The sequence below is a fragment of the Callospermophilus lateralis genome, chromosome 13, assembly GCF_048772815.1.
Source record: "Callospermophilus lateralis isolate mCalLat2 chromosome 13, mCalLat2.hap1, whole genome shotgun sequence".
In the NCBI taxonomy this organism is placed as follows: Eukaryota; Metazoa; Chordata; class Mammalia; order Rodentia; family Sciuridae; genus Callospermophilus; species Callospermophilus lateralis.
The window spans coordinates 11,098,057-11,157,879 of NC_135317.1; the positions used below are offsets into that span (position 1 = coordinate 11,098,057).

The 59,823-nt window shown below is 48.7% G+C and overlaps 2 protein-coding genes across 2 annotated transcripts; both read right to left on the reverse strand.

Annotated features, from left to right (window-relative positions):
* Positions 1-3,627: 3,627 nt before the first annotated feature.
* Acta1 (actin alpha 1, skeletal muscle) lies at positions 3,628-6,502 on the reverse strand. The gene is made up of 7 exons (XM_076831607.1): positions 6,394-6,502; positions 5,403-5,543; positions 4,977-5,301; positions 4,692-4,853; positions 4,406-4,597; positions 4,085-4,266; positions 3,628-4,009 (listed from the first exon to the last, which is right to left on the reverse strand). Exons 2-7 carry the CDS (start codon positions 5,529-5,531, stop codon positions 3,866-3,868), a joined length of 1,134 nt encoding a protein of 377 aa, XP_076687722.1. The 5' UTR covers positions 5,532-5,543; positions 6,394-6,502; the 3' UTR covers positions 3,628-3,865.
* Positions 6,503-11,549: 5,047 nt separating this feature from the next.
* Nup133 (nucleoporin 133) lies at positions 11,550-57,423 on the reverse strand. Its single transcript, XM_076831390.1, has 26 exons — positions 57,170-57,423; positions 52,615-52,733; positions 50,394-50,497; positions 48,596-48,703; positions 47,008-47,142; positions 45,993-46,163; positions 44,475-44,630; positions 44,147-44,217; positions 41,385-41,532; positions 39,517-39,664; positions 38,433-38,590; positions 36,975-37,066; positions 32,737-32,900; positions 31,870-31,964; positions 29,456-29,680; positions 26,488-26,610; positions 25,505-25,604; positions 24,639-24,890; positions 23,746-23,879; positions 22,317-22,475; positions 20,748-20,883; positions 17,880-17,998; positions 17,284-17,364; positions 16,427-16,491; positions 15,691-15,779; positions 11,550-12,426 (listed from the first exon to the last, which is right to left on the reverse strand). The coding sequence occupies exons 1-26, from the start codon at positions 57,349-57,351 to the stop codon at positions 12,290-12,292; spliced, it is 3,471 nt and encodes a 1,156-aa protein (XP_076687505.1). The 5' UTR covers positions 57,352-57,423; the 3' UTR covers positions 11,550-12,289.
* Positions 57,424-59,823: the final 2,400 nt, after the last annotated feature.

Genomic DNA, 59,823 nt, shown 5'->3' on the forward strand with positions numbered 1-59,823 from the left:
CAGGTCAACAGCTCTCCATTGCTCTTCCCATAAAGGAGTATGCATTCAGCAAGGGGGCTTGCAAGCTGCCCCTGTCCTGGGCACCATCCCACACCCCAGCTACAACCTCCCTCCAAGGCTTGGAAGGCCCACCTGAGCCTGCAGGAGGTACCTGTGCTCCACCTGCCACCTGACTGGCACTCCTGAGGGGGCTCAGTGGGACTCTCCTTTGCATCAGAGGTCCAGTTTGCAGAGAGGATGATTTGAGTTGCTGTTTGATAAGTGTCTGTCTCCCAGATGGGATGGTAGCTCCCCATTCTTCTGGCTAATCTTTGTACCTCCTAGGTGACTGTTCGTTAAATAAATGCATGAATATCTGAGGCCTGGAGGGTGTCAATAAGCAGGTCAATAATGGGGTGACATGGTTCTAGATCTGGCTGGAAATGAGCTGAATTCTGGATGTCTTGATGCCCCACCTCAGGCTGGTGAGAACCCCTTCCTGAGCACTCAGAGAACCAGAAAGCTGGATGCAGGACACAGATACTCCCTGGCTGAGAAAAAAATCCACCTTGGAAACAGGACCCCCAACCCCCATTCAGGACTGGGACTGGTGCAGCCGGCAGCCCATCCCAGCAAGCTGGTACAAGGGCCTCCCTCCTCAGCCCATGTGAGCAAGAACTTGGAGGTACTGCGGGGCCCCAGCTCTTTCCTGGCCTGCACAGACAGGTGCAGTCAGGGAAGAAACACAATCTCCCTCACCCACTGGGAAGGCAGATCTGATAGGCTGTACCTGGCACCCCTGGAGTCTCAACAGAAGTGTCCTAGGCCTCACTGGGCCTGGTGTCCTGCTTTCCACTGGCTGCCTGCATGGAGCACTAGAGGTTGAAATAGGGGTAACTCAGAGGCAGAGGTGACATGCCCCAGTCACCTTTAAGGCATCACTGGAGAAGTTCAGGTACAGCCACCCTATGCTATGGAGTGATAGTGTGCCTCACACCACAGTCCAGAGACAGCAGTGTGTGTTCAGGGAGGAGTGCTGGACACAGGACCCTGGAAGGGGCAGCTGTAACTTGAAGCACTTCAGAGCTTCACAAGGAAGACCTCAAGTTCCCCTCTCCCACAGAGAGGGCTCGGTGAAATCCTGTAGAGCAGCCTCCTGGCCCTCTCCTGTCATGAACTCTGCCCTCCAGACATGGAACTCAGCCTCCTAGGCAGCTTGGACTGGAGGCCTGAACTCAGCCTCTGATCTGGGTTCTCAGTGCACTATTGTCAGTCAAGTGTGCAGGGCTCTGTGGAGCCCAGGGAAAAAATGAGAGCCACAGGTGCCACCCTGCACCCTGCCCAGTTCAAGCCCCCGCCACAGGTGACCAGCAGGTGTGATGAATCTGCCCACATTCCAAAAACCCTCCACTAGAAATGGAATTTAGGGCTGCCGGGCTAACCTAACCTTTTCTCTTCTGTTTATTAATTTTTGTTTTCCACTTTAATGCTTTTAATATTAATGGCATGTGTTTGTTGGAAATGAAGTTAAAGAGACACAGAAATATAAAAATGGCATAGTAATCACCTGTCACCCCCACAGCAACTGATTACTTTGGCCTATTTCCTTTGTCTCTTTTTGCCCTTCATTCCTGTTTTCCACAGTTTAGTGGATCCCTGTGGGCACTCAGCATGTTACCCTCAGACTCCAGGCCCTTGGACATTCAGCTGGTGTCCTGGACACTTGTCAAATTCAGTGCATGTCTGGGTCCAGAGAAATGATAAAAAGGGAGCTCCTTTAAAGAGGGAGCAGGACTCCTGAGCCCTGTGTGGAGATGAGCAAAGACAGCCAAGAAGCAGGGAATGTGGAGGGCTGGGGTGGGATTTCATCCTGAGCTACAGCTGCAGCCTTGTTTATTGTGTTAAATTTTGGGGTCTTGCTAAATTGCCCAAGCTGGCAATACTTATAATTGCTGAATTATAGGCATGGCCTCCACACCTGGTTAATTTTCTTTTTTTTTTTTTTTTTTTTTTTTTTTTTTTTTTGTGGTGCTGGGGATTGAACCCAGGGCCTTGTGCATGTAAGGCAAGCACTCTGCCAACTGAGCTATATCCCCAGCCCTGATTAATTTTCTTTTTTAAACATCTATTCCTTTCTGCCCAACACTACCCCATAAATCCTTTCAGGCCTAGTTTGGGTAGCACACTTGGCCCAGTGCCTGGGAGCATGACCTACTACCAAAAAAACACAAGATAAATGGCACTGATAAGATGCATCCTGGATTAGATTTTTTTTTCTTTTTCTCTTAAAAATGTCAGAAAAGGAGAGGTAATTCTTACATTTTCAGAGAGCCACACAATCCCCACTTTTGCTATCCTTTTCAGTAGATGAGTGATGTCCAACACCAACCTCAAGTCTGCTGCCAGCCCTGAAACATCAGAGCCACCCTAGCAACACGAAGGGTGGCAGAAGTGAGTCGTTACCTCCACTTCACACAGGCTTGCAGCTTATTTAAGTGACTCCGGTCCTGGTTTGTGTCAGATGTGCCAATGTGTACTTCATACTATCAATGAAAACTGGGTTCCTCTGAAACTCTAGAATTTAGCCCATCTTAAACTTTTATCCAAACTGGGTAGGGAAAAAATATGTTTTTTAGTAAACATGCTGTCATGCACGTGTTTTATTAAAATCTTTTTTTTTTTTTTTTTTGGTGGTTTCCAACTGAGCTATTCTCCAGCCCTTGTTTTACTAACATCTTAAACTTTACCAAGTGACTGCTTCTCCTGACATCTGGATTTGGCAGCATCAGTCTTGGAGGCCTCCAAGATTTCTGATACCAGGCAGCAGGCCTGAAAGGACACTGTTCAGCACAAAGTACCACTACCACCTCGCTCTGCCACAATTGCACCTACAGACCTATTTCCTTATGGGTTTATTATCTTCATCGTGTCAGAATCTGTTAAATTTAGGGACCACTGATCTTGGGATTATTGACTAGTTACTTAAAAAAAATAGGTATTGCATTCTCCTATAGAAATTAAAACCTTTGTTGTGCCTTTAAAGCATGGGTAAGGGGTCCTCCTCCCCTTACCTACCTCCCTTCTCCAGATGGGGCTCAGCCCAAGCCTCAGCCCCAGGCTTCCTCACCCTCCTCCCACCTCGGGGGTGGGAGATGCTCCTCTTGGGTGCAAAGTAATTCCCAGTTTGGAAGAGTTGGTGACTGTCTTAAAACTGGTTCATTAGGCTGACTTTGAACTTCAGCCTCGTGAGACTTTGAACTGCCTCAGCCTCGTGAGATCCTGTCTCCGAATTTAAAGACAAATTAAAAAAAAAAAGACTGGGGATGCGGATCAGTGATTGAGCGCCCCTGGGTTCAATCCCCGGTGCCAGGTGTGTGCGGGGGTGCTCACTAGACGCAGAGTACAGTTCCTTCAATTAGACCTACAGATTCAACGGGGAGCCCCGTGAGAACAGTAGAGATGCGCTCTGGGGAACACGGCCCTGGGCAGCACCATGGCCAGCGCCCGCCGCCTGTCCCGGCTCTGAGAGGAGGGAGGGAGGCAGCTCGCCACCCCTGAGCTCTTGAGGCCACCGGCGCAGTGCGGGAAGGGGCGGGAGATGATTTCGTCTCCTCTGCTGCCCACCCTGGTAGACAGACGACAGACACGTTGTGCAGCAAAACAGGTTTTAATGCTTCGAGCTCCCATTTCCTTCCACAGGGCTTTGTTTTAAATATAACAAAATGAGGTAAATCACGTTGGGTATGTACACGTTATGGACAGGCGCCGGGGTGCGGCGGCGGCGAGGGAGCTGTCTCAGGGGTCGCCGCCGCGGGCGGCTGAGGCCAGCCCCGCAACGCGAGCGCGTCCATCGTCCTGAGGAGAGTGTGTGCGCGGGCGCGGGCGCTTAGAAGCATTTGCGGTGCACGATGGAGGGGCCCGCCTCGTCATACTCCTGCTTGGTGATCCACATCTGCTGGAAGGTGGACAGCGAGGCCAGGATGGAGCCGCCGATCCACACCGAGTACTTGCGCTCGGGAGGTGCGATGATCTGCAAGAGAGCGAGTCAGGAAGGCCGCCCGTCCGTCCGCGCACCCACCCACCAACCCGGCCGGCCGCCGCCCACCTTGATCTTCATGGTGCTGGGCGCCAGGGCGGTGATCTCCTTCTGCATGCGGTCAGCGATCCCGGGGTACATGGTGGTGCCCCCCGACATGACGTTGTTGGCGTACAGGTCCTTCCTGATGTCGATGTCGCACTTCATGATGCTGTTGTAGGTGGTCTCATGGATTCCGGCCGACTCCATGCCTGGGGTCGCAGGAGGCAGCGTGAGCCGCCGGGCAGGCGGCGGCGGGACCTGGGGGCGGCGGGGCTGGGGGAGGGGTAGCGGCGGGAAGGGGGAGGGTGAGAGGAGGGGGGGACCCCGGGAGGCGGGGCCAGGGCTCACCGATGAAGGAGGGCTGGAAGAGCGTCTCCGGGCAACGGAAACGCTCGTTGCCGATGGTGATGACCTGCCCGTCGGGCAGCTCGTAGCTCTTCTCCAGGGAGGAGGAGGAGGCGGCGGTGGCCATCTCGTTCTCGAAGTCCAGGGCCACGTAGCACAGCTTCTCCTTGATGTCACGCACAATCTCGCGCTCAGCTGCGGGGGACAGGGGTAGCGGCGGCGGCCTTAGCACCGAGCACCGGGGCGCGCGCCCGCCCACCTTCCCGCCCGGGCCGCCCCGGCTGCGCACCTGTGGTCACGAAGGAGTAGCCACGCTCGGTAAGGATCTTCATTAGGTAGTCGGTGAGGTCGCGGCCGGCCAGGTCCAGACGCATGATCGCGTGCGGCAGGGCGTAGCCCTCATAGATGGGCACGTTGTGGGTGACACCGTCGCCGGAGTCCAGCACGATGCCTGCGCCGGGATGGGACAGCGCCTGACCCACAGGTCCCCGAAAGCGGGCCCCGGGCGCCGCAGGAGCGCGGGGCGGGGGCGGGGGCGGGGGGGGCGCTGGGCTGGGCGCCCGCAGGGACTCACCCGTGGTCCTGCCGGAGGCGTAGAGAGACAGCACCGCCTGGATGGCCACGTACATGGCGGGCACGTTGAAGGTCTCAAACATGATCTGGGTCATCTTCTCGCGGTTGGCCTTGGGGTTCAGGGGGGCCTCCGTGAGCAGCGTGGGATGCTCCTCGGGGGCCACGCGCAGCTCGTTGTAGAAGGTGTGGTGCCAGATCTTCTCCATGTCGTCCCAGTTGGTGATGATCCCATGCTCGATGGGGTACTTCAGAGTCAGGATACCTCTCTTGCTCTGAGCCTCGTCGCCCACGTAGGAGTCCTTCTGACCCATGCCCACCATGACGCCCTGACAGAGGAAGAGACACCAAGCACCGGTTACCGCGGCTGGCATCCGTAGGACCCATAGTACGTGGACCATCCCAGCTCCCTCCGGAAGAGAAGCCTGACCTGGTGGCGGGGACGGCCCACAATGGATGGGAACACAGCTCTGGGGGCATCATCACCGGCGAAGCCAGCTTTCACCAGGCCAGAGCCATTGTCACACACGAGGGCGGTGGTCTCATCTTCGTCGCACATGGTGTCTGGTTTCTGCAAGGTGGTGACCAACAGCAGTTACTGAGAAGCCTCTGGGGAGAAAAGGCCCCCATGCCCCAGGACCTTCCACCCCAAGGACCAGGGACACCCCAGCGCTGAGCCTCAGTGCAGCCAGGGGAGCCTGGGGCACAATGGCAGGGGCTCAGGAATGCTGTCCCAGAGGAAGGGCACACTGAAAAGTTCTCCAAGGTGGGTCCAGAGGACACTGCCCGCCAGGCCCCACTGCACTCCACCTGCTCCAGGAGCTGGGCTCTAGCTCAGAGAGGTTAAAGCTGGACTGTCTGCTCCTGGCCAGCTAGAGGTGTAAGGATTGGCCCACAGACCAGCTTTGGTGCCCCATCTAGGGAGAGGTGGTCTGTTCTGGACACCCTGAACATTTCTGACCCAGGAGGGACACTTGCATTTGTCTGCCATCCTGAGAAAAGTGGTTTTTGCTGCCGCTGGTGCTAGGGTGGGGGAGCTGTCTTCTGAAAATAAAGCAGTGGTATGAATCTCCCTAAGCACATCCTAAAATTGATCTCCTCAGGCATGTCCTGAACACTAGGGAGAGCAGTCCAACTGGAGAAGTTTCCAGCTGATTGTCTTTTCCTTAAGGCCCTTGAAATGTGGAGTGCCATGGCACACGCCTTTAATCTCAACTCCCCTGGAGGCTGAGACAGGATGACGAGTTTGGGGCCAACTTGGGCAACATAGTAAGGCCCCATCTCAAAACATAGAGCACCTGGGACTTGAAGGAGGCACAGGGGTGGCCCAGGCCTGGGGCTGGACAGCTGGCTCTGCCCTTGTCCTTGGAGTTCCCCTCAAGTTCCCACCTTGTCCTGTCCCCTTTCCCACTCTACCCTACCTGGGCGGGTGGCTACACCTGCTGTTCTTCGGCTGGGACCCTGGTCGCTCCAGGAGGGAAGCGGGCTTCACTGGGAGCTGTCCGCTGCAGTGACCGCTTGTCCCCTTGCTCAGGTTTTATATAGCCCGTGGGCGCTCCCTCCACGCCGCCCCGCAGGAATGTTGCTGCCCTTCTCAAGCCATATTTGGGTGTTGGACACTAAAGTCCCTTCCTTCAGCTGGTTCTCCACATGGGCCCCGCCCGGGTCCCCTGCACTGACCAAAGAAGGAGCAGGCTGGCCCTGGCCCAGGTAACCAGGACCAGGCCGTATATGGAGTGTCTCCCCAGCGGGCTGCCCCTCCCGACCCGCCCAGTTGCCTGCCAGAGTCGGGTGGGGCAAGGGCTCCTGCGCACCCACTGGGCTGGTTAGCGCCCCTGCTCTGGACCTGCACCTGTTTCAAGGCCTCCTTGCAGTCTACCTCACACCCAGTGGGCACTCCAAAGGTGCTGACAGCTGACCTCCTGCTCCCCTCCCCTCCCAGCTCTTTCCCAGGCCCCATTGCTGCTGCAGGCAGCTTCCTGGGGGAGCCGGCAGCCAGGTGGGCTCAGAGAGGAGCCCTCCAGGCAGGAAAGGAAGGGAACCCTCCAGGCAGGGAAGGAAGGGAGCCCTGCGGGATAACCCCCCTCCCTCCCTAATCCAGAGGCCTGACCCCGACAGCCCCTCCCCACCCTGGAGGCCGCTGAGGGGAGGGCGTGGGAGGGCGTGCAGCTGTTGCCGGCAATTGGCGTGCAGGGCGGAGCAGTGGGAGGAGGCGGGGCTTGGCAACAGGCCTTGAGGGAGCCAATGGAGTGCCACAGCCTCCAGGAGCTCCTAAGGGGTGAAGGGTGGCGTGTGAGCCCCCTCCTCCAGGACCCCCAACCCTGCATGGCTGGGCTGAGCTGGCATCCTCCTCCCACCTCCTCAGTGGCCGCTGAATGTGTCCCTCTCCTGGGGCTGAAAGAAGGGTCCTAACCTGCAACTAACTAGGCCTGGAGGTGGAGGAACCGTCTGTGTGGGGGGAGTGTTCTCACTGAGAGGACCCATGCTGGGTTCTGCATGGCAGCGGCCCTCTCCCGCAAGGGCTGAACAAACCCTTTATATTTAGAGGATGATGTCCACTGGCCAGGCTGCTCCCAGTCCACCTTGGAGTCACCACCTGCCAGAGCTGTGCTGGGGCTATTTATACCACTGATATATGGGGATCTGCCTTTGCGTTTCTAGGACTTAGATCTGCTGTGACAAGGTGGAGCGGGGTCAGCAGAGGTCAGCAGTGGGAGCCTGGCTTCATTTGGTGGGGTACAAGGACAGCCCAAAAGGAAGTGTTCTGTGAGGAGCTCAGTGATGGGTGCAAGCCAGAAGAGAGGCCCTGGCTTCTTTGCAATGCAGTTCAGGCTTGGTGTGGAAGGAACAGTGAGGATAGGAGAGTGCCCTGGTGGGAGTAGCAGCCTTCCCGGGGTTGGCACGGCCACCCAGCAGTGGAAAGGGGCCGCCGAAAGCTTTTCCAATTACTCTGGAGAATGGGTGACCACATTTCACTTTTAATGCTAAATCGACCTGCAAGAGTGGATTGTAGCCAGAGTGCACTGTATGTACCTCTTAAAAGGAAGTGCTGTTTGGGTCCCTGCCAGGTAGACCCGCCTCTCCTAGGGCAAGGAATCTGAAGGAGGAGTCCCTGAGAGGCAGACACTGACAGCCTCTTGAGAGGCCCACCTGGCACTTCATCCATGTGACTGCTTGCTTGACAGGCCCCTGACAGTCACCCAGGGCCCCAGACCACTCTGGCCTCTCAGTGGCCAACAGACCAGAGACTGGTGGAGGAGCACTCAGGTTCAGCCACACAGCGCAGCTCCCCTCTGCTGAGCAAGTCACTCCTGCACAGACCCCAGCTCAGGGAGAACCCACGCCTTGCGTGTGAGGGAAGGGCTCCAACACCAACCTATACTCTTGGCATTTTGAACACGTATATTTTGACAGGGGCTCACCAAGTTGCCCTAGTGGGGCTCTGGATCTTCTCCAAGGAAGAGGCAAAGGCTTCTTGAAATACAAAGCAAGGACTTCAGGAGCAGCTGTCCCCTAGAGAAGACACTTTCCCTCACAGGCTACCCATCCACAAGTGCGGGGGATGGAGGCTCCAGCAGAGAAGGCCTGGTCCTTCTGGCCTCTTCTTCCCCTAGGATGGCTACCTCCAGACTGAAGATTCAAATGCAGCGGGGCCCTCTGAGCCCCTTCCCCACACCCAATGCACTCTGGGGTCAAGCAGATCCTGATCTGCCTCCCCTGACTGCTAAGTGACCTTGGGTAGGTCATTTCTGGAAGGTTCCAGCATCCGCAGCTGGATCAGTGTTCCATGGGACTGGGCCGAGTTGCACTAGTGAGTACCTGGGCCCTGGGTATCCTTCCTCCAGTGACTGGGAGGGCCTGCGGGGGGGGGGGTGGGGGGGTGGGGGTGGGCTGGAGAGGCCAGGGACAGCGGTGGAAGGGCCAGTGCAACATTCACCATGCAACATTCACCGTATTTGGAGCTTGCACAGATAATTCTAACATTATTAAAAGTGACAAAACCCACAACCAATAAACGACCCATGTTTCAACTTTGGGAGCGCAAACTACGGCACACGCCTATAATCCCAGTGGCTCAGAAGGCTGAGGCAGGAGGATCACAAGTTCAAAGCCAGTCTCAGCAATGGCGAGGTGCTAAGCAACTCAGTTGAGACCCTGTCTCTATTAAATAAATAAAATACAAAAATAAGGCTGGGGATGTGGCTCAGTGCTCCTGAGTTCAATACCCAGTACCACTCTCCCCCCCAAAAAAACACCCTCTTGAGGACTAAGGCATGCATTCCCAAGGGCCAAGGGCTGTTGTCAGGGAATGCAAAGACCTTGTGGCCCACAGAGTCTATGTACACAGAGGACATAGTGGACCTGCAGGGCTGAGCTCTCCCTGGGGTGGAGATAGTTGGAAGAACATCGAAACTGGCTCTGCAAGAGGGGTGGTATCAGTGGGCTGGGGCTGGGGCTGAGCAGCAGAGTGCTTGCCTAGCTGGTGTGAGGCACTGGGTTCGATCCTCAGCACCATATAAAAATAGACAAACAAAGTAAAGGCATTCTGTCCATCTACAACTATAATTTTTTTTTTTTTTTAAAAGAGGGGTGGTATCAGGAGGGGCGGTAATGGGGGCCAGGGCTGCAAAGCAATGGCCTAGAGCAGAGGAGAGCTCACACCTGCTCCCACAAGAGGCCACAGAACAGAGGGTACAGACAGTCCCCGGCCCTCCTTCCCCATGGAACCACATCCCCTTGAGGAGGGTCTCCCAAGTGGCCCAGGTCAACCTCAAGCCTATGATCCTCACAACCTCCTCAGTCTATGGGTTTCCTAGTGTACCTGGCTCCATACACTGTAAGTATTTCAGTTTCTTCTGGCTGAGGGATTGCAGGGGGTTATGGGTTGGATGTAAGGTGTCCCCCAAAAGCTCCTATTAATGCCAAATTGTTCAGAGGTGAAGTGATTAGATCCTGAGCTGTCACCTAACTGCCCATGCCAGTCTGAATGGATGGACTGGGTGGTGACAGCAGGCAGGTGGGCATGGCTGGAGATGGGCACTGGGGCTGCCCTGGATGGGTCCATCTTCCCTGGGCCCACCCCCGCCCACCTCTTCCCTCAACCACACCACTCCTCTTGACCAAGGAATAAATCTCCAAAACCTTGAGCCAAAATATTCTTCGCCCCTTTGTTGTTTTTGGGCATTTTGGTCACAGTGATGGAAAGGTGACGGACACAGAATCTTGTTTCCTTCCTACTTTTAACTTTTTATTTGTGTGTGTTTGTGTGTGGGGGGGTACTGGGAATCAAATTCAGGAGTGTTCTACCTCTGAGCCACATCTCCAGTCCCTTTTTTCCCCAAATGTGTGTCTTCTTTCTTTCTTCACATGCCTTTCCTAAATACAGGCTTTCCCTTCCTCCAGTGCTTACGGGGCACCTGGCGTCTGGTGAGCGCACTGCTCACACGTAGCAGGCACTCAGGGTCTCAATAGCATGGGAAGAGAGCTCCTCAGCAGGCCCCAGTGTGCTTGGAAGGTGCCGGAGGCCTGGGATCCAGACCCCGCTCCAGGCTTCAGGCTGTCAGACAGCTCCTCCACTTAGGGCCCAGCTGGTCTGCCTGTCCTGGACCCCCTCACATACCCCCAAGGCCAGCTACTGGAGTCACCGCTGCCACCTGAGGCCCCCAGTGGGCCTTGACAGCGTGTACAAGGCAGGCAAACACCCTCCACAGGATATGGGTTGCCCCCAGAGTCACTGTCAGTTACTTGATTTACCCAAAATCATTTATGATAAAGAGTGATATGGAAGGCAGAAAAATGTATTTAAAACCATGTCTCAATTCCATTTTTACTGTTCTGGAGCTGCGAAGCCCAAACAGCCAGGGAGCAGCCTCCCTCCCTGCCAGGAGGGCCACACCTCACCTCAAAACCCTGGGGCCTGGGCATAGGCCTGGCTTCCTGTGGAACCCTTCCCTCCTCACACAGGGGATGATTGTGGTGGCAGGTGGAGGTGGGAGGAGCCCATGTTCCCAAAGCACTGTGTCATCACAGTTAATGTCGTGTGAACTGAAGCTTGGTCTCCTAGCCACTAACTTGTGACAATACCTCCAACAAGCTCCTAACCTGGCTCTGACATGGGGCCGCCAAGTTCCTTACCAACAAGCAATGGGCAGGAGGGACCGCAACTGGGCTCTGCACCACATTTGACTTCTGACCTTCTCAGCTGTCGGGCAAGCAGCTAGTGAGACTCGCCTGGCCAAGAGTGGCTGGCCAGCAATGCCTGCTATTTTGCTTTTATCTAAAGCCAGACAGTGCGCAGTGACAACTGGTTAGGACAGAGAGCTTGGAGAAAACGAACCCCAGGGGTCTCCAGCTTGGTGAATGGTGGTGACAAGGACAGCCACCGTGAGGACTGAAGGAACTCCACCCCACCAGACGACCACCCACAGCGACAGCGGGGTGGGGGGGGTGGGGGGTCAGAAGGCAACACCGACTGTTATCCACTGAAGTACTTTCACTGAAACTCATTCATTTATGTGCAAGTTAAAAATGCTCGCAGTGACTTAATTAGTTATCAAACTCACATGACTTAGGCCCACTGTTTTTTTGCTTTTAATTCTGTGTTAAGTCAGTAAAATTTGACATTTATCTTGCTAGACAGGTATTTCCCACTAGTCCCAACCAAAACAGAAGTCAAACACCCCAGATCCTCTCCAGTGTCATAAACATCAGAGATACTCCAGGGCCCTCCTCACTTAAGGGTCATGGACCCCGAGGCCTAGAAGTGATATGTGTACGTGCAGCCAGAACCAGGATGAGAGCCGCAAAACACACTGGACAGAGAACAGAGAGAGGGTCAGCCGGGCATGGCGGCCTATGATCCCAGCACCTCAGGGACTGAAGCAGGACGACAACCAACCCAGGCAACTTAGGGAAACCCCGTATCAAAATTTTAAATAATTAAGAAAATAAAGAAGGCTGGAGATATAGCTTGGTGGCAGAGCGTCCCTGCATTCAACTCCATTACCACAAAATAATGAAGAGAAAGGGCAGTAAATGCACAGACAACTGATATAGATTTCAGTGGAAAAAGAGAAAATGCCACGTAAAAAGCCAAAATCACAGTACAGCAAATTATATCAGCTTTCAAATACAGCACAGAGAAAGTTCTGCTGCACGTGCTACCACAGTGCACTAGCTCCCGTGTTTAAGGCCTAAAATTTTATAATTGTACTCAATTAATTTTATAATTGGACACTTTTTTTTTAAGACACACTTAAAATTTTATAATTGGACACACTTGTACAGATCTTAGAAAGTGACCAGTTGTAGAAAACTTTACATTTGTCCCTGGACATAATATTCATAATTTGCTTTCAAAACAAACTCAAAGTACGGGTTGGACTTGAGGCTTCCCAGCTGGTCTGCCTGCAGCAGGCCCTGCACCTCTGGCAGGTACTCACTGAGCCGGACGCCTGTGGACAAGCACAAAAGCACTTTTACTGCACAGAACTCTCTAGCACACTGCGGCCTGTGGACCAGGACCCATGCCCCCCAGCCGCTCCCTGCCCCCCAGCACATAGGCTGGCAGAGCCGCCCCCCTAAGGTCTCCTCTGCAGGTGGACAGCCCCTCCCTGCAGGCTTCAGCAGATGTGGAGTCTCTTTCCCAAAGTGTAGGTCACACTTAACAATCACTTGAAAACAACATTGAGTAGTTGCTTCCCCAGCTGGGAAACCCTTTGGCAGAGAGGCTGTCAACAGCACTGGCACAGTGTCTCAGGGGTAACAGCTGGGGCCTAACAGCAGGCAGCACAGCCTCTGTTGGCCTGCAGAGGCCACACCAAGGAGAACCAGCCAGATAGGCCAGGCAAGGTGAGTTCTCCATGGGTACAAGAAAGCATGAGAAATTTCTTCATTTGACAAGTGAAGAAAAATGAACAAAAATTTTAAATTAATAAGACAAAGATATAATTAGTTACAGCACCATAAGTTCTGAAAACCAAGTATTGGTTTAAAAACAAAGTCCTCCCAGTGTCTAGCACCATTTTTTTTGTATTTCTCACAGAAAGAAAATCTGGATTAATAAATGTTAGAGGCTAAATCTGAAATGTGTATGTTACTTACTGCCATTAACACACTTTTAGCAAAGACCTTCTCTGTAAAGCACTATTACTCGAGAAGACACTGCCTGGGTGTCAGAAGGTCAGCCTCCAGAAAAGCCCACCTTGCATCTGGCTTTAGGGCACGAGGCCCGTCCTCCTCCAGGGCAGGGGTTCAGGAGGCTGCACATCTCCTTCCCCGTGACTGTGACCAAGCCAACCCTTGGCCTGCTGTATACAGCCTTCAATCTTCAAGAGAAGTCAGGAAACAATACTGATAAGCATCCCCAATGAGCAAGTGTTGGCAGCTGCCTAAACAGAAACCTCAGTGCTCCCCAGGGTACATGGCATCTCACTCCACAAGGCAAGGTGCTTTGTCACCAGGGTCAGTTTCTCATCTGTAGGATGAACTCAGCCATAGGTTGTAGCCACCCTGGGCCCCCAGAGCCCACACTGCAGTGTCAGCTCACATTGGAACCTGTTCTTACACGAGAGCCCTGTGTGGAAAGGGCCCCAAAGGCAGGATAGCTACATGCCCCTCTAAGTTATAGGAGCTTCTCCTGGTGTCCATCTGTGTACAAAACTCAACAATTCCGTGTACAACCAGGACTTTCTGTTCTTGCTCTCTCTCTCTGATCCATCATTTACTGGGTGTGGGTGCTGAGCACCAAGAACTCAGCTCTACACATGTCCATGAGCACCTGCTCACAAGGCTGGGCCCAAAGGCCTCCCTTATCAGCTCAGCTAAAGCCTCTGCAAGTGCAGAAAGCTGCCATGTCCAGTGTCTTCTCAACTCCAAACACGGAGAGAGAAAAGGCTCACAGACATAGGTTAGCTCTCATGAACTTCCAGCAAAAGGCTCTGCAGCTCAGAACACTGGCTGTAGGGCCTGGTGCTTCTCTGGGGTCCCTTCTTTATGTGGCTAAGCCAGAGACCCTGGCCTATGGGAATGCCACACAGGACAGAGGCATGGCAGGAGGACCTGGTCTAGAAGAGCTGGGCACACTGATGTGCACATGATTCCACATTTAACAACCAACATTCTCTGAGTGACTCCCACATGCCAGACAGCAGGCCAGGCATGTTGTGTGAGAATGCACCATGTATTTTGCAGGTTTGTGCACTGAAGGCGTTCAATGCATGGACGTGCTGACCTGATGAACAGTTCTTTCATGCAGGAGGGCCCTGGGCTTGCCATTGTGCACCCCTCCCAATGATGATGCAGTGTCTCTGCCTGGAGCTCAGCCTGTTCTGCACACTGCCTGGATTCTGGCACCCCACACCCTGACCTCATGATTCTACAATAAACATGAGTCATATTTGTTTTCATGTATAAAATGTGCAGTCTCTCATCTCTTGTCCAATATTCTGAATATTTTAAGCTCCGGGAATATGAAAGGCAGTTTATAAAAAGCTTGTTTTCTCAAATTCACCTTTCCCTCAAGAATGAGCACTGGGGGCTGGGGATGCGGCTCAAGCGGTAGCACGCTCGCCTGGCATGCGTGCGGCCCGGGTACAATCCTCAGCACCACATACAAACAAAGATGTTGTATCTGCCGAAAAACTAAAAAATAAATTTTGAAAAATTCTCTCTCTTAAAAAAAAAAAAAAAAAAAAAAGAATGAACACTGTATCTGAAACAGCTTATTCACCTATTTATCACCAAAAGAAATTTTGCTTATTGCCTTCGGCACAAAATACACACATAAAACACATCCCTGTCTTGTTTGAAAATGAATCCTAGTCTTAAATGGATTTGTACAAATATCTTCTAGTTTGTTCTTAAGCACAGTATGGCCAGTGACCCCTCACAGCTCTTTTCACCCTGTAGCTCATAATACACCCCAGAGCTCATAGCTAATTCCAAACCTTCAGCCTTCAAAATATTTAAATGAAAAATCAAGAGAACTCTTACTGCCATCAGTTGCAGGTTTGGGGAGTCACACCAGTGGTGGCCATGGTGTCCCTCATGCATCACTACTTTGCTTTTCTTCTTCTTCTTCTTCTTTTTGGCATTGGGAATTGAACCCAGGGGTGCTTTTACCACTAAGCTACACTCTCAGCACTTTTCACTTTTATTTTGAGATAGAATCTCACTAAGTTGCTCAGGTTGGCCTCTGTCTGAGCCTACTGAGTTACTGGGATTATAGGTGCATGCCACTGCACCTGGCTGAAACTGCTTTATCTTAAATCCACTGTCATTTGACATCTTGGCAAATACCCATTATCCTAAGACTTGTAAACTGAGAAGTGATACTGTGATTTTTTAAAAATTTTTTATACCAGGGATTGAACCTAGGGGTGCTTCACCACTGAGCCACATTCCCAGGCTTTTTTATTTTGAGACGGGGTCTAACAAAGTTACCTAGGGCCTTGCTAAGTTGCTGAGGCTGGCTTTTAACTTGTGGTTCTCCTGCCTCAGCCTCATGAGCCACTGGGATAACAGGCATGCGCTACCATGCCTGGCTGATACTGTAATTTCTTTTCTTTTTAACACAATACCTTTGTTTTATGTATTTATTTTTACGTGGTGCTGAGGATTGAACCCAGTGTCTTACATGTGCCAGGCAAGTGCTCCACCACTGAGCCAAAAAACCCAGTCCCTGATACTGTGATTTCTAATGGTAACAAAACGCTTACCATCTTTTAAAAGTTTCTGCAGGATTTTCACAAAGACACTGTCTTTAGACACTTCAATTGGATCATCTTTACCATCTGAACTGGACCAGCTAGAAAACAAAACACATGAATAGCAACATCACTCTTGTGTCCCCATATGGATGTAATGGGGATGGACAGCACTCTCTGTGATGGTGGTCAAAGATGAATGACAGGCCTGCAGTGTGGACATGCTCACACGGACCTCTGACTTCCAGACAGAGGAGGAACCTCACACAGCATATTCTAGTGCATGGGTGACGGTTACAAATTCAAGCCTGTCTTCCACTGCCTGGGAGGCAGAAGGGAGTTCCTCCTCTAGGGGCTCACATGGCCCTGCTCTGAAGTGCTCAACATGCAAGCCACCAAACACCAGCACCAACAAGAAGCAGGACAAGGCTCCTCTTGGGTGCCTGGGATAGGACAATAAACTGAGGACCATACAGCGGGTGCTTGAGCGCCCCAACAAAGCTCCTCTGGGGCCTGGCTGCCACCTCCCAGGACCACACCTGGGCCCAACTCCCCTGGGGCTCATGTCTGACCAGGATTGCCAGGGGTGGAAATCCCCCTCTGCACAGGCAAGAGGGCTGTGGCCTCCCAGCCTGACTCAAGCAGCAGGTCACATTCTGTGGCAGCATTGCAAGCAACAAACTGTGTGAGCACTTCCTGCTGTTGAGCACCGGCACCCCACGAGGAACAGCTGCACCGGGGCACGTACTCGTCCCTCTGCAGGGCTCTGCAGAGGATTTCCAGCTTCAGGTCATCAATGTTCACGTCTTCATCCTTCATAGCAAAACAAAGCATCCTGGTTATATTCTGGCTGTCACAAAAAAAACAGTCTTCAATTTTATTTATGTCAACTCCTAATCCTGCATAAATAGTGTCTTTGCTTTTAATATTGATACTATAGTTTATCATTTTTAAAAACTCCCTTTGAGACATTAGTTCTGTTTAGAAAGGGAAGCCAACTGCATTATGCAAGTTAGCTTTGGATCACTACACTCCAGTTCATCAAGAACTGTAAGAGATAGATTTTTTTCTTTCTTTCTTTCTGTTTTTTTTTTTTTTTTTTTTTTATGGTGCTAGGGAGTGAACCCAGAGCCTTGTGCGTGTGAGGCAAAGCCTCAGGTTAAGGTTATTAAATGAGCTTGTACAAAAGCTAACCTTGTAGGACTGGGGCTGTAGCTCAGTTGGTAGAGTGCTTGCTTAGCATGTGTGAGGCACTGGGTTTGATCCTCAGCACCACATATGAATGAGCAAAATAAAGGTGCACTGATAACTAAAAAAGTGTTTAAAAAAAAAAAAAAAAAAAAAGGTTAACCTTGTGTTTTTAAGATCCACCAAACAACTCCCATTCACCCTGCCCTGACAGAAGGCCTTCCTACAGAGTAGCACCACAGTCTTTTGAAAGTGAGAACACTCTCCTTAAGGTGAGCGCTGTGAGGAAAATACCTCAGAATACTGAAAAGCTGCAGTTATCTATCTGTGCACTAGAACATGAGAGTTACCAGCAACTGGAGCCCCATGGCAGCTCTGCTCCAGGCTGGGGCCTGAGAGCCGGGGCAACTGTCTCACCTCTTCGATATACTCTAGCAAGTCCAAAGCCTTCTTGAAATCATACTCGTTGGCTCTTCTGTTTTCTTCACAGATGTACAGCTGCAGCAAGTTACACGAGGCAGGTCATTCTCAGCTATCAGGATAATGCCAGAGAACTTGGGAGAAGCCACCCTGTCCTAGAGTGAGCTAGAGGCTTTTAAGGCCAAGAACCACGACCCAGGTGGAGGCCAGTGAGATGCACCACAGTAGGCTGGCTTGGTGGGGTGTGTTTGGGGTGCTGGTCTTCTCAGGAGGAAAGAGCACTGGCCAACTTGCCAATGCAACCCCCTCCCAGCCATACCCTCGGGAACACTTGATTCCCAGAAAAGGGGCATGGGCGGCACTGGTGAACCATACAAATCCTTTTCTGAACTACTTTGCTACGGAAAACTGAAGAGTGACATTGTAGAGGAAATATCAGTTGCACAGTGCACTCTTCCAGGAAAGTGAACTACAGGTGACTCCTGGTCACGAGAGGTGGCTCTGGAGGGCCAGGGGAGCAGCCTGGGGAGGTAGAGGCTGGCCAGCACACACTGGGGTGTTATGAGCATGGGAACAGGAGGTGCAACACCTACACTGATGAGCTGTGGAGCTGTCAGCACGGGCATGGCACCGAGGCGCAGCTGTTTCTCTGCCAGCAGCTGCTCAGGCAGGGTCTCCTGGTGCAGCAGGAAGCGCTCCTGCTCAGCCATTGCTGGTGTTCAAGGACAGAGAGGGAGAAGGATGAGACTTTCACTTCTGCAGTCACAAAGCAAAACCCAGTTACGACGACAAAGAGCTCTAGCGCTATGTCACAGCACTGCTGCACAATGACCTCAGGATGCCACTAGCACTGCTTCCTCCTGGCTGCTTCAAGAGGGGCGGGGCCTGGCTCTAGCCCCATTGTGGCCCAGCCTCATCCACACAGGGGAATGGGGCAAAGCCACCAGGGCACAACAGGAGAAGAGCAGTGCCTGCACTGATATGAGACCAGCCTACTGGCCAGCACACAAAGCCTCTGCATGCACAAACTCTCTGGGCTGCTAGGTAGGCACTGCTGTGCAGTCAAAGTACCTGCAGCACCACACACACTCAGTTTTTAAAAAAGCATGTTTGTGCACTTCCATACCTAGAAAAGCAGATCTAGAGGGCAGCTCAGGGAGTGAGAACCTATTACAACACAACTTATTTGGTGTGTTTTTTCTAAAATTTACAGATTTCCCATATGGTTATTTATTTTCCCATATAGTTATTCATATAACTTTAAAGTCATTACAACAGTCTGCAGGGAATCCATCTGAGAGACCTGAAAATAACCACTGTGCAGACCTCAGCCTGTCCACACAGCAGAGGCCCCTCCTCCAGGCCTATTTACTTCACTACTTGCACATGTGTGACAGTGGTGCTGGGGGCTTAGCTTGGAGCCTTGCACATGCCAGGCAGGCCCTCTATTACTGAGCTACACATACTCCGAGCCCTCTTCAATTTTTATTTTGAGAAAATTACAAATCTGTAGCTTCTGCGGGACCTGGCATGTCTCTGGGCATTCTGCCTGGCCTGCTGCTGGACGGTCTGACTACACACATCCCCCTCTCTTGGAGGGTGCAGTTGTCATGGCATGCCACGTCCACAGACTTCAGCAGGTACCACCCGATCACCATGGTTCAGAGTCAGGCCCACAGAGTGGACACAGCATGCTACAGTCACCTAGTATTAAACACATCCAGGCTCTCTCAGTGGTTCCCAAATCAGAGGTGTGACCTAAGAGCCAACTGCAATCTCTGGGTGATGGCTCTTGGGTTCCTATAATCTAGGGCTGCCTGTCTTTTGCATTGCTGAAATGTTAAGTGTCCAGCTGAGTACGCTGTAAAATGTTCTGCCCTTGAGGCACACTGGCTGCCCCCTTGTGACCAGATTCAGGATGAACACTTCAAGCAGAAACAGGCAGGCGACAGCAGGTACCACTTGTCACACCACCCCAGGAAGCGTGGGATGTGGGCTGTGTCTGATCTGTGTACCAACACTCTGAAACCCGGAAACACCTTTCACCAGACCCTGAACTGAACGGGTCTGTCATCTTTTTGAGATGGGGGCCTTGCTAAGTTGCCCAGGATGGCCTTGAATTTGCTCCTGCCTTCGTCTCCAGAGCTGGTGGGACTGTAGGCATGTGCAACAGTACCCGACTGATTCTAGTGTCTTTTGGTGACCAACTATTCACTGTAATTGCAAAGTGGTGACATCAACCACCCTGTCCATAGTAGCTGTCAATCATTTGTAAAGAAGCATTTTACTGACCCCCCCCCCTTTGGGAACACTGTGGATTCATGGATTTTTACCTTTTTTTTTTTTTTTTTACACACACACACACACACACTCACTCTTTTAATTAATTAATTAATTAATTTGAGACAGTGCCCTAAGTTGCTAAAGCTGGCTTCAAACTTGTGGTCCTCCTGCCTCATCCTCCTAAATTTCTGGGATTATGGGCATGTGCCACCATGTAAAGTCCTGGCTTTTCTTTCATAAACTGTGACATACAATCCTTTGCCACCACTCTTGACACTGAGAAGGAGCTGTTCAAGGCTCTTATACTTTCTGACCCAGCAGAACCCTCCTAGGTCACCTGGTCAACAGCCCTGTTTCTTCTCACTGGAAACTGGAAGAGACACCAGACTGCACAGGGCTTGTGGCATGGGAGAGTGTGGGGCCTTTCAGACGAGACCCCACCGAGATCTGCAATTTGAATATGTAACAATTCTCTTTCATTTCACACTTGTGACTCCCTTCTTGGTTCTCAAAAACAAAACAGTATTTCCTCACTTCATCTACAAAACAGCTTCAGAACTGCACCAACAGCACGGCCTATGAGAAGCCCCATGTGAAGCCCGGGCTCTCTCTGCAGTCCCAACTTAGAGTACTGTTGCCAAGCGTGCATAACCAGCCCTCCAGTCATGCTCACTTGAACATACATATATATATATATATATATACACACATATATATATATATATATATATATACATATACATATATATATATATATATATATATATATATATATATGTATATTTTGTATCAGGAATTGAATACAAAATGAAGGGCACTTAACAACTAAGCCTCATCCCCATCCCTTTTTAAATATTTTTATTTAGAGACAGGGTTTCACTGAGTTATCTAGGGCCTTGCTAAGTTACTGAGGCTGGCTTTGAACTTGAGATCATCCTGCCTCAGCCTCCCAAGCTGCTGGGATTACAGGTGTGTGCCACTGTGCCCGACTTTTTATTCTTTAGGAATTCTGGCTTAAAATACAAATTCTTTCCAAAAAATAAGGATTTCAAGCACATAACCAAGTAACTGCAGGAGTGTAAAGTACACAGCGCCTTCTATGAGAGAGGGCTACGCACACTCTAGGCGCTAAGCAACAGTGTGACCATTACCAGGCTCTCCTCCGGTTTCTTTCTTACCTTCAATTTTTTCTTGCAATACATCCTCTGAAAGGTCCGATGCTAATGCAGCCAATTTACTCAAGCCAAGAAGTGTTTTTTTCTTGGCAAAATAACGAGTCTCCATATTTGCCAAACCCAGAAGCGTTGCATGAGCCTACAATAAACCACAAGAGGCAGGGTAAGGTCCTGGTGTCAACCCGACTGGGAAGCAGGGCTCGGCACACCCTGAATGCTGCCTCCCCTGAGCTGAGCCCACAGTGGCACACCAGCAACCAGCACAGCCAGCCTGCTTGGAGCCGCAGTCTCAACTAGGCAGGCTGCCGGGTACCTGCCAGGGGAGTGCTTTACTCAACCAACTGGAATGAGCTAGCTCTGAGAATATGCTCATTACAATAATGGTTATGCACACTTGGCAACGACTGCTCCAGAGATTACTGTGTTGTATCAGTAGCCAAAGCACAATGGCTCACTTTTTTTTGAGGTATTAGAAGTAATGACAATGTCATCATAAATCAATAATGCCAGATTTATCGAATTATTCCAGAGTGGGAGGATTTAATAACCTGTAAGTACTACCTTCTAAATTTGTAAACATTGTTTATTATAAGTTGACAAAAACAAGCACATACATTTATGGAGTGCAAAATGAGGTTATAACACACACATACAATGTGGAACTCTTAAATCAGACCAATGAATAGCTCCTTTACCCAAGGACTTATTTTCCATGGTAAGAATACTTGAAGTCTACTCCCTGAGTGCACCGCTGTCAACTGGCAGCACGTAAGCAGCACCTTTCCTCCCTGGGCTGTAGCTTGCACGGTGGCTGCAGCCCTCTGCCCCTCACCTCAGCCTCTGCTAGGGTCTGCTCTCTGCTTGAGTGACTCCGTGCCGGACCCTGTGGATGGGAGACTACAGTATTCGTCACTCTAGTCCCAGCTTATTCCACTAAGCAACAGGTCCACCAGGGTCACCCATGCTGTAGCCAATGGCAGATTTCTTTCTAAAGCTGAGTGCCATGCCACCATGCACGTGCCTCTCATTCACCCATGTGGATGCAGCTAATCCCTCAACTTGGTCGCTATATAGTCAGTGCACAAGTGTGGGTGGCACACTGATGTTATATTGTCTGGGGACACCCAGAAGTCAGCAGCAGGGTGTGTGGCCACTGCTGATCTCTGAACGGCCCCAGCACGGCCCCTACTGGCTACATGGGGGAACACTCCCACTGAGACCAGGCGGAGGTTCCTTCTGCTGCCTCCTCCCCAGCACCGCTCTCCTGTCGTGCTAAGGAGGCTGCTCTGTAAGGCGTGCAATGGCCTGCAGGACTGCCCTGTACTCGCTGTGGTGATACCAAGCATGCCCCTCTGTGGCATCCATACCACTTCTCTTCAGAAATGTCTACTCAGGTCTTCTGCCCATTTTTAAGTTGAGTTCCTTGTTCTCTTGCCTTTGAGTTCCTTCTATATGTCTTCGACACAAACCCCTACTCAGGAGCACAGCCATAAATAGTGGTTGAATTACTAAAACCAAATGAACACACCAACAGCTGCACACACCCATTTCACATAACCGGGTCCTTCTTACCTTTTCCAGCTCTTGGCTATTAACCTCGTGTAGCCAGCTGAGATGTTCATGAGCTTGCAAAAAACTTGCCAACTGTCCATGTTGAGAAACAGGCTGAGACAACAACTTGCCCCGCTTTCCTTTCTCCAGATACCAACGGAAGAGAAAGTCTGAAAAATTCTACAAGTCACAGAGGTGAGAACCCATTACTCCTTGTCAGTGCAGCTCTAAGACGCTCTGTCATGACAACAAAATGCTAAGCAGCTTCCAAAGCCCAAAGTAGGTTCTCCTTTTAAGCAATAATTTCCTATGCTGTTACCACATCGATACGTATTTCTACTATGATAGTGATTTTCCTGTTTGCCTAATTCAATCATCTCACTGGACAAGCCAGGTTCAGAAGGAATTTCATTTCATGATCACTGGCTTTGCTACTGGCAGAATCGGAATGTGCACAGGTTGGTGAGGGAGCTGTCAGCCATGAGTAGTAGTTAAATTTAACTAATGTTAAAACTTCAGTTTCTCAGGTGCCGGCCAAGAGCCTCAGTGGTCAACAGCCACGTGTGTCCAGCTGCTCTCTCTTGGACAACGGATATAAACATGATCTCCACCATCACAGAGCGTTCTACTGGAGAGCATGGGACTGTGCCATCCCCCAGCAAGGCCTCGCAAGCAGTGCCACGCGGACAGCCATGGGGGCTGGCATGGTGAGTGGGAATCCAGGCAGGCCCCCAGGAACCTTGTGCTGGGCACTGGAATGCGGTGCACATGGACTTGAAGACCAGGGGAGAGTTAGGAGATATTCGCACCAGAGGTCTCTTCTCAAAAGACATGAGACCAGAAATGAAGCACAATAGTAGAGGTGGTGACAGAGCCCTGGCCACCTCCCTGCCGGTTCTGCTGCGCTCAGCCTCACACTGCAACTGCAGAAGGAAAGGGCTGTCCCAGGAGAAGGCACTCATCCCACCTCACTGCTCTTTCACCCCAAAGTCCACGCCACAACTAAAAACCACAAGACCAAAGAGGAGGTTAGCTGAGGCTGACCCAAGAGTGAGCAGGTTGTAAAGTCAGCAGGGCTTGAAGATAATCACAGAATACGTTAAAGGAAATGTACACATGGAAGGAAAATGCCCACAGATGATCAGAATCCATAACAAGAATTTAAAAGTCACAATGGGTGGAAATCACACAGTTCACCACTACTGTGAAATTCTGTACATGTCGCGCCCCATAGATGGGCCCTGACCACACAAGGAGCCAGTGAGGTCCCACAACATCCCAACAGATGCCACTATGGGTCACAGGACGCACAGCACCTGCTTAGGCTGCACTAAGTACAGGTGCTGCTGTAGATACAAAATGATGGCACCTACCCCAAGGCCCCAGGGACAGATGAAAGAGAGGAGCCTGACCACAGGGTGGCCCACCACCCACATGCCCAGGGCCTTACCTGATCGGCAAACTGAGTCATGTAGCGCTGGAGCCTGCTCTGGTTGTCAGTCTGCTCACACAACTGTACTAAGATGTCAAAGTCACAGTACTTCTCTGCTAGAGAAGCAGCCCACGAGTACTGGCCCAGTGTGACTGAAAATGAGAACAGAAGGAAGAAATTCTGTTAGCAAACATTAAACACATAGTGAAAACAGTACTTGAAACTTCCCTGTGTTCATACTGCACACTAAGAATAACCAAGGGGACGGGGACCTTTCTGGCTGCTGGCACTAGTTTCCTAATCCATATGCACTGCCAAAGTGCAGACACAGTCCACTGCCTCCCTGCAGCTTCCAGACACGATGTTGTCTCCCACTTCCTGGCCAGCACGCCTGACCCTCAGCTCCACAGCATACCTGCTTGGCCTTCCCCAGCCATGCCACACTCTGCTGTGAGGCTGCTCCTGCAATGCCCAAGAACTGGGCTCTTGAGGTCACTGTTTAATCAACTGCCCTCTTTGGTCTATCCCTTGGGCCTTGGGGTGGGTGCCATCTTTCTGTGTCCACAGCAGCATTTGTATGTACTTGGTGTAGCCCAAGCAGGTGCCGTGCCTGAAGAAGGCTGACTAAACACACAGGGACAGCAGTAGTGTCTGCAGCACTCAGATTTCTTGGATAGGGCGGGGAAGACACCACCACACTGGCCAGGCTGCATATCCACTGCTGGACACCTATAAAAGCTTAAATTGGGCAACAAAGAAAAGGAAAGACCCTCGGTACTTTTGGTTTTAGTTGCTTAATTTAGGTTTTCCCAGGTGTCCCAAATGGAGGCACAGGGACATATGGGTGTCTGACCCCTCCTTTGTTCCTGCACACTCAGACCCAGAGCCTCCACAAAGCACCCTGCACTCACGTAGAGGAGACAAGAGGTCTGAGCGTCTCTGCAGGTACTCCATTTCCAGGCTGTTATATCTCTCCTGGTCACTGGACCTGTCCAGAGACTTCAGCTGTGAAACATAGCCATCCAGAAAGCAATCAATCAGTGCAACCAGTTGCTCCATTAGGATGTTGCGGAGATTGCTGTCTGCCTGCGGGTAGACAATCTTCAGGATGATCCCGTGCTGCCGCACAATAGTGGTTCGGATGCCAGCGGGCCCACCTGTTGCTGTGGAGTCACAAAGAGTTGTTGGCTGTCAGGATTTCCCAGTGGCTGAGGGAAAATCAGTTGCCTAAAGCCCATGTGATATCACTGCTACAGGGAAGCATGTTTGCGTGCAGATGACACTGGCCTGTGCCCTGCATGAGCAGCATTCCCTGTGGAGCTCCCCTCAGCAGTCAGGCAAACTGTACCTTCTTCCTTCTGAACTCTGCCAAACCTTCGGCACCTCCTTTGTGGTGCTAGGTCAATGTAACATACAGCCCATTGCCCGGGGCCAGGCCTGTTTTTGGGAGCAGCTACTTGTACTGAGATACCAGTGGTATCTACTACTTATATCAGTAGATGTACAGTGAGTATCAGTTAAAACAAATGCTGGGGGAGTCTACAAATGCATGCGAAGGTATGAGTAGCAGACCAGCACTGTCATGCTGGAGGCAGCACTGGGGTTTATTCATGCCACTCACAAACCTGCGCTCAAATATAGCTGCCAGCAGGTCAGGCTGCAGGAGTACACTGAGCAGGCCCACCATGGCCATGGGGCACATGTGGCTTCTGCTCCTACAGACTTGCTCTGGGGACAACGGGCTGTAAGGAACACCCTGTGAGCAGCAGTATTCTACCTGTCCATGGAACATATTCCGGTTCTTTTCCTCCTGTGTCTTCTCTCCTGTACAAGGAGCTTCTATTTTGGCGATAATGACTAGCAGCCTGCAGCATGTCCTGAGAAAATGAGACATATTATCACAGACAGATGTGACATATCTGTTTTCCTTTTCCTTTTTTTGTGGTGCTGGGGCTTGAACCAGGGCCTCACATATGGCAAACAAGTGCTCTACCACTAAGACACAGTGCAGTCCAGATTGATGAGCTTCAGAAGGATGATCTGAAACACCAAAGTCTATTCTCAGGCCAGATGTGTTGGCCACGACTTCGATCTCAGTGACTCAGAAGGTAGAGGCAGGAGGATCACAAGTTCAAGGTTAGCCTTGGTAACTCAGCAAGACTCTCAGTCTCAAATATATAAATTTAGGGCTGGGGATGTGGCTCAGCGGTACAGCGCAGGCCTCACATGTGCGAGGTCCTGGGTTCAATCCTCAGCACCACATAAAAATAAATAAATAAAATAAAGGCATTGTGTTCAACTACCACTAAAAAATAAATAAAAAAAATACATAAATTAATTTTAAAAAAGACCCTGTCTAAAATAAAAAGGGCTGGTGATGTTCAGTGGTAACTCACAGAATTCAATCCCTAGTACTGCAAAAACAATAGATATTCAGCACTTTTGGGTTCTTTCTGCGTTTTTTTTTTTTTTTTTTTGTACCAGGGAACCTGAACTTGTGATCCTCCTGCCTCAGCCTCCTGAGCCACTGGTGTATGCCACCATGCCTGGCCTCTGCCTTTTTATTGTGGTACAAGAGACGGAACTCAGGGTATCATACATGTTTGGCAAGTGCTCTACCACTAAGCCACATCCCCAGCCTAGTTTTCTCTTTGAGACGGTCTTGCTAAGTCAATTACAACAGAGCAGGGACAAGGAAACCACCTTCTCATCTCTCCCTCTCAGGCTCTGGGCCACTGATGCTGATGCAGCTGGGCTTACCTTGAGAACAGTGTTGACGTCAATGGCCACCTCCGCCCACTCGAGGGAGTCCAGCGCCGTGTCCCTCAGGACCTGCTCCTCATGCTCCAGCAGACATTCGCAGATGGTATCCACCTGGGAAACCTGAGGGCAGAGTCACTGCTTAGCACAAAGTAATGGAGGCATGGGGAGAGCTGTGCCATAGCCTTAGTTTCCAAGAATGTCCTCAGATCATCAGGAGAAAACCTACTACCTGATAATATTGGACACAAAGTTGAGAAACAAGGAAATTAGACTCTCCCAAATTTTAAGATTGCCCAAGCTTGTGCTGTGGCACGTGCCTGTAATCCCAGCGGCTGGGGAGGCTGAGGCCCCAAGCAACTTGGTGAGACCCTGTCTCAAAGGGCTGGGGATGCAGATCAATGGTAAATGCCCCAGGTTAAATCCTCATTATAAATAGGTGAAACCTGGATTGCTACCAAACAGATTTTTAAATTCACACTCCAAGTGGCTAAAGTACTTGCTACCTGGTGCTGTGCCTCAGGGTGGGATGTGACCTTCACACAGTCCTAGCTACGAATGCTGTTCCTCTGCAATGGCAGTAATGTGCTCCTTCAGGCCCAACTGTGTTGGGTGAAGAGCTGGGAAACCAGCTCCTGGTTCCTTGCCTTCTGGTCCACACAGGTGCTGCAGCAGAGCACTGGACAGGTTCAGTCCTGCTGCCCCAGGGAGCCCCCCCCACCCCCCACTTGGGCCAAGCAGAGCCACTCTTGCAAACCCGAGCCTCCACCTGACCCAGCCACAGGTGCTGGAGTAGCACAGTTACTTTTTGAGTAGAAAGGTAAGAATGTTTATGCTATTGAGATGGAAACAATGGAGCCATTCACTGTTGGCTGCCCACAGCACAGATTTCACCTTTGTGCACTCAAACCTCAGACTAAAAATGGTGGGAGAAAAAAAGTTACAATGTTGCTCAAGATAGTATGCAACAGGCCTACAGGGTTGGGACTGTACCCAATATGTAGACTTTAAAAAAATTATTCCTTAGGGGCTGGGGTTATCCTCAGCACCATGTAAAAATAAATTTAAAAAAATTATTTCCAAAACAATACACTATTTAATAGTAAGTAACTGCACTGGGTTTTATAAGTAACCAGAGAAAATTTAAGGTGAGTGGGGAGGATATGTATAGGTTCTATGCAAACATTACCCTGTATTATACCAGGGACTTGTGGATTTTGGCATTCACAGGGTCCTGGAACTGCTCCCCTGTGAACACTGAGAGATGACCAAGGTAAGAAAGCAAGCACACTCACTGTACACACATAGCAAGTGTCCACCTTGGTGCTCTCGAACACACGCTGGCCTCAAGCTGCTCCCAGCCCCAGGCGGTGCCACTTCCCCAGCTGTAGAGGGGCCATGCGAGAAGAGAGCCAATAGTGCAGGCTGTCAGTGCACTTTCCATCAGGCTGCCAAATAGGACACGCTCCATGTGTGGCCCTCCACCAGAGGCCATCAGGTCTACATGCCTACTCAGAATGAAAACTCACCACACCACATGGACAGACTGCACATGTGAGATGTTCACACACCCCTCTTCCAGCAATCCCTGGCAGTGTGGCCATGCACAGGGAAGGCGAAGGAGGCTGGAAAGCAGCACACCAGGGTGATGGGGACATGCTAAAGACACCTTTATGTGGTACAGTATTGTTTTCAGTTTGCCTGCATGGTGCTCCTAAAGAGCTACTCGTGAATTATGTACCCAGTTAATTACCTCCACTCAGTTGGCGGGAAGCTATATATGCCTTAAATTCCCTACTGTGCTCTGCCCTGCAAGCCAAATGCAGGAAAGGAACTAGACTCTTGCTCAGGTCTTTATGATAGTTTTAAAATCTACCATTAATGATATTTTAAAAATCTTTGCTTACCCCATAAAACCATGTCTGAATAAAGACCAAAGAAAACACCAAGGTTACAATTTGACTTGTTAATTAGGAAAACTGAGGTGGATTATCTTTCAATTTTCTGCCAAATTTCTTACATTAAAAATTAAAACAGAGCCAAAAAATGCTACTGGGGCACAGCTTAGAGGTGGAACGCTTGCCTGGCACACACGAGGCCCTGGGCTCCATGCCCAGAACTGCTAAACAAAGTGCTACTCCTCACACTCCCTAGGAACTAATCAACTCAGCGTCTAAAAACAGGAAATTCAAGCTCAACACATTCCCAAGACTGAACAGAAAGTCTGAGTTTAGGTGAAAGTGCAGCAAGCACTAGAGAAGAAGAACCCAGCCCAGCCTGATGGACCCTGGGACATGGCCTGGCTGCAGGAGTGGAGAGCCAGAATCAAGGTGCCAGCAGAGCCTGATATTCCAGATATCACAGGGGTAAAGGAGGAGCTGCCCCCGCATCTAAACAGCGCTACAAAAAGAGATGGCATGAAGTGGGCATCAGCAGGAACCCAGGAGGGAGCTGAGGGGGTTTAGTACAGTGACCACTACATAGTGGCAGATAAGATCCAGGGTGTAGCCTAGGATGCGGCAATGCTCCTGGTGAGCATGATCCACCCAAGTGGAGGGGGACAGCCATTGGGAGGCAGAAGATATGCAGATGTGGCATGTGAGAAAGCTGAGAGAACAGCCACTCCACCTCTGGTCTCTGCAGTGACCCACATTCACAAGGGGCCAAGGCTGGAGTTCCTGGGGAAGGCTAGCTTTTCCAGGCAGCCAGGAGGGGCCGTGGAGGCAGGAACCCTCAGGCACCCAAAGCAAGCAGGGAGCCCATTTAGGTCAGCTGTGCAAGCTCTGTTACAGAGCAGGTAACAATGAGTTGACACCTGAGGGGCAGTGACCATAAAACTGGGAGTTTAATTTAAAATGTACATAGGGTCTTCTAAGATTCAGTTTATCCTCACTCTGCCCTGTCTGAGAACAATCAGCAAATGGTGCCCTCTGCAGATCCAAGAAAGCCAGACAAGGATGCCTCTGACCTCACGGAAGAAGACGTCTGCAGGTGTCAGGCTGGGTGGGATCTCCCGATCCCTCTTGCTCAGCGCCGCCTGGATGGCAGTGTTCACGAGGTCTGGCCGCCGTGAGTGGTGGTTCTTGAGAGCAATCGCTGCAGATAGCTTTTCCGCGTGTTCACAGAGCAGCCGGCGGGTTGCCATTGGTGTCCCTCTGACTGGAGATGTGTGCAGACGCCCAAATAGGCCAACCTTGCAAGAAGACAAGCACGTGTCCCTGAGACGACGCTCACTGCAATCTGAAGCCAGGGCAGCTTGTTCCCTGCACCTGCAGCCACCTGGTCAAGCTTTACCCAGGCAAGGCTGCCAGGAAGCCTGGACATGCCTGTTAAGGCCACCCGAGTCCACCCTAGATATCCTTAGTTCCTGGTCGTAGTTTTCAAGATGGTCAAACTATTCTTTCCCACCAATGCCAATCACCTCTCCTGTACCTTCAGGGCTGCCTCCAGCCCATGGCCTGGCATGCTGCTGCCCTGCACACCTGCTGACTCCCTCCTGCCGAGGTGGCTTCTGGTGGGTTCCTGGAATCCAGATTTCCTGAGCACTAGAGGAACCACCAAAGAGGAACCAGGAAGCAACCAGGACACCAGTGTGGCCACTTTTCCATCTCATCAATTAGCACCTGCTCCTCTCACTCTCACTTCCTCATCTGCTAGCAGATTTCCTTTTCTAAAACACAAGAGGTTTCATTCCACACTTCTGTTCTAAGGATTTTATTTTTTCGTAACATTTAACGACAACAATGATGGTAAAGATTTTTTTGGCACACAAGGTTAAACCCAGGGTTCCTACTGAACCCAATCCCACTAAGTCAAACCCCATCCCCTTTTATTTTTTGTCTTGACACAGGGTCTGGCTAAGTTGTTGAGGCTGGCCTTGAACTTGGGATCCTCTTTGCCTCAGTCTCCTGAACAGCTGGGAGTACAGATGTGCACCACTGTGCCTAGCTAGATATCTTGCATGTGTGCATGTATGTGTGTGTACCGAGGATGGAACTCAGAGGCACTTGACCATTGAGCCACACTCCCAGCCCTATTTTGTATTTTAGAGACAAGGTCTCACTGGGTTGCTCAGCACCTCGCTTTTGCTGAGGCTGGCTTTGAACTTACAATCCTCTTGCCTCAGCCTCCCAAGTTTGCTGGGATTATATACATGTGCCACGGGCCCAGCTAGAAATCCTTTTTGTTTTAAAATATTTATTCTTAAGTTTTAGGTGGACACAATATCTTTATTTTACATTTATGTGGTGCTGAGGATCGAACCCAGTGGCCCCCCTCCCCACACGCTAGGCGAGCACTCTACCACTGAGCCCCAGCCCCATATCCATTGTTTTTAACGAATGAAATGTGTTGCTGAATCTAACTGTTGTAATTCAGTCAACCTGTTCACCTGATTACCTTAAAACGTTATTTTAAGAGTCACTCAGTATTTATGATTTGAATTTATCCCTCAACACTCTGTCAGGTTCAGCTCTTCCATAAGGCTCCTGATGCCTGCATTTGATGGCCCCTGCATATAGCAACAAGTGAAGCAGGTGGGGCTGGGCCCACTTCTGCTCCTGATGGCAGACACAGGACCCTCCTTATCAAAGTGGGTAGTGGTGTCCTGAGGTGCTGATCTCACTCCCACCCTCAAAACAAGGACATAGTCTCATTGGCCATGTACTGGCTCAAGGGAGGCAAGAGCTCTGTGCCAGAAGTGTTTCCTTAGAGGTCCTGGTCCCACATACTTCCTGCCTGTTACCACAGCAGTTCCTCATCAGAGACAAGATGTAAAGATGGAAGGTAATGAAAACATAAAGGCAGAGCCAGAGAGGGGCTTCCAGACCCTATCAGGTGCTGCCAGTGACTGAGCCTCCATTCGGGTCTCTGGGCCAGCAAAGCCATAAGGCTCATGTGGTGGCCTCTGATAAGCAGCCTGTCCACGTGTGGCGCCCCACCCAGCATTCACACCCTCAATAAGGTGACTCCGCCCTACAGAAGATGCTCTGGCCTCCCATGGGTCTGCCTGTGCCCTGCTGTGACCAACATCATCTATCAGCACAATGGGCACAGACCGAAGTTCTTCCATGAAGGCACGCAGAAAGCCTTCATGAAACCCTGTTTTGAAAGAAGCTGGTCTGATGAACAGAACAGCATCAAAGCTAAAATGACAAAAAAGCTGATGTGGCATTTCTTTGGAAAAGTGATCCTTTCTTCTCTTAACCTAATTTTCAAGGCAGTGGTCACCCTGGAGTAGCAGCCTTCACATGCCCTGGCTTGTTCATTTCTGCGTCTGCACAGGGAATGGGAACTCGAATCAGGCCACTGCGAAGTGCCAGGACAGAGTGGGCACCCTGGGTGTGGGGCACCAGAGCAGCCCGAACCCTCAGGGACTCTCACCTGGTGCAAAAAGTCCACCAGGAGGCCATGGGCTTTCATCTTGTCTTCCAGCTGGTGGAGGATGATCAGGGAGGTGTTGCTGAGCCCAGGTGCCTCTGTGAGAACACAGAAATGAGAGAGAACCCAACAGAGCTTTCAGAATCACCATGGCTAGTCAAGTAGGGTCTGAAAATACCTGAGAGGACAGGGCCAGTCCTTCGAAATAATTATTTACATTACTCCATTGTTTTAAAATTTAGAGAAAAATTTGAAGGGTTTGACAAAATTCATATTGTACTTACTCAAAACAAGAAGCATGCTCTGTTTAGTTTAAACACTGTAGTTATACGTTTGACAGCTTCAAAGAAACAGCTATGGAAAGGAGTTGGGCAGCAGGGCTTTCATCCCACGTCTGCCTAAAGCAGGACCATTAAGGATAGCACTTTGCTTACCATGAACCACAGAGGGGCCTCCATGCTGCAGAAGAGCTATGTGTTAGGGAGGTCACCCAGGGCAGGCCGAAGGACACGACATGCCCATCTCTGGTACCAGACTCGATGGCACCTAGGAGAGTCTGCCATTTCTGTTAACCAAATACACAGTCTGCCAAGACCATCATCTGATCTGGGGCCTATATGCCATTGAGTTCCTCCAGAAATGAAAAGCAAGGTGCAAAGCAGCCTGCCTCTGAAGGAGCAGTCAGTGCTTGTACCCATGTTCCCCTAGATGCTCTTCTGCTATCTAGATCTACTTTGAGTCCTGTTCAAGATCTACTGAGAACAGTTACAACTTCTAAAATAATATCAGGCGAAAATTCTCAATTGTTTGAGAAACTAAAATATAGTTTCTCCTCAAATGGGTCATTCCTCAAAGTCAAACTCTTCTTACCTTCAGGAACAGACTCAGCCCACCGAGGGTCAGAGGCTGGGTAGTCATCCACCACATCTACACTGATTTGGGTAACGGCCCTATCCAGCTCAGAGTCAGAATCCAAGTCGGAGTGGGAGGAAAACAGCTCGTCAACCGTCATTTGAGCATGACCCAAGTCTTTCCTGAAACAAATTGGAAAACAACAGTATGAAGGGAGGCAAAACATTTCCAAAACTTACCATGGAAAATTACTCAGGAGGTTCAAGTCCTTTGTATGGGTTTCAGCCTTTAAAGTACAATGGGAAACCTCAGCTGCAGCCATGAATCCAACAAACACACCGAATGCTTGAAACATGCAGGCACCAGACACAGGAGTTTGAGCAATACACCAAGGCCCTGGGCCTCAGAACGCACAGTGTCGGGGAATCAGGCAATAGCCGGCGATGGCTACATGTGTGCAGCACCGGGACAGGGAAAGACAAAGGCCACTGAGCCTGCAGAGGGGCGGGAAAGCTGCCACCTGAGGCCTGGCAGGGGCCGGGAGGAATGCAGCAGGGTGTATGATGCTCACAGCACACATCCTCAGGGCAGTAAGGAGGCAAACCATGGCAAAAAGTACCAGGACCATGGAAGGCAGTAGGCAGAGCTGCTTGTTTTCCAGGCCATTCTGACTCTCACCCTGACAGGTGGATAGCAGATGAGATGGAGGTCACTGCAGGAATCCAGGCTGATCCTGCTTTGCAACCTAGATGAAGAGGCTGCTTCCCCAGGACTCCAGACTGCCTGAGCTCCCAGCCAGGATCACCAGTGGAGTCAGGAGTCTAGGGCTCAGACCAGCAGGAGGCCATCAGGAGCAGGTGCTGCTCCTGAGGCCCTCCCAACTCAGGCTCACATCTAGCCATTATCTTATGCAGAGTCCACTGAGGGGGCTGAATAGAGCCCCCATTCTTGCCCAGAAAAACCTCAGAATTAGACCTTGTCTAGAAATAAAGCATCTGCAAAAACAACCAGTTAGGGTAGGGATTAATTTGGCCCAAATCCCACAGTCGGTGCCCTTACAAGACCCTGAGAAGATGGTCACACTGGAAGGATGGGCTGACACACCAACAAGCCCAGGAGCGGACTTGGCAGCCAAAAGCGGGCAAGGTGGGGCTCCTGCAGAGCCTCAGAGGGAGCCTACCCCATAGTGCCTGAATCCTGGGCCCTGGCCTCCAGAACTGAGACAACACACTTCTAAGCCACTGAGTTTAGAATATTTAGTTTAGTTCTAAGCGCCATACATTGACAGGCTGCTTATCAGAGGCTACAACCAGCAGCCACAGCAACTAAAGCAATCATGATGGTGGCTTGCTGCCTTGTTTATATCTGATGGAACAGTAATAAGTGCAAAACTGGTAAGATCAGATACTCTGAATCTCCCAGGAAGCCTGAACCACGCAGGACAATGAGACTAAGGGGACCGCTTTAACAAAGCAGAAACAAGCCTGATGGTGCCCACACATCACTAGTGGGCCTGCAGCTTCACAAGTACCACAGTACGACTGTCCATGGCCTTCAGATGCAAGCTGGGCTGCAGGGTCCTGGCCTGAGATCTGTAGGCAGCAGACACAGTGAACTCTGGGGACTTCAAAACAGATGCATCAGCTAAACCAAGCCCTGCCAGCACCACACCCGCACTTGGCCAACTCCGCCCAGGGGTATTCCCAATCTGTCCCAAAGCTCAACAGCTAACTGGGGGCAAAGCAGGGCTGGACCGCAATCCTCAGGAGTGTCTGTTCAAATGTGAATTCACTGAGCCTTTTAAGGAAGGTGCCAGAACACAGAAGTGTACAGGAAAATGCTAAGATGAACTGAGATTTGAGCCCGCCCCATGGGGCTCAGCCACTCACTGTCCCCACAGAGTACCAGCAAACCTCGTTGCACAGTGCAGACACTGGCAGGCATGGCAGTGGGCAGCAGGTCCAGTATGTCCTCTCTACTGGCACCTGCAACCTATAAATGAGGTCACGCAGCCAGTGCTGAATGAGAGAGAGAAAGAGAAATGGGGCGGAAAACCAGAAAAGGGCTAAAATGCTCTCCTGGTAGAAAAGCAGACAGAGCTGATGAGGGAAACACAGAAAACCGTCTAACAGCACGACTGGCCAGGTGGAACCTGGAGACCCAGGCACACTGCAGGTTACGGGGAACAGAGAGGCAAGGAAAGCAAGATCCAATTAAAAAGCCACACAGCAATGGGGTGGGGGCAGGGATGCTGTCCTCTGTGTTCCCGTGGTGCTTTCAGGCAGCTTGGCAGGCTCGTCCTGGTGGTGCCCAGGAGCCCTAGGCTGGTGCGTAGCTCACCTTCCCGCCCTGCGTGGTCTGGTCCCGTGCTGAGGCCTGCAGTTCCAACAGACCTGCCTGCCCTCACAATTAGGAGCTCAAGCCTGGGACAATGGTGTGCATTCCTTATATTGTTACTCCAATTCTGCTCTGGATCTACAAAAAATTCCTGGAGCCATACATACATCCTGATTTCCCCTTTTGCTAGTTGTATATGGCCTAGAAAACCCGTACAAGAATCCAATGATACAAACGACAGCAGAGTAGACTGTAAGGTTACGGGCAGAAATGGATTACCAACAAAGACTTACAGAAATCTAGGTACCGACAAAGACAGGGCAATTTCCCCAAAGGATCTCAATTGTTTTAAAAATGGACCTGATACTATGAAGTACTTTTTTTGGGTGATTGTCTCTGACCTTTTTCTCTGAAACCAGAATTTAGGATAGACAGTTTATTTACTGATACTTAGAGGAAACATATAGTGTTTACATTTAAAACACACTTAATTACGTTTAACGACCTCATTCCCTAGTTCCACTTTCATCACGGAGGCTTCCATTTCTAGTGCTGCTGGGTTAATAATATGAATGAACAGGCTGTGCCAATGAGCACTCAGTACTTCAAGTCCTTGGGCCTCTAGCACTCAAATTCTGCTATCTGCTCTAATTCCAGAGGTCCTTTTATTTCACAGCACAGATGACAGCAACGTGGAACATCAGGAAAAAACTACTGCCCAACACAATGAAGCAGTTTATCTATGACAGTCAGTAACTACTGCTCATTTTTCTGACCAAGATGGAAAAGATAGAAACAGGAAACTTCTTTGAAAAATGAAACATCTTTTACATAAATGTCTGGTGCATTTTATAAGATTATAAAGCTGTTACATTTCTTCCATTCCTACAAATGCGCTGTTTGGTTTTTTAAAAAATTACAGAGCAGGGGCTGGGGATGTGGCTCAAGTGGTGGCGCGCTTGCCTGGCATGGCGGCCCGGGTTCGAGCCTCAGCACCACATACAAAACAAAGATGTTGTGTCCGCCGATAACTGAAAAATAAATATTAAAAAAATTCTCTCTCTCTCTCCCCCTCTCTCACTCTCTCTTTAAAAAAAAAAAAAAAATTACAGAGCAAATTTCCCCAAACTCTCACAAACAAGAGTTTATATCTTCTGAGCTAAGTAAAATGAAAATCCAGATAACATAAAAAGCAATTTTAAAGAAAATGTGCACAAAAACAGTAATGCTACCTTACCAAAAAAAGAAACTGCCAAGTGTCGCTACCCTCGGTGCCAGGGCACCTGGCAACATTTGCAGGCAATCTGGAAACGTTTCCCTCTTGGGGGAAGAGGGATGGGTGCTACTGGATGGCTGCAATTCACAGGTAGCTCCATAGTATGCACTTGCTCCCTTGTCAATATGCTGAGGAGCCATGGGAAACAGAGCTGGCACTGGGTCCTAGGAAGGTGAGTGGGCCCAGCCAAGAGCAAACAGCTAGCCAGCCGAGGCCCCACGCACAGGCCTAGTAGGGACAGTCAAGCAGCCCACCTACAGGACCCCAGCTATGCTCCAGCAGCCTCAGCGCCTGGCCTAGCTTGTAGGCAGCAAAGCCCAACCAAAGACCAGTCTCATCAATGCCAGAAACTCCTGTTTGCCTGCTACACGAGGAGCCCCTGAAAGCTGTCTTAGTACATACACACTGCTCTCCAGGAGGTTGGAGGTGTGTTCCATAGGAGGCCCTGCCTAGCAAGCCCTCTGTGCCCACCAGGTTCAGTGACCCCCAAGTTGAGAGCCAATGCTGGCAAAAGCACTAATGCTAAAAAAAACCCAACCCTCCTGATGACCCCACCCTCCATGTTGCTCCCATCCCAAACCAAGAGGTCAATAGCTAGTGCTGGCAGCAGGATGGCCCTGGTCTTGAAGACATCATACTGTACCTGCAGTACTGCAGAAAAGCAGCTTTCAGCAGCTTGGTCCTGTCTTCCTGGGCTACTGTCCCATTCTTTGTGGTAGTCTCAAAGACCATGCTCTGCAGGACACAAGCCAGAGTTCAGAGATGAAGGTCCAGAATATTCATGATGGCTGATGGAAGAACCAGATCACCTGAAGCCCCAGCAATGCAGCCTGTGCTCCAAGCTAAGGCACCTTACACCTGACAAATACACCCCACCCCACCCCTATACCTGACACACATACTCACACTCCCATGCCTGACATCCCTACACCTGACACACCCTACACCCCTCTAGAGATTGTACATGCACTCGGCATCCAAACACATGGCCAGTGCAGACCAACTCCCCAGGTCCTGCAGGAAAGTGGACAGCTCAGTGATCACACCCTCAGCAAAACTCCCTGGGGAGCTCAGTAAGACCAACACCATCTATAGGTCTGCTCTCACACAGCGCCACTTAACACACACCACTGAGCATGTGGGTAATTAGTACTGCCTAGCACTGGGGTCGATCCTCAGTACCATATAAAACAAAATAAAGATATTGTGTCCACCTACAGCTAAATATTATATTAAAAAAAGAGAGCATGTTGCTTTCTCTAAAGACTGTATCAAATCACTTTAAATTACAAAAATAGCTTATGTTTCATATACAATTCAAACGGAAAATATCCAAAACAATACCAAATATTTTTAGTCTCCTATAAAAGATTAAAAAAAAAAAAAAAAAAAACCTCCACAGAAAAGGATAGGTATCTCAGGTTTCAAGATTACAGGGGAAAAGTGAGTTTTTCACCCCACCCTCTCCCCTAAACTCATCCCAGCAAAGAAATAAGCACAATCTGAACTCAAACTCTTTGAGTCTAACTACCCAGGAAGAAGAAACCAGAGGGCATTGGCAGTGCTGGGACAAGCCACTACATGTGGAGAGGGTACAGGTGCGAACGACTGAGGAATAGTGCAGGGGAGCCCAGGGTGATGGCTGTGCAGATGCGGCTTCCTGAGAAGCATTTTTCAGAGCTGCTGGAAAGTGTGGGGTGATAGATGCAGACATTTAAATAAGCAAATATGAGCTGACACTTTTGCATCCTCCAAGACCCACAGAGAGTCCTATGATGCAGGAGATGCAGTCAGCATGTTACCAGGCTTAGGAAACCAAAAGCCACATTCACTGTGTCACTATGATGAGAGGTCCTGTGTTGAGATGGCACAGGAGGAAAAGCAAATCACCTGAACCCTCACCCCTAAGGTGGCAAAGCGGGAGACAGCAGACACACATACTGCTTGAAAGTCAGAAGGAACAGCACAGAGACTTAAAAGCAGTTGCTCTGGGAAGGAGGACCAGGGCATGATGCAGATCAAAGAATGAACATTCTCATCTAGGCTTCTTAACACATGTCTGGCTTCCTGATGGGCAACATGGGATGGGTAACCACATTACATCACTGCTTGGTCCAGCAACTGAAGACGCCAACGACTCCTCCAGCTCTTCTGCCAGCAGGGACACACTCTCCCTGCAAGTGATAGACACCAGCCCGCTGTTTCTAGAGAATAGGAGGGGAATGCCGCCACAGGAGCCTGCGCCCAGGATGCCATCTCCTGAGGGAAAAGCACACACAGACAGGACACTTTGTGGAGTCCACCTTGTGGGGCAGAAGCCATGGCCATGAAGCACCAGCACACTTCCCTCCCTACTGTGCACTTGGCTTCTCAGCTCCAGAATCAAAGGCCAAGGACCAGCCACTGCTTTAAGAAGCAGACCCTGGGGGCTGGGGATGTGGCTCAAGTGGTAGCGTACTCGACTAGCATGCGTAAGCACTGGGTTCGATTCTCAGCACCACATAGAAACAAAATAAAGACATTGTGTCCACCTAAACTAAAAAATAAACAAACAAGCAAAAACAAACCCCGTGCCCTCACTTCAGGATGATAAAGCCAGCCCTGCAAGACAGAAGGGGCTCAAAGGAGCACTTCCTCTGGGAGGCTGCCCCTTTCACTCTGTGGCGCCCTCTGGCCTGATTCTGCCTGGTCAGCCACTGGATGGGGCGACTAGGCCTGCTGGCCTTAGCACATCTGCCTGCTGCTGGTGCTCGGGGACTAGGCCACAGGCTTCATCCTCCACATAGCCCTCTGGATCACCTGGTGGAGTCGCTGTAGCCTGCCTGCACTGTGCGTGCCTCCACGCAGGAGCCCAGCATCTGCACTCCAGGCAGACTGGTTTAAAGAACATCAACTCATAAAAGCCACCCTCACTGGCACAAGTGATGGCTTCCCTGGAGCCATCTCTTTCCTTCTTGGTCTCTTCCCCTGGAGAAAACACGACTATCTTTCTCCATAAATGTAACAGGCTGGGGATTCTACTGTCCTTGTGGTTTCTCAGGAAGATCGCTCCAGCTGGTCCAGATGTGATATGAAGTCTCAGTGACTCCTGGAGGTACTATGCCCAAGCAACATGTGGGGAGAAAGGGAGAACAACACGGCTGACCAAGAGCTGCCAGCTGCACCTTCTGTGACCTCTACTGCACCTTGTGAATTAAAGCTGATTCTCTCCCGAGGGAGAGAAAACTTCCCAGTCCCAGTGGTGCACACGTGGACAGCGTTCTCAGTGTACAGGTAGGCAGTCTGACTTGAAGAGTCTGGGACCATCAGCCGGCACATGACCAGGTCTTCAGACTGAAAGGAGAATTTAGAAACAAAAGTACATGTTTGTATGATTTCATAATCGCATTCCTATGACAGCAGTCCATGAAATGACAGGCTAGTTCACCAGGCTCCTTCTGAAGACTCAAACACTGGCTATCAGATGACCTACAGAGCATAGCAGGACAGTTCTGTACACACTGCTATGGATGGTCCCAACCCTGGAACCCTTCAAATTCCTGTTAAAACCTGATCCCACAGTGAGGGGTCAGGAGGGGCCTTGGGCTACTCAGGAGTGAGATCAGGGCCCTGGTGAACCCGCCTGCCCTCCAACCACAAGACGATGCAGCAAGGGCGGCCCAGAAACCCTGGGTGTGGACCACTTCCAGCACTGTGCGTATGATTCTCTATTACCTATAACTCATGCAACCTTGGGTGCTTGCTATATACAGCAGCCCAAAACTTGGACAAACATCAGTCAGAGCAGTTATTTGCTGAGATGCACATAATCAGCATATTTGGAAAATGTTTTCAGGTATTCCAATTACAAGGTGATGCCTACAACAAATGTGAGAGAGAAAACAAAGCTTAACCCACCACACTATTTATTGTAGGATTAGAAAATCATTACAAATAATCCCCAGTTAACATTTAGGTTCTGACTCTTCTCTCACTGTCAAGACATCACATAGAAGCTCAACCTCATTTGGCAGGTGAAGGCTTCAAGGCCAGCATCAAAATAAAATAAAACAAAAAGCACATCAAGCACAAGAAAACTGAGCCAACTGTTCATGTACAGAACCAGAGGCAGAAATGGAAATAAAGACCAAATTAAATGATAAAATTAGCAAATGTTAATAAACTGCCATTAAAGAAATTATGTTACAAATGTTACATTAAAGTGGGAACCTAAGATTTGATTTATTCTAAAATTGTTTTCTTTATATCTCTTTGCACTAGCAGAAATTTTTTTCTAACAATGAATATGCCTTTCTTGTAAAACAGGAACACTTGGTAACATTCATTTCCATTTGAAATAAAAGAACAAACGAGCCAGGCTTGGTGGCGCATGCCTGTAATCCCAGCAGCTCGAGAGGCTGAGGTAGGAGGATCGTGAATTCAAAGCCAGCCTCAGTAACAGCAAGGCACAAAATAGGGCCAGGGAAGTGGCTCAGAGACTGCGTGCCCCTGAGTTCAATCCCTGTACCAAAAAAAAAAAAAAGAAAAAAGATTTTCTTGTGGGATTCGGTTAATGTCATGCAGAGAAAAAAGACTTAACAGAATTAGAAGAATGCAGTGGGTAAACGCAGGGCGTGCAGCTGTGAAGGCTTCCCTGAGAACACGCAGCTGAGGGCACCAGAAACTCAGCAGCATTTGCGAGCTCTGAGGAGCGCATGTGCTGGTGCCTGAAGTACAAGCCCTCTGTGGACCCACAGAGCTCCCTGGAGTTCTAAATGGAGCCCTATTACCTTTGGCCTCCTCCTGCCTTGCACCAGTGTTTCCTGCCCACTCGGCAACGCAGAAATGGTGACCCCGGGCTGCAGCAGGGGTCACAGACTACCTGCAGCGCCTCCACTCTCAGTGCTCAGCCACAGGTGGGAAAAAGGACGTTGAGATGGAAAAGCCAATGAGGCAGTGATATTGGAGAGCATTTCCAAGACCTACAGATATAACTCAGAGAACAAGATCCCAAAAGTGTTCAATGGTTAGAAAAACACTCAAATGTGCTGAGCCACTTTGTAACTTGACTTACCTGAAAAGGTGGATTGTACTGAGTGACTTCTACTGTAATTGCATCTGACATTTGGTAGCCATTATCTTCCACTGTCACAAGGGAGTAATAGACCAGGCAGGGGTTGTCTGCAGGATGCCACGCAGCTGCCAAAATCAGGAGCCCATCACTAGCCAGGGAAAAAGAGAGTCTGCAGCCTCTGGGGAAACAGCCTGGCAGGTTCTTACTAACTCAGACATGCTCATCGTGTACCCTGGCATCCCCGCTCCCAGATCCTGACCCAAGAGAAAAACCAAACACGCTCACACCATAAACTGTGTGCAAATGAAACATGACTGAGCAATGCAAGAAATCAATCCCAAATGCATTATGTTAAATGAAAGTAGCCAAACTCAAAAGACTGTGTAGCATATGATCAATTATATGGAATTCTAAAGAGGCAAAGCTATGGAGAAAGCAGATTGATGACCACCAGGGCAGAGGGGAATTTTTGAGGGTGATGGAAGTGTTCCTCCCCCTCTCCCCTCTCCTCCCTCCCTCCCTCTCTCTCTCTCTCTCTCCCCTCCACGAGGCTCAGCAAGCACTCCACCACTGCCCAGTGCCCCAGTCCTGTTTTATATCTTGACTGAGATTGTGATTGACTGCTACATTTGCCAACTCAGAATCATACTTTAAAAATGATAAAACGAAGAAAATGATAAATATTACCAAATGTAAATGAGGACTCAATAAACTTGCCTCAATAAATCAAGGATCAACACGTCACCTAATTCAGGAATGGCACAGAATAGTCCTCAGGCCAAAATGAGCTCAGGCCCAGAATGTAACAGAAGTTGTTCTAGGAAGCAGATTTAAGCACCACAGGGAGACAGTATGCCTAAACTCAGGGCAGAGATGTTACAGTAAGGACTCAAGGGCCCAAACCCAAACAGCTATGCTCTAGCCCGTCACAGGACAGGCCGGCCAACCGGCAATCTAATCAGTTCTTCACAGTTTAGCCTTTGTCCAGAGGAATAACATTGCTTTTAATTTTAGGCACAAGTTATTGAAATGCCAGGCTGCTATACTGTGAAAAATCCTTGTTCTCATTAAAATTATGTGCTGTTCTTACTCCTCCAAAGCTGTTGCCCCAACAGACAACACAATGCTCTCTGATCCCAGCCTTTTCTAAACACCAAGTGGCAGTGGCAGTGCCAGCAACCTTCCCTCAAGCCTCAGAAACACCAACAGGGAGGCCAGCTCCCCCCACGAACAGTCACACCCAAGAACATGGACGGGCAAGTGCCCAGATGACGTGGCACTTCACGTCGTGCTACTGTCCTCAGTTCTCCCTTGCACTCCACATCCACTAGAACTTTTCAAAGAATTAAAGAATTCTGGTTTAAAATTGTGACATACTGGCAGGGTCCTATGAGGCCCAAAGAACTTTCCACACAAGAGGGGTTGGGGTGAAGTCTCAGAGAACGGAGCCTTGGGAGTCTCTCCGGTAGTCAGTCCTGCCCAGGGAGACCATAGGACAGGTACTTTACAGACTGCCCACCCAATGAACAGGCCACTCAGCAGGGAGGGTCAGGACCAATTTTCTTTGACATAGTTGTAAAACAAGCTTCTTATATGCTAGTAAGAAAAGCTTCTCATCTGCCAGGCATGGTGGCTGACACCTATAATCCCAGTAGCTCGGGAGGCTGAGGCAGGAGGACTCTGAGTTCAAGGCCAGCCTCAGCAAAAGTGAGGCACTAAGCAACTAAGTGAGACCCTGTCTCTAAATAAAATACAAACAGGGCTAGGGATGTGGCTCAGTGGTGGAGTGCCCCTGAGTTCAATCTCCCGTACCAAAATAAATACATAAAAATAAAAAGAGAGAAAAAAAGCTTCATATCTGAAAAACCTTGAAACTACTTCAGGTAGCAGAGATAGGAAGATAACTGCAATTTTGTACATCAGTAAAAATTCACAAGTTATATGGGAATATGTAAGGTAATAAATTTAAGATTAAAAAAATCCAAGCTTCATATCTGAAATGAAACTATACGGGCTTTATTATTGCAATAGCCTCACAAAAGAACTCATAAGCCTGCTCACTGAAAACATAAACCAGGCTGCAGCACTAAATCAAAAGTGTCAAGAGCACTGAGGAAGAAAAACACTCTGTAACACAAGTAGCCCAAACGTGACTGGAATTTCCTGTGCATCCTGGTCACCACCCCCAAGGGCCTGAGTGAGATCTGGACTGTGTGGAGCTCAGGAGAGCAGGAAGATCAAGGGGTGAGTCAGTCTCCGAAGCCTCACAAGGATGTGTCTAGGACCACACTGGGAGCAGGAGCCCCCAGGATGACAATTCCTGAGCATGCTCCCTTCCCCATTCCCAGCCTCTGCCTCCAAATCTGAGAACAGTGAAGCCCATGGTGAGCTATATCCAAGTAGCAGTGCTAAATTTCCAAGTCTGATAATGGAAACAGGTAAACTGTATTTAATTAAAATGCCTACAGAGATAGGTGGCTTTTCCAAGGTTTTCAGAGACTGCAAGGAGGAGAACAGCAAGTCTAAGTGCCCAGCTCACACAGCAGGGCAACAACCACAGGACAGGCAGAAGCTGTGGCACCACTCTAAGAAGCAGGAGCACGATGGATTGCTGGATGTTGACAGACTGTGCTGGAGGGCTACAGTCCTGAGGACCCCCAGAGAAGGAAGGCTCCACAGACTGTAGGAGGCTGGCTTTAGAAGAGCCACCAACTTATTTCCCAAACTGTTTCTATCTTTCTTAGGACAATTTAATTGCTTACCAGTTTTGCTTCAAGTCCAAATACCGAATGTTGACCCCTTCTTTAATAGCTTCATAGTCACTTTCAGATCCCTAAGTGGAAATATCAAAAACATAAGCTTCCCAAGCACCAGAAGCACTCCTTTTCCCTCTGTGCCCCCAGCACCTAATAAAGCAGCTCACAGCTGCTGCGTGAGTGGTGCATACACCTGGAAACTGATGCAGCAAGTGACTGGTGAGCACCCACCATGGGGACACAAATACCTCACTACGCTTGTAACATCCAACTGTGTTCAAAGGGGAGCGAAGGGGGGAGCTGGTATAACCATGGGCATGAAGTGTCATCCTACCCAGATAGCATCGGTGACGTTCTCCTTCAGGGCTCGGTGCACATCCCAGCTGTGTGCCTGCTTTTCTGATGACTCATCCAACTCCCATTTACTGATATTTGAGCTGGTGAGGCTGTAGAAGCTGGAGCTTCCACTGTCCCAGAGAACACCTGCAAGCTGCACAGAGGGAAAGAAGTCACGCTTCCTAACGGCCCAATGAGACCTCAGACCCCATGTGCAGGATGGCTGAGCAATCAGTGCTCACGATGGATTGAGGAGGGAGGGCTGACTGAAACCCAGCAAGAGCAATGTCGGGGCACAGGCCAGGAGAGCAGAGTGGGGTGTGGAAGTACAGGGTCCTTCAGGAAGATGTCCTCTTCAACTATAAAATAAAACTGAAAAATAGCAACATATAGCAAAGTCCTGGAGGTGGGTCAGCAGCTCTGGTAAGCAGAGCAGATGTAATGGCTTCTGAACCCAGAGCCATGAGGGGACCAATAGCAAGGAGGAAGGCAAGGCTACACATGGCTGTGCAGCTGCAAAAGCACAGTCATGATCATCAAGCCGTGTGTGAGGTTTACCTGGGTGTCCAGGGTGATTCTAAATGGGGCGGGCAGGGCCTTCAGAAATACACTGGCCTGGCCCAGCAGCTTGGGCAAAGCTTGCCAAGTGCAGGGGCTTAAAGTCAGCACCAGGAAAGAAGGAATGGAAGGGGACCCAGAGGGGAGCATTTGATTTACCCCAACACAGACAGAGGCTAGGAAAGCACCAGGGTTCTGGGTGGTCACTCAAGAAGTGATGATGCCTTTAGCAGAATAGTCGAGAGACGAGCTCTGTACACTTGGTCCAGGGCAAAGAAGGAACCTGGTAAATTTGTTTTCAGACATGTTCTGCTTTACAGTAGAACACTCAAGAAACTAAGCATGGTAGTGGACACTGGGAGCCTGCGGAAGGAGATTCCCTAGCTCAAGGTCAGCCTGGGCAATTTAGCAAGACTCTGTCTCAAAATAAAAAATAGAAAGGGATGGATAGGTAGCTCCATGGTACAGCACCAGGTTCCATCCCCAGTGTTTGGGGGAAAAAAGGAAACTCAAGGAAGCAGGAGAGAAAAGCAACCAGCAAGAAGAGAACTCGGGGGGTGGGCGCACAGCAGATGCTGGCAGGGGAGCCACCACAGACTCTGCAGCCTCGGCACAGCCCCTAGCTCTGTCGCTCAGTGGCACAATAAGGAGGCCCTCTACTCACAGGCTGTCATAATGATGGCATGACATGATAGAGCCTTGGCAGAGAACGACACTGCATAGCGTCAGCTCCCACCTCCCCTTCCCCAGCTATGCACAGGTACAGACTTCCAAAAGGGTCAGAGCATCAGTCAAGAGAGAGAGGATACTTGCGGTAATTTTAAAACGTCAACTCAATCCTTATGAAACACATTTTAAATTTACAAACTAGTTTAAAATCATATGGAGGCAAAACCAACTTCGTAAGAAACTTTCAGCTAAGAAATGAGCTTCCAAAACAGACATTTTATAAACTTACCATGAGATCACTACTAGCAGACAAAATTCCAAAAAGGGAGGAAACCCTCCGACCAATCCCTGAAAGCACGCCTTGCCCCTGTGGCAAGAGGTGCTGATGGATCTTCCCCGAGCTTTCAGGTATCAACCGAATTAGCTGGCTTCCTGCAGAGGACAAGATGAAGCTTCCTCCCTGTGAGCAAACAGAGAGATTACATAAGCGTCACCATTAAGAGGAAGAGAACAAAAAATACTTGGAGCCAAGTAAGGTGGCGAAGACTGTAAACCCAGCTACTCTAGAGGCTGAGGAAGGAGGATGGCAAGCTCCAGGGCAGCCTTAGCAATTAGTGAGACCCTGTCTCAAAATGAAAACTGAAAAGAGCTGGAGATGTGGTTCAGTGGTAGAACACTTGTCTACCATGAATGAGGCCCTGGGTTCAATCCCCTGGACCACCAAAATAAACAACAACAAAAAAACCTCTTTGATGCAGAGAAAAAATCATCCTCACCTTAAACAAATTTAAAAGAACGAGTAAAAGCACAACATTATTTTATTGACATAATTAAGAATCTGTTCAATACGATGACATGATTATCTTGGTGGTACTAGGGACTGAACCCATGCTAGGTGAGCGTTCTACCAATAGTTACACCTCCAGCCCTTCTGACCAACATTACGAATTCTACACAGAAAAACTTTTGCAGCAGAAAAACAGTTAATTCTTTTTAAATTTGATTTTTAAGTAATAGGTTCACCATAATGCAAGTTAAACAAGTCAAGCGTTGGTCATCAGTAGTCATTCTTTACATCGTTCAGATCATAAAACACTTCTAAAAGATGTGAACACTACTCACCACCACCCAACACCAGCCCCTCAGAACTCCCGGAGGGGTCTCGCTCCACCAAGTGTGCAGTGGCAGACTCCCACTCTTTCTTCCTCGTCCCCTATGGGTCCTGCCCCTACTGTGCGTCTGCTCAGGAGCCATAGTCCCAGCTCACAGCTCTCCCCAGTCATAAAGCAACACTCAACTCACACCTTGACTGCTGTGAGGAACCTGCAGATCTTGTCCCCTCCCAAGTCCACGCATGTTTCTGTGTAGGAGTCCTCCCCCGCGAGACTTGGCCAGTAGCGGATGGACCCTTCTCTAGTGGCAACCATGACAGCAACGGCCTGGAAACAAAGCCACAACAGTCAGCAAGGAGGCCTCACAGGCAGAGTCTGATGATGCTGAGGAAGTCAGAGCAAGGACTCTTTATCTTAAAACTGCTTTTAAAGTGAATGAGCAGTAAAACTGCCTTTCCTTTGTTAGAACGATTCTAACACTTACGTAGGTTTGCCTAGCTAGCCACAGTAAGGATCCAGAAAGTCCCACCACCCCCAAAGTGGCAGCACCTTCCCACCCTAACCCCTGGCAACCCAATTCTGCTGCTGCAGCGAGAACATGACATGAAATCACAGAGAAGGACGCTGACTGCTCCTCAGTCTCCCGCCTCAGGCACACTGGGTCACTGTAGGCATTGCCGGCTCAATATGCTGTGTTGAGAAGCACTCCACCATGGAGGTACCCCTTCAGCTGCCCTGCCACCCACTAACGGACATCACAAAGGAAGCAGCTGTGCCACCTGTGTGGTATTCCTCCCTGACCTCAGTTTTCACTTCTCCAGGGTGAAAAGCCAGGAATGGAACTGCTGGGTCTACAGTACAAGCCTTGACCCGTGAGAAAGGGAAGCCACGAGGCTGTCCCACCCCACCCCACTCCACACCCTGTGAGCAAGTGCAAAGAGCAGAGCCCCTGGGTCACCAGGTCCTTGCCAGCACCTGCAGGCCAGCTCTGTAAGTTCCAGCCATCTCTGGGGTGAGTGGTAGTTCATTGCTGTTTCTCTAAGGTGAAGCTGTTAAATGCCTTGTGTGCTTACCTGTCCCCTACATCCTGCCTGGAAAGTTTCATTGTAGACCTGTGCTGCCTGTTTGGTTTTCTCCCCAGTGACCCTTGTTAAACTGCGCTGTTTCTTATCCAGCTTTGAGATCTCTTTTTATATTCTGGACATAATTTCTTTCTTGGATATGTGACCTACGAATATTATCTCCCTGTCTGTAGCTTGTCTCTTCATTTTCTTATCTTAAGCAAAGTTTTAACTTTGATCTTATTTTAATTTTAATATTAATTTTCCCAATTTTTTACTTTAAAGGATCATGATTCGAAGATTTCTAAAAACTGTGCCCAATCTCAGATCATGACAATTTATCTTCTTTCTTTTTCTAAAAATGTTTTCTACTTTATATTTAGATCTATGATCCATTTCAAGTTAATCTTCATGCAACTCGTTTTTTAAAATTACAGATTGCCAATTGTTCCAACACTATTTACTGAGTCACCTTCACTGAAGTACTTCTGCATTTGTTAGAGACCAGTGCAGTCCTCGAGTGGGTCTGGAAGGTGCCCTCTGTCCTACTCTACACCGTGGGTTTGAAAGGCACTCTTCACCCTGCTCTATACACCCCCGTCTACCTTTTTGTCAGTGCCACAGTCTTATTTCTGTACGTTACAGTAATGTCTTAAATTTGGATTGGATGTTTCCTCATTCAGAATGCCCTCATTTCAATAAGCATTTAAGTCACCTACCTGAATGGAATGTGCTTCACCTGAGGGAACGGAGAAGGACAGGGCCACCAGGTCAGCACTCCAGTGGAAATCGCTAGGTGGCAGCTGGAGTTCTTTGCAAACAGATAACTGGAGACCACACACAAACAGAAAGTCTTTTGCATGAAACCCAAGTCTTTGAATGTGCAAATGATTTCTCTATTTCCTTTCTCTGCATATTGCATATTCTGATTTGTTGCTAGAAAACAACATCTACAAATATTCTGTCCTTTTGTAGCTCTTTTTGACCAGGCTACAGGAATTTAACAACATTCACAGAATTGGGACAACTTAAGATTTAGGCTGAACCTTGAATACCAGTGCGGTTCTAAATCAGACCTGTGGACAAGAGTCCTCGGGTGAAAAGAAGCTTCCTATGCACCTTTCCCAAGCTTGTGCGATTTGCTCGACATTGAAAATTAGCTTGACCAGAGCTGGGGTGTGGCTCAGTGGTAGAGCGCTTGCTTAGTGCATGCGAGGCCCTGGGTTCAATCTTCGGCACCACATAAAAATGAATAAATAAATAAAATAAAGATTAAAAAGAAAATTTGCTTGACCAAAAAGTAACTAAACCAAGTTGCCTTGACAATGCCTCTTTGACTCTGAGCCAAGTATCAAAGCCCCCGCTGCCTCAGAACCATCCCTGGGACCTCCCCATCATGTACACTCCTCATCACAAGCGCCGTCTTCTAGGCAGCAGCATGGAGGCCAGTACACACGTGGTAAGGAGGGGTGGCAGAGACACTACACAGGAAGAGGCTGCTGACGGTGAGCCACCACCACACCAGACACTGATCACACTGTCGGGGCACACTCTGAAAGCCACCTAGCAAGGGTATCACTTTTCCTATTTTATTAAGTAGTAGATTGAACAAAATACTGTTGTCTCTTCTTAAAAATAAGCACTCTCAGCTCATTAGCTGATGTGGGTAGCGTAACCTCAGACTTCACTAAGCAGAGGGACTGACATCATGTTTTGTTTTGTTTAATATTTATTTTTTAGTTTTAAGTTGGACACAATACCTTTGTTTTATTTATTTTTATGTGGTGCTGAGGGTGGAACCCAGGGCTTCACACATGCTTGGGGAGCGCTCTACCACTGAGCCACACCCCAGCCCTGGCATCATTTTTAACTTCAATGTCTCTGATTTTATGAAAGTAAATAATGTGACTCTGCTTAAAATTAGTGCACAAATGTGCTGTGCTGACAGTGCTCCTGTGGACACAGGAACCGTTCCACAGACCACTGACTTTCCCAAGAAGTGTGGTAAGCATCCACCCCACAGAGCAACATGCACAAGAAGTGCAAGGAATTGTGCACCCAGGGAAGGCATGAAAGATGGGAAACCTAGCAGCTAAGGGGACACACTAGAACAGCTGGAGCCCCACTCCCAGAAAAAGGCTAAAAGCACACAAGGCTGTGCTGAGGCTGGAGCATCCTGAGCCAGCTGCAGAGCCGAGAGAACACTGGGAATTGGAGGAACAAAGTGGAGGAAGGCCCAGCGACCTGTGAGAAGCTTACTCTTTACTAAGACGACAGTAACAACTTGAGGTCATGTTCACTTTATTTGGTTAGGATGGGTCTTTGGGGAGGGAATAAAATTACAGACTTCAATTAAAAAATTACTGAGAGAACACTTTGTTCCCAGGACACAAATGTGATGTGCACTCAGCATTTCGTACACAAATCCCTTAAGCCCACGTAGGCACAGACAACCATCCTCCACCAACTCTGAAGAACTAGGGTAGAAACAAAGAACCCACCAGTACTCCCCTTTACCTTGGTGACAGGTGACAGAGTAATCTTCCAAACAAGCAGTTTCTCTTTGCTAACTAGGCAAGCCCAGCCACCTTCATTTATGTGAACAGATAGCTGGTCGTCAACTGTGGAGAAACAAGGATGCAATCAACCTTAAATCCCAAATGAGGAAAGCTGATCAACATTCCCTGTGCCACAATGGCCACAGCCACTGCCACGTTTCACAAAATCAACTGACAACAGGAACACACAGGAGATCAACTGACAACCAGGAATGCTCCTGCATATTCAAGAATCACTGACTTCTAAGCAAGAGATCTTTTAACTTTGATATTTGCCTTTAGAAATACATAAAGGCAGTAACTGCATTTTGGGCCTAGGTTTATGATTTTTGTTATAAGTAAATATCCCTACTTTCTATTAGAAATATTTAGCTGAATTCATAATTTAACTGAAAAGCAACACATTTATTATTTAATAACCCCCCTCATTAACTATGAAAAGCATTTCAAGGAAAAAAAAATCACATTCCTTCAAAAGAATATGCCTTTCAAATCAGAGCCCCTGGAAGTAGGATGCAGGCCCCACCACATGGAGCCAAGGGTATTCCCCACAGACAGGACAAACCTGTGGCGCCTTCCGCACAAGTGCCAGGCCTCCACAAAGGGACTGACGGCCCTGGAAATGGCACTGGTTTGAACTCTGATCTTTGAGTTAAGGTGGGGGAACCTGAGGCACCCACAACTTACAAGCTAAAATGTCGGGGCATGCCCAGGCTGTGCTGGGACTCTGCTGAACTGGAGCTTCTGCCTGCTCAGGAAGCCCTTGTCATCAACACACTCTAAGCTCCAGGCTCGTGGTGGCAAGCCTCCATGGCCTGACTCAACACTGGCCCTGGGCATCATCCACAGGAGAAGCCTGGAGTTTACACCTCTCAGTGTACACATGCCCATTTCCAGGACCGGCTCCTCTGAATGCCTAGATTTGAGGCCAGTGTTGTTTGTTATCAACAGGTTGGTAGAATGGACAAGCAGTGTGTTCAAAGATTTAAATGCAATGCAAGCTGAGGATTTTCAGGGGAAAAGAAAAGCATATTTAAAGCAGAGCAACATATAACAGAGGTTAGTAATCCCTTCATTTAGAATGGGGTAATATATATAATAATATATATAACATATTTCAATACCAGGGCTTGAAACCAGGGGTGCTTAAAAACTGAGTCACATCTCCAGCCCTTTTTATTTTAAGACAGGGTCTCACTAAGTTGTTGAGAGTTTCACTAAGTTGCTGAGCCTGGCCTCAAATGTGTGGTCCTCCTGCCTCAGCCTCCCAAGTCACTGGGATGACAGATATGTGCCACCATGCTCAGCAAGAATGGAGTACTGAAAACTCTAATGCTATTCACAGTAAGTGATACACAAAGTTACTTATGCTGTAATGTATTCTGATACCGTGATTCTCTTCTATTTTTTTTTTTTGTTGTTGTTTTTAATGCTAGCTGTGAACCACTAAACTGATTTCAGAAACAAGCTGCAATATGAAAAACACTTTCAGAAAAGCCAGAGTTAAGGGGTCCATAAACAACTTAGGTACGTACAGAGAGCACTCTAAACTGCACGTCCCACTCTGCTGGAGACTGAACCCCGGAACACTCTACCATTGAGCTACATCCCCTGCCCTGTTATTTTTCACTTTGAGACAGGGTTCCATTAAGGTGCCCAGGCTGGCCTCAACCTTGACATCTTTCTGCCTCAATCTACCAAATTGCTAGGTTTATGGGCATGTACCACCATGCCTAGCCCAATTCCTCACTCTTTAATGTTGCTCTTCCAACTTTGTGTTGACTACATCTTCTGAACTTCTACAATGAATCTCAGCCAACAGAACCTTCTGAGATCACGCTACACTGGTAATTCCATGCCATTGTACACACAGCTTCTGGGACACCACAAAGGACCCAGAAATGGAGTGTGACCTGAACTCACTGCACTAATTTTGGGAGCTGCTTTTTAAAGCTAAATTCCATATATCTCATCAGTTTTTTTTAATGGGACTGAATTCTGCACAGTACTTGAAACCATTGGACTTAAATATGACAGTGTCAGAATGATGCCCTCTGTTTCTCGAATACATTGTGTGTCTGGACTGAAGCAAAGAACACTCTGCCCTCCTGCAGGTCCATCCACACAAGAGGCCTGCTTCGCTCCCAGATGTTGACAGGTGAGTGGAGGGAAACACCTACCCTCTGCCAGGGTCAGGGCCTCCATGACCTTAATAGGGAGAGATGATCCAAATGTCTTCACATCGTAGTTCACAGACTCAGTTACGGAGTGGTGCGGGAATGCTCGTGTAGGTGTTCCTCTAAAGAGAAGAGACCACATTACTTCACTTATCACTTACAACTTTTTGCTACCCTGGTGTTTATATATGTATTTACGTGATGAAAGGATCTTGATTAATAAGGAGGTGAGCTTATACACTGGCACATGCATACTGTGTGAGTAAATTCATTCAAAAAAGGGCTGACAGGATTTAGGGAACCCTGGCTCAACCAGTAATGCTCAGTAATTACTGTGAGAGCAACATGCCCCCAACAAGGGGCCAGAGAAGTCACTGTAAGAGCAACACAACCCCATTCCTGTGATGTTCCCTCTTGGCTTCTACTCACTGAATACCTAGAACTTTTCAAATAAGATGAAATACCAAACATAAATTGTTGAACATTTACATTTATCAGTTTAGGCTTCTTATTACAAAGAAATTAAAAACTGAGTCTGTTAGTACTGTGTCCTATCACAATGAAAAACCGTGTATATAGAAGCTATAAAATGTATGCTCATAAAATGCTGGTGTATGATGAAATTACTCCTGGGCTCTCACTAGCAATTACAGTTACTAAGTACTAAAAATGCTACTTTCTATATAATACTTAAAATAATAAAAGGAACAACTCTACATGCAAGGGAAGCACATGTTTGTAAACTTAAAGCTTAAGTGAAGCTCTGAGGTATGACCTGAGGTGTGTCCTTTCTGTTTTGATGGGGAGTGGCTGATTGTTGAAGAAGAGAGGGGTGCGCAGGACAGAAATGGGTGGGTGAGAAGAGCATAGGAAGCCCTGGACCTCCTCTCTGGTGTGTGGTCATTGTTGGTTGAGATGAGATGATCGATCTCTCAGGTATGATGAGTGTGAATACTAGCAGTGCACGGAGGCAAAGCAGAATTTGGTCTCCTCTATTAAACCAATGAAATTTTCTTACACTATTGATCTGAGAATGGGAAAGGTTTAGGAAACATATAGTTTCATTCAAGACAATTTGTATTTCATGTTGTCTTCTATTGGGTCTTTGCTTATTAACAAAGGGGAGTCTTCTTAATATTTTAAATGAACTAAGTTTTTGCTCACAACTATATAACCTTTTGTACTTGCCTTTAAAATAATTTATTGTCACTGACTAAACAGATGACTAAGATATTTGTTTTAAGCCTTTTGACATTTTTGACACTCTTTCCAAACTCTAAATTAGATCTTTTTGACCTTGAATTAACTTTCGGATTTTCTAGTTGTGTCTCAAGAAAGCCATAAAAAAGATGTGTTTCTCATCTTGTAAGACAGATGATGCTGGCATGGTAGCACACCTTTCTAATCCCAGCAATTTGGAGGGCTGAAGCAGGAGGATCATAAGTTTGAGATCAGAGTGAACAATTTAGCAAGACCCTATCAAAAAAATTTTTTTAAAGGGTTGTAGATGTAGTTCAGTGGTAGAACACCCATAGGGTTTATCCCAAGTACCGTGAAGAAAAAAAAAAAGATTAATTAGGCTTTTTTTTTGGCAGCGGGGTAGGGTTGGGGGGTACCAGGGATTGAACCAAGGGGCTCTTAGCCACATCCCCAACCTCCTATTTTTTAAAAAAAATTTTTTTAAGAGACAGGGTCTTGCTGAGTTGCTTAGGGCCTCACTGAGTTGCTGAGACTGGCTTTGAATTTGTGATCCTCCTGCCTCAGCCTCCAGAGCTGCTGGGATTATAGGTGTGCACAACTGCACCCAGCTTATTAGGCTTATGTAATGTTAAGTTATATGAGAATCACTGTCGAATAATAAATGATGCTCAATCTTCAAGATATACTTAAGGGATATTGGATACCAACAATGGCGGGGGACAGGAGCTTTACCAGATTGAACAGAGCAGAGTCGGGGGAAGGAAGGGGAGATGGAAATGGAAAAGAGTAGATGACTGTTTTCATACATAAATACACAACCAATATAACTCCACATCATGTACAACCACAAGAATGCAAAGTTATATTCCATGTATGTATGTCAAAATACACTCTACTTTAATCATTCAGGTATAACTACAAAGAACAAAAATAAAAAATTTATACTTAAGGATAGTTACTGATATGACTATTTCAAAAACTGTATGAGTCCTTGAAATCCAGCATGCCATCAGTCACAACTGTGGTCATGTTAAAGTGTTCCAGGCCAAGGAAGTATATTTCCTGGCTGGTTGCTGGCTATAGTGATTCTCATCAGATTTTAACCACATCTATTCTAAGTCTCTGCTACCCATAGGCAGAGATGTTGATTCTGCTGCAAAGCACTGGGCATCAGCCACAGTCAAAAACTGCTTCTTCTTCAAGCAGAGTCATAAAAAGGACTCTGATAGCATTTACATCATATCACAGAACTGGGTAAGAAGTTCCAGAATCTTACTGAAGAAAGAGATGATCCCAAGTTCAAGTAGAACAAGAATTACTTTTTCTGCCTACTTTCCTGCTACTTCTGCCAACTCGATCCCTTAAAATTTTGGAAAACTATTCAAGAATTTTCTTATTTTTACGGCAAAATAATTATTTATATAAGTTCAGTAAAAATCTGCTCTTTATGGGAGGATATACTGGAAATACTGGCTCTATCACTAAGTCCATGGGGTATCCCATTTGAGGGTATACACAGAAGTGTACCTTGGTGTGGTACACCTAACCCCGAGGTTAGCCAAGTCCAATCAGACTCCTTACCAAAAGTTCCAGCAGAGCAAACTTAAAAGTGTCTATGTGGTCAATCACAAAAATCCTTAGAGACCTGACGTAAACAGTCTGGCCAAGTCTGATGAGACCGATTGGTCCCACACCTGCAGTGGGAATGGGGTGACTGTAGAAAGAAAAATCATTTTTTGGAGAAAAACTCCAGTACACTTGTTATCAGATCAGTCCTGTTCACTGTTTTCAAGTTTTTATTATCTGTCTGTAAACTGTACAAGATTCTGAATTTTCTAGGTTCCTCCAATCCATGGAATCATGGAATCACTAAGAACAAAATTCCTGTTCTTGAAGCCTTGTAAACTAAAGCTGGAAAGCTTCAAGGGATAAATTTCATGTCTGACATGAGTTCACCAAGCCACAAAACCATAACCAGAGACATTCAAAGGCAAACCAGATAAGAAGTTGATGACTTCATGCTGTGGACAGCTTTTCCCAAGACATGGGAACAAGACTTCCCACAATAATGAAGTGCTGATCTCTTCTGACTTTTCCTTGCTTATGCCTACCTCATTCACTTGGCAGAATAATCCTGTAACTAGAATTTCATTCAGTGGCTACTGTGGTAAGGTGATAGCATGACAAGTTCACCCCAAATCTATACATGCCTTAAGAGACTTTAGTCTACCTAGCAGGTAACTTTATCAGCACCTTTAAGTATCTCTGAAAATTGTACTAGTGGTTCCTTTATAGTTAGACTTCTAGACCCACTTGTTCTCATTCTCTGCTTTAATTTAAGTTGGTCATGGAATGCTAGATAAAAGAATTTTTGCTACCAACTCGCTAAACAAGGAGGAATCTGTGCAGTCAGGAACACTTCTTGTTGCACATGGATGAATACATCAGATATAGTAGATTCAGTTACAAAGAAAGCAAAGAAGGAAGGAATTGAACAGTTAAAATGACTCATCTGGCTCATTCTGTGATCTAGTTGACTTTAGTTGGTTTGGTTCATGTGGACCCTAGTAAGAAGCATATTTCACATTTTTGGTATTATCTTCCAGTCCTAACAGCAGTCTTCCTGGTACACTACCTTCTCTCCGTTTGCATGCAGCCATCCATCAAATGTCAAATGGTCTCTCTTCAGCCAGAATGACAAAAAACCTGAAGGAACTGTTGATCACAGGGACGTGGTAACCTACGAATGATGTCGAAAAACTGGACACCAGAATAATGTAACAAAGTAGCGTCACACCCTTAGTGTTGGTCCCACTCTCACCTAAGTGAGATCCTGACCAAACGGTGGGAATTGTTAAACAAAAATGATGGAAAGCCGCCGTTTTGTACTGAGCTCCTGCACCAGGCCCCAAAGACCAGACCACACCGACATGGAGTCGCACAAGTCAAATGCCACATCATTAAGCTGAAGCTTTAAGGGCAGGAAGATCCCCAAACCCATGAGTTTTTCCTGAGAACGAGATTCGAATCTGAGTATTTAAAGAAATCCCCTTTCCTTTAACGCTCAAAAGAGTAACCTGATGATAACCCGTCAACCTTTCCCATTGCGCTGCTTCCTTCTTTCCGCCTTAAGAGACCCACTATTGTGCTACTGTAGGCTCCCTTCCTATGTTGCAGAATGGAGGCTGCGCGGGCTCACGAATCGCAAATAAAAGTCAATCAGAACTGCAACTAAATTTGTTGCGCTTTTGTCTTCTGACACACGAAAAGTGCAAACCGAGGACTCAAGAGACAACCAAAGCGGAGCTGAAACAACGGCAAGAGCGAGACAGGCCACCTCCCAGGCGCCGCTACTCACCGTGAGCTGAGCGAGCTCCGCCGGCCTACAGGAGAGAAGGGCCCAGGGGTGCCGGCCCCAGAGCCCAGGGACAGGCCCCTCCTGCTCGTCGCACGGGGCGTGGAGCCCGGCCCGACTCCGGCCAGCGGGCCCCTTCGGGACCCGGGACCCGGGGTCCGCAGTGAAGGGACGGCAGGGAACATGACCGCAGAACACAGCGATGACCGAGACACAAATAGAGACGAGCACTGTTCTCCCGCGTCCAGAGCTTGAAAGCCCCAGCGCCGGAAGGCGCGCGGCGATGACGTCAAACGCTGCGGGCGTGGTCGGAGGGGCCGGAAGGCGCGTAAAAATCACATCATCACTAAGCCCAGGGCGTGATCGGAGCGGGGCCGAAAGGCGCGTAGAAAGTACGTAAAACGTTGCGCCGAGGCGCTGGGCGTGGTCGGAGCGGGTTGGATGAGTGGTGATGACGCTAAGCGATCCTAGTGCTGCAGCGCGAATCGTGGGCAGGTTCTCTGTCCTGGTCTCGCTCCCTTCGGCCCTCCACATGCCGGCAGGTGCACTGGGGCAGGCCTCCGCTACTCTCTGCGGCGGACTCTGGTGGCTGATCACCGCCCACAGGTTGTTGAGCTGCTTTGATCTGACTGGCCGGCTTTGCCACGCCTGTCCATCCACCATTACCCCCTCACCTTCCGAGAACTTGAAACACTCTGCCCTTCACGTTTCTGTTCCGGGGTTGCCTGCCCTCCTACCTTGACCCACCAGCCCCTTCTTTCAGTGCTGCGTCACAGGGAAACCTGAATGTCCCTTTATGCTCTTGTATACAGACGGGTATTTTTATTCGGCATAATAGTTTTATGTTCATAGCTAACTCGCAAGTAGCTACGTTCAAGTGTTTTGACAGAAGATATTTGACTTTGATACATTCGTCACACCCAACAGATATTTAGTAGATGTTCATCATGCCTTTGTTGAAATAAGGGAATGACTTAATGTCGCGAGGAGGCAAAATTGCAACGTATGCAGTTAAGGGGAGAAATAAAGTATGTCCAAGCGCTTCTTCCCCTTTCAATGCTTTATTCACTCAAATTAATATAATTTCACTCTATAGTTCTTAATCAAGAAAACGACAATTCCTAATGCTAAGCACTGTAATAGACAGAAACAATTCACAGCAAACAATTCTACATTAATTCTAAGCCCTACAAAACACACTTAATCATGATAGGCTAATGACAGACACTTCCTCTGCATGCTAAGTTCAAAAGTCTTAAGCCTTAGGCTTTATGTCCAGCAGATGCACACTCACTCAGACCACAGTGATCAGGTCCGGAACCAAGGCAGATTTTTCCTGGCATGGAGTGGATGGCCATTCAGGAGAAAGGAGAGAAAGGATCAGTAGGGAGAAGTTGCAGCTCTCATCATCAAGGTCCAGATGAGGCGGTAGAGTTTGAGGGCAATGAGGATCACACAAAGGCTCAGGAAATGATGACAAGTGATGGGATATCAGGTCCTCATCAGGCTCTCCAGCTCGAATGCATGCTTGTTTCAACTGGCTTGAATCCCTGTTCATTTGCTCTATAATTATTTATACTAAATTTGGGGGGTGGGGTTTGACCCCCCCCTTTCAATCCTTATCAGCTACCACCATATCTCAAGGACATCATTTAACCTGGGGTCAGAAACTTTGGGTCTGGTGGTCTCCACCTTGATCTTCTTGGTTTCCTCTTATCAGGCAAGGACAGCCTGCCAGGGGCTTCACTCTGTTTATCAGGGTGAGGGGAAGTAACTTGTTTGTGGCCATAGTGGAGGGCTCTTGGGTGTGCCTGGTGAAATTGCAGGTTTCAAACTGGAGTTTTTAAAATGGAGTTGCTTAGGCTCAGGCCTAAGGCCATCCTAACACTTAAGTAAATTGGTTTTGGGGAGATAATAGCCCCAAAACCATCTGTGCAGTGTGGCACCTGGCCTCACCTTGTTCTACTTTCTCCCTCCTGAGTTTCCCTCCTGGCTTTGCAGCTTGCTTTCAAGTATTTCTTCTTTCTCTGGGTCTTACTAGGAAACATTGAAAATATGCTAAGAGGTTTTAGGTTCTCTTGCAACATACCTATGGAAGGTGACAGTGATTTGCTTGACCCTATTTCACCCATCATTTCACCACATTTATGTGTGTCAAAACGTGCTGCACACCTTAAATATACACAATAAAGAACAGTTTGTGCAGTGATGGGGTTCAGGACACACTACCTAAAATATGTCACCTTGGCACTTAAGAAGACAGCAAGCGCTGGGCGCAGTGGCCATGCCTGTAATCCCTGCTTGGGATGCTGTGGCAGGAGGATTGCCAAGTTCAGGACCAGCCTCAGCAACTAGGCAAGGCCCCAATCAACTTAGCAAGACTCTGTCTCACCACAAAAAATAAAAAGGACCGAGGATGTGGCTCAGTGGTTAAGCACCTCTGAGTTCAGTTCCCAGTACCAAAAAGAGAAGACATCAAGCAAGAGAAGGACAGTCACTCTGACCTGCCCTTATCCCTGAGGCAGGTCATAGGACCCTCTTGTAAGAGGTGCCCTCCTGTACTTGGAGGAAAGGATCATCCATATCCCTGAAGACAGGGACACAAGGAAGACCCTGTACCAAGAGGCCTTGTCTAGAACCCCTGTAGTCCCCACTGT

Coding starts and splice junctions, on each gene's coding strand:
- Acta1 (XM_076831607.1), bottom strand. CDS start 5,531: ATGTGCGACGAAGATGAGACCACCGCCCTCGTGTGTGACAATGGCTCT. Junction 5,302..5,402: donor TGGGCCGTCCCCGCCACCAG/GTCAGGCTTCTC, acceptor TTCCTCTGTCAG/GGCGTCATGGTGGGCATGGG. Junction 4,267..4,405: donor CTTCCAGCCCTCCTTCATCG/GTGAGCCCTGGC, acceptor CTGCGACCCCAG/GCATGGAGTCGGCCGGAATC.
- Nup133 (XM_076831390.1), bottom strand. CDS start 57,351: ATGTTCCCTGCCGTCCCTTCACTGCGGACCCCGGGTCCCGGGTCCCGA. Junction 44,218..44,474: donor ACGTCACCGATGCTATCTGG/GTAGGATGACAC, acceptor ATTTCCACTTAG/GGATCTGAAAGTGACTATGA. Junction 31,965..32,736: donor GGCTGAGTCTGTTCCTGAAG/GTAAGAAGAGTT, acceptor GTGTTCTCACAG/AGGCACCTGGGCTCAGCAAC.